This window comes from Papaver somniferum, chromosome 6, assembly GCF_003573695.1.
Source record: "Papaver somniferum cultivar HN1 chromosome 6, ASM357369v1, whole genome shotgun sequence".
Lineage (NCBI taxonomy): Eukaryota > Viridiplantae > Streptophyta > Magnoliopsida > Ranunculales > Papaveraceae > Papaver > Papaver somniferum.
Genome location: NC_039363.1, coordinates 103002114 through 103074202, shown reverse-complemented (window position 1 = coordinate 103074202; position 72089 = coordinate 103002114). Strand labels below are relative to the sequence as shown.

The window sequence follows — 72089 nt, the reverse complement described above, 5'->3', positions numbered from 1 at the left end:
GATACACTAATTTCCCGTAATAATAATCACTGAACCAACTTGAATCTGACTTACGATTCACATCAAGTCTTACTGCAATAGGATTCCCTTTACGCCCCATATGTGCTTAGACTGTCATACAAACATATCATGAACACTTAGTACGCAAAGTGCTAAGATAGAGATGCAATTTTAAGCATAAATCTCACTAACTTGATAATGAAGTAGCAGTACGCCCTACCAATTAAACAAAGACGTTCTCCCAAAGGGATGAGTCGTCAGTAGTTGTTACGGAGGAAGGCGTCCACTGAAAGAACAAAAGTAGATTGGAGGAGAGGTGTTCTACAGTGTCTTCTCCACGCCTGTTCTACATACAACATCAGAATTTCTTTATGCACAAACTCGAAAAAATTGGATTTGCTGGATGGAAAACTACTACGTCAATAATGAAGAACTGACCTAGGTGAGTGCCTTAAGCAATCAACTTAATGGTATAAAGGACTGATACACCACAAACACACTGAAATCAAAGAACAGATCATCACTATGACACCAATTATAAATATCAAAGACAAAACAAACAAAACTCCATCCCAGCACAATTTTAACTCTCTTCAATAAACACCTCTGTAAACAACTAATCTACGGGCAAGAAGAACTGACCTAGACAAGCTCATAGACGGCAAATCTACCAGTTGCGAGTACAAGAATTAAAAAAGATCCAAGTTAAAACCTCCCAACCAGTCGAGCGAAACGCCTTAGCTATGGTGTATGGTTAGGGCGTGAAGGAGAATGAAGATTAGTGTTAAGGTGTCTCAATTGAGGGAAGACGGAGGCTACAGACGATGGAATAGGCCAGGAGACAGATAATTTGTTTCCAGGGTCAGATAACATATGGAAAGGTTAATGAAATAGGAGACACTGGGAGAGCATAAGATAGCAGACCCAATTTCAAAACGTTAATTATTCAATAAAAGCATCTAGAAAAATAGAATTAGGTCACATTCCATAGCTATTTTTCGACATTTGTACCTCTAAACGAACAGCTCAAATTTGTTCAACAAAAGCATCTAATATCATTCTCAAAATAACTCAACCAATCAAGTAGTACATAGCTAGCTCATTTGCAGATATTCTTTCAGCTACATTCTTGATTCTGTTAACTATCCATATTCTCCATGACAAGACTAACAGTCTAGCTACAAGTCTTTGCTAAGTACTCAATATAAGAAGAGAATTACTGGAGAAAATGTAGAAGATATCCTGATCGAGAGTCAGTAAACACCCCATGTTGTGGCTAAGTTATATGCTGTTAGTGAAGTTAGAAAAAAATAATCAAGCGTGCAATTCAATGATCACCTCGAATTTGTAATCAACAAAAAGCCAGAGAAGGAACATACAGTTTGGATTAGGTTTCTAATATTTTATTGAGGTAAATCAATTCTATCAATAAGAAATACGACGGACACCTAAATATTGAAAGATGATCTTTTTTTATAGACAAACACAAAAGATTTTACTTCTAGAATTGGGAGTTAAAACTGTCAGTGAAGCTAGAAGAAATGCTTATGGTGTGGTTGTATCTTCCCTATCAAAGATCAACAGAAGTAACGATTCTTGTGCACCTATGGAATTAACTACGACATGAGTCCCACTGCGACGAGTCCCTAAAACATATATATATCGAGATAAACCTCTCCCTCCTTATCCACTTGTAAAAGTCACACCCACTTTAAGTAAATGCAAACAGATTGAGATGGAGAAGCTAATACATGTGCAATACAAGCACAGAACGTAAAAACTCTTATGACTAACGACATGAATAAAAACTATATCGGTAAGTTGATACAAAATTTGGTTGGAAAAAAACCAAGGGATCTGCACGTCATGAACAAAAAGACTTAATCCTAATTAGGATATCAAGGATTAATATACATGCAGGAGATAAATTATGCATAAGAATAACAGATATAGTCAAGTATGATACTTTCAACAGCAAAAAGAAAACGACATCCTTGTAATATCTCCACAAGCACAATAATTAAGATGGGTAATCTGTTGTTTGAACTAGCCTATTCCAACATGGAGAAGGGTTTTATCAAGAAGAAAAGTGGGTCTAAACATTTTAAGACCAACAGCAGTAATACCATAGAACATACTCACATGAGCATCCATGGCAACAGATACAATCTTATCATTCATATCAACAAACTAAGGACAAACGCTAAGTATATAAGGCTCTCTACATGACAATGAGATCACCTTGACATGATAATTTCTCTATCATATTTGCATATGTATCCCTGTCTCTTGTCAATCTCACAGTCTCGACTGGTGCTGAAACTTCAGATACTCTACTTAAGCTGTATGTAACAGCAAGTTACGAATGTAGATAATGCGGCTGATGTGTAAAGTGGGTCTAAAAATGTTCTATGAAATCTGTATAAGGATAGAACAGCAGTCCAATATCAATGGAAAATCAACAATTGTGTACAAACACTACAGTACACCATGACAACTAATATGTTAATAGTTCAGGTTCCAGCTGAATCATCACAGTATAATCTCAAACTTGTACATGCTTAAATTACACAAAAAAAAAAAAATCACAGCCTGAAATTGTTCTACATCTGAATCGAAAACTAATCAAACAGACCTAAATGAAGCTAACCACAGAAAAATTAAAACCCTAATCAAAGAATATAACCTGATTTTTGAATTTCTTGACGACTTAGAATATAGAGAGATGAACTCGTTACTCGGACAAATCTAGGGGTTTGGAGATTTCACGGGCGGAAATGATCGATTCAAGCCATTTTTCTCTCTCTCAAGCGACCAGAAGAACAACCCGATATAAAACACCGGTTTTGTAAAGGCCGCCCCCCAAACTCCCCAACCCATAAGCCCTAATGCCCTAATGCATACTGAATTTATTTATTTTTGAGGCATACTAAATAATGTCAAAATAGGATCACTAAATAAAAAACAACATCACCCCTTATCCATCCTTTTTGATAATAGCATAACTACCCTTACATAATTAGTATTAATGATTATGATTAGATTTGATTAGTTAAGAATTTTAAGGATTGATTAAAAATTAAATAATTAATGGTGAATTAGTAGAAAATCAAATTTATGTAGAGAGTTGGGGGTTTTGAGAGGAAGAAGACGAAGAAGTGAAGAAAAAAACTTGGATTTTGAATTTTGCGATTTTAGTGATTAGAAGTGACCAAAATGTGTGATTCAAATCAGAGGTAGACTTCTATACGAGGTTTAATTTCTTTTTATAAGTTGAATCTATCAAAAAATTGAATTTTTAAAACCCAGATCTACTGACCAGAAGAACAGTTCGGCTGACAACTTTTTAGCCGAACCTCAGTTTTTTGAAAATATACGTAGGTTCGGCTGACAAGTTATCAGTCGAACCTAGGTATATTTTCAAAAAACTGAGGTTCGGCTGAAAAGTTATCAGCCGAACGTCACTCTGTAACTGACGAATTTAGGTTCGGCTAATTCGAACAAAATCTAGCAAAGTCGCATTAGCCGAACATAGTGTTTCTCTAAATCATACACTAGGTTCGGCTCAAAATTGATACTCCAAAATCAGCCGAACTGATCTTCTGAAAACCCTAATTTCATCTTTGAAATCATACTCTATCGATCAAACAAAATAAAATCAATCAAAAACAAGATGGGTTTGTTACACGTACATTCTAAAATACATCTAAGAGCAATTAAGATTTGGATTTCGCACTCCAACATCGCTCACTTCGATTCGTGTTTGCTTTGCTTGATCAATTTCTTGATTGAATTGGAGTCCAAGATGTTTAAGTTTAAAATTTATTTTGATTTTTGATTTTAGGTTTTTAAGGATAAGGGCACTCTAGTAATTTAAATTATTTAAGGATATATAGGTAATTGCACTACCTTTAGATACCCCTTATAAACCCACCCTAGATGGTATAATGAATGAGTATGCCTCAAAAAAATTGAGTATGCCTCAAAACAGGTTTCCCATTTTTTTGGGGACCATGGTTTTATTTTGGGTAAAGACATTAGAAGTAAATCTAGGTCACCCCTTATCTAGATATTTATATTAATACCTAAATTACCCTCCTGATTAATTTTGGGTAATAATTAGTTAGTGTTAATAATAGTTAGTGTAATGATTAGTGAGATGATTAAGTTAAAGATAATTAGTGAGATTAAAAAATCAGATGGATTTTTTTTAAAAAGAAGTAGAATTATTGAGAGAGTAAAGTTAGAGAAGATGAAGAAGGAAAACATGAAAAACGATGGATTTTACCAACCACAACCGGAGGAAGGGTATTTGGGTACCCAGGTATGCTTCAAACTTAGATAATGTTGGTTGAATTGCTCCAAATTTTCAAAAAACTGTAACTTTTTAGAGTAGATTTGGGCTTGTTCGGTTACCTTATGTGAAGAACAGGTTACCGAACTCATTTGAAAGTGTAGTTTGGTTACTTCTTCCAAACACGCAGGTTACCGAACTCGCTCTTTAATGGAGGTTTTAGTCGTTTGGTAAACAGACATATTACCGAACTTTGTTTATAGGATTTACAGAGTAATGTTCGGTTGGTTCGCAAACATTAACCCAACAGCATATCTAACCGAACTCCACATGTATGCAATTAGTGAAGAGTTCGGTTTGTCAAGATTTTTTGCGAACAAACCGAATAGAGTAGGCAAAGTTCGGTTAAATCATAACTCAACATAGTGGGAAAAATAACACGGTTCGGTTACTTCTTTTTTTGTGTGTATTATGGGTAGAGTTCGGTTACTAACTAGTTTTAGAATTTTTTGCGAACCAACCGAACACAATATATTGGTTTTAAATGAGGAGTTCGGTTAAAACTATTTTTTGCGAACCAACCGAACACAATATATTGGTTTTCAATGAGGAGTTCGGTTAAAACTATTTTTTGCGAACCAACCGAACTCGGAGTTCAGTTACGAAAAAATCAATTCGTGATAACCGAAGTGTTCTTCGTGTTCTTGGTTTCAGAATGTTCGGTTACAAAACTAGCTTTTTTTTAAACTATTCCTAACCGAACATGCCACTTTAACTTCCATTTAAACCATATTTTGATGATTTCTACTCAATTTACCCAATCATTTGATGATTTCTACTCAATTTACCCTATCAAAAAACGAATTAAAAACGATTGATGGGTTTTTCAATCGAACGAAGAACGTCAAGGAAAGAGAGAAGAAGAAGAGAATATTATTTTTTTTCAAAACTAAAAGTTTTCGATTCCCCTCTAATTTTGTTTTTGATTTTGATTTTGGTTAATAGATTCATTTATATTAGATGTATATGATTAGATTTATATAGTTATTAGGTTAGTTCTAATTTAAATTAAAGTAAAGGGTAAATGTGTATTTACCTAATTTTAGGACACCCCTTATAAGTATAGGTAGGTTGGCCTAATAAGACCATGGTCCCCCCAAAAAAACCATGGTCCCTAAAAAATCGTTCTAATGCAAGTCCAAATGAATGCTTAAGGCAAAGCCAGTGGGCATTGGAAAATGAAGAAATTTGGCAGGCCAGGTGGATAGGCAACCCAGTTTTTGGCAGTGGGGAAAGGGTCTAATATAGGAAATATAACCGATTCTTGCTAACTAAGACGTTCGTCTCCTGTGGAGGCGTGAGTTTCAAGTTTCGGAAATTCAACAGTTAGCATACTGGCGAACCCAAACTTAGTCTGGCCACTTTGGTATGCGTATCCGTTTGCATATTTGAGTAGGTTATGTTCTAAAATCGATTTGTTCATGAACTAATACATTTATATAATAAGTAATGCAATCTTTTGCAAACTGTGGCTATAATGTTCATGAATTGATTCGAGTGAATCAAAATCGATTTTGCTTCAATTGTGTCTTGTATACTTCTATGAGAATATAAAAAATTGAACAACTCTAGAACTAGTTTCATTTGAGTCATTTGAACTAGTTATGGTTAAGATGAATATGGTTGATATGAAAGTGTTCATATGACTAACTTCAGTTAACTATTGTTGAGCCAACAAAGGTGTACGCGTTTAGGTATGGTTACTCATATCTAAATGAAGTCACTTTACATTTGTGTGTATCAAGCTAAGTTCGATCTAACGGTTGAAAGATATTAGCTTGAGTATAATTAGGTTTTCATCTAACGACTAATATTGAATATTTTGTTATCAAGGTAGCATTGATTGCAAACCCTGATTTGAAGACTATATAAGGGAGAACTCTAGCAACTGGGAAATCTAATCCCCACACCTCCTGTGTGATACTATTTGCGACTAGAGTCGATTCTCTTTTAATCTTAGGTTTTTCAAAAACCCTGTAGGTTAACGACTTGAAGACTTCATTGGGGTTATGAAGCCAGACCCAATTATTTTATTTGTAGTTGCATGTTCTGATCTTACTGTTTTCTATCTTGATTGAGTACTATCTTCCCTAAGATTTGCTCGAGATTTATTCTCCGATAGGCAAGATAAAAATTAGTCACAAACATCTTCGTCTCATTGTTTGTGATTCCACAATATCTTGTTTCGCTACCATACGATTAAGATTATTGTGAGGTGATTCATATTACTAGGTTGTTTTTCGGGAATATAAGTCTGGTGTATCAATTAGTTCATGTTCACCTTGATTTATCAAAAGACGGAACAAAACTCATAGGTATATCTGTGGGAGACAAATTTATCTATTCAATAGACTTTTCTGTGTGAGACAGATTGGTTTATCAAGTCTTCGACTTTGGGTTGTAGCAACTCTTAGTTGTGGGTGAGATCAGCTAAGGGAATCAAGTGCGCAGAATCCTGCGTGGTTCTAGAGGCCTAAGAAACGCGTCTATACCTTGATCAGTGTGAGATTGGTTAGAGCTCAACTACATTCCAGTCCGAAGTTAACTTGGAGTGGGCTAGTGGTGTTCAAATCTGGACTAGGTGCCGGGGTTTTTCTGATTTGATGTTTCCTCGTTAACAAAATTTCTGGTGTCTGTGTTATTTCTTTTCCGCATTATATTTATTTATATAATTGAAATATCACAGGTTGTGCGCAAGTTTCAATCAAATATGAATACAACCTTTGGTTGTTTATTATATTGATTGACACTTGGATATTGGTTTTTGATACCGTCCAAGTTATTTCTTATATTCAATAGGACTCGCCAATTCCTATTTGTTCGATTGCAGATTGAATTGAGAAATAGACGTATAACTCTTGAATATACTTTTCATAAGGTTGAGTCTGACTGTCTAGTTGATTCTCTTGAAAATATATTGGAGTTAGTCCATACAGATTGCTAAGCGAAATATTGGGTGTGGTTGTTAGACCCCCGCTTTTTCAATTGGTATCAGAGCAGGCAAACACGTTTAAGATCTCATAAGTCTGTCTTTGTAGCGATCTGACTCTATGGACATAAGTGATATCTCTATAAACGTACTACCAATCTTCGATGGCTCGAATTACTTATGGTGGAAAATTGATATGCGTGCCTTTCTTCAACCGCGTGAATTTCAATCATGGGTTTATGTTGTTAATGGCTATAATCCTCCGGTTGTTACAGAAAGAGATGTAACTATTCCAAAGGATATCGGTGATTATGATGCTGTCGAGATTCTTACCGCAAAGCAAAATTATGACGGATTGAATGCAATCACCCATGACATTACCCCGGATCTTCAGCACCATGTGACTACGTGCACTCGGCCTAAAGATACGTTGGATATCTTAGAAACCGTATTTTAAGGGAATACCTGTGAAAAAGAAGCTAGCTAGGCTTCAAAACCTAAATTTTGATTGGGAAAACCTTCATATGGAAGATGAAGATTCATTTGTTGAGTTTAATCACAAAGTGTCTGAAATTGTTAATGCATCGTTTGTGTTGGGTAAGACTATTCCTAAAAAGGACATTGTGATGAAAATTCGCAGATCATTGCCATCTAAATACGATTCTAAGAAACATACCATCGTTGTAGGAAATAACCTTGAAACTCTTTACATAAATACTCTTGTTGGGAAGTTAAAGATCTTTGATCATGAGCATGTATCCAAATCTGGAAAGGATATTGCTTTCAAAGAAAAAAAGAACACTAAATTACTTGATAAAAGTAAAAGTGTTGGCATCTCTAAAGACGATCCTTCTGAGACTGATTCATCAGATGAAGATCTTGACAAGTCAGTCTCTTTCATCACAAGACAGTTTAGAGATCTTCTTTGAAGAGAAGTAAACGGTTCACTAGAGATAAACCTAAGTCATCAGTTAAATCTCATGATCGTGTTCCTCCTAAAAACAAGGATACCGACGATATTGATGACGAGGATATGCCACAGTTCTTCAAGTGTAAAGGTTTTGGTCATTTGCAAATGAGTGTTTGAATCATAGAAAATACACTGGAAACAAAGGTCTTGCTGCAACTCTTGATGAAATGTCTGATCACTATAATTCTAATGAAGACGAAAAATCAAGTATTGCACTCCTCTGTGAAAATATTGAGTTTAATAATTGTAGCAATACGTACATCAACCTCGATATTCTTCTGGGAGAAACTTCAACCACTTTGTAGGATAAAATGGATTTATCTTTGTCTACTGGAAAATCTATTTCTAATTTTTCAGGTTCTACAGTTTGTCTAGCAGCTTGCACAGCCATGGCGTCTGAACCATCCTCTATATTGACATGTTCTTGTTGTACTATTAAGGGTCATGAACTCTTCAATTGTTTCAAGTACAAACATAAGATAAGATATGTCAATAAACTTCAACGAAGAGCAAATCGATTAGCAAACAATCTCAAACTTGTTCAGAAGTCGTCTGAGGTATGTAAACTTATCTCTTCTCCAAAGAATTTAATTACCAAAGATAAGAGTAGATCTCTAGAGAAAAGAATACGGTCTAAACAGTCTGTCAAACATGGTTTTAAGAATTCCGTTCAAGAAGATTATGGTGGACAGATCATTGTTCACCCTAGCACAACTTAATTGTGCCGATGGTGTATCTTGTCTCATGTGTCTGGTTCAAAAGAGACAAGAGTTTGCACACTTCATGATTTAGAGAGAATTTTTTTTTTCTCCTTTCATTTTTGTTCTTTTTCCTGTTGGAATACATTTTCATATCTAATTGATATTGAAAAAGGTTTCCCTGATTGATTATTAAAAAGAGAGTTAAAATTGACAATTCTGCCTTCTTCAGGGTTGTGAGTTGAGCGTTTGTGAATCCTTTTAGCTTTATAAAGGTTCGGTCTAAACCCTACGTTCATTTTTTTCTTCTCTATTTTTTTTTTATCACAAGGGTGCTTGTTGAGCTTGATTTGTGATATTCTCTCACAATCTCATACTTGTATGGAGAATCCGGACATCATGACTTCTGATGGAAAAGAGGTTAATATAATTGTTAAGCCATCAATCATGAAGGAAAAATATATATCTCCGGTACCCTCTTCCTTGAAAAGAAAAAAGACGAATGTGAGGAAACCAAGGGTTGTCCCTTCAAATCTTAAGAAGTTTTTTGGTGTTCTTGAAGAGATGAAGGAAACAAGAAAGGAGATACTGCAAATAAAGGCTATTGTTTTTAGAACTCTTGAAATTCAGAAGGCCCTGGTTCGGCATCAGTCAAGAAGGTTTGTTGGAAAAGACTCCTATCTTCATGAACCTTATGCTCCAATGGTTGTTGACGACAAGGAGTTCGGGGACGAAAAAGTTCAAAGGTCTTAATGTCTAGGATACTTCTGAGAATTTATTCATGTATTTTAAGAATGATAACTAGGGTTTGGAATAACAATTATTGTGATTACACATAGCTATTGCCAACGTTTTTCATCTTGCAATGTTTTTAGATTTATTTATTTAAATTCTAAAGTTTATTTGGAAGATGATTTTGCAGTATTAATCTTTATTGGTTTCATATATTGCAAAAATTGTTATGGGATATATGGGTTTACGTCCGTGAACTGTGATTGTCTCATATATGTCAAAAGTTAATCCTATTATGTCATTATCAAAATATTGATGGAAGATAGGATGAACTTTTTATTACAAAGACTAATTCTATTATATGTCTTTACGCAAATATTGATGAAAAATATAATGAATCTTTGTATATTCCGCAGCATTGATCTTTCCCTGATCCACTTCTACGTGAAAGTACTGTGTGGCTCCGTAAGTTCACTTATGTTGAGCATTTCCAATTAAATTAATCATGGGTTCTCTTGTGGTTAATTTAGTTGAGATTTCTGGATACAAATTCATGTTTCATGTAATTTGTTAATGTCCAGAGAAATCCTTTTTTTTCTTGCAAAAGTAAAGTCGCTCTTGTTGTTCTTCCGGGAATGACATTTGTTGGGTGAGAGTTCTTAATTTAACTTGTGCTTAACTGCCAAATCTTTGTGGGAGTGCGGTTGTGGAATATTGTAGGAGTTTTCTTGTATCTATATTAACTCCTTGATGAATGCATTTAGTTTGGACTATATGATTGCATTTAAACAAATTTGACACGTTCTCTTTTAGTCATGAAGTATCTCTATGAGAATTTCATTATGATCCCACTAGTTTTCGTACCTTTGCCAATTTATATTAACAAAAAGGGGGAGACTTAATGTGCAGTTCACACTACAAATACATATGGTTTACGGATCATTATGTAAGGGGGAGTGGTTTTCATGTGAGATGAAGTATTGACTAAGGGGGAGTGATACATATCACCATAGTATTGTTGTCAAAGTTGTGATATAATTGAACTTTGATGATGTGTAATGATACTATGACAGTGTATAACAATGATTGAGAGTTACTGTTTTCTCATTGTTATAGTTACGGATCTTCAACAACTATGATGCTGAGTTGAACACGTTCAGAATCACTGAAGTACTTGGAAGTGACAAAGATTTCGAGTAATGTTGAAGAACCAAGGAAATTAAGCATTTGAATGAGAAGCTACAAAGTTTATTTATTTTGTCATCGATATGTATTGATAGTTTTGTTACTAAAATTGACAAAGGGGGAGATTGTTAGAGCACTTTCGGTCGAACTCGCAAGCGTTGCTATCTCAACCTTGTTTGTCAAGTTTAGTTGCCAAAACTATAAGTCTTGATTTCTAGTCTACTTATAGCTAAGTCTCGGATTAGGATAAAAAGTGTAGTTGAGCTTTAGACTTCACGACATTCATCGATTGAAGACGAAGAACTACTAAGGGGAGCTTGTGGAACTTCATCAACAAAAGGTATGTGGAGACTTGAACTCATCTATCACTTAAAAGTCTATCTAATCTATCTCCTATTTAAGACAAAAGTCATATAACTATATAGACTTCGATTATACACATTTGATATTTCGAACTGAGTTTAACTCGCTTACATATTTCTCGAAATATGTGTTAGTAAGCATTCGCTTTAACCAAGTTCATCTTTTATTCTTGACCAAAGTCAAAAGATGATCATGTGAAAATCGCCTTGTAATATCTTACATGATTTGTGTGAAACAGTCATTTGATGTAGACTCGAAATGTTTCGTATTGATCATTCGATCACTTGAAAATTGCTTTGAAGCTAATAGTTTATGTGAGACAACTATTGTCATCTTCTAAGAATGTTTCAATGATTGAATATAACACAGCATGCGTACTTGTATGCTAATTGTTGCAAGTTATTCCAAGTATGGGAACCATAGTATGCATACCCGTACGCGTATTGGTTGGTTAATGAAAGTCTGGGAACTTACTATGCATACCGGTATGCGTACTGGCGTGACTTTCAAGTTCCGGAAATTCAACTGAGTTTGGAAGGTATGCGTACCCATTCGCATACTGGCGAATTCAAACTTAGTCCAGCCACTTAGGTATGCGTACCCATTTGCATACTTGAGTAGGTTATGTTTTAAAATCGGTTTGTTCATGAATTAATACATTTATATAATAAGAAATGCAATCTTTTGCAAACCGTGGCTATAGTGTTCATGAATTGATTCGAGTGAATCAAAATTGATTTTTCTTCAATTGTGTCTTGTATACTTCTATGAGAATATAAACAATTTAAAAACTCTAGAACTAGTTTCATTTGAGTCATTTGGACTAGTTATGGTAAAGATATGGTTGATATGAAAGTGTTCATTTGGATAACTTCGGTTAACCGTTGTTGAGGCAACAAAGGTGTACACGTTTAGGTGCGATTACTCATATCTAAATGAAGTCACTTTACATTTGTGTGTATCAAGCTAAGTTCGATCTAACGGTTGAAAGATATTAGCTTGAGTATAATTAGGTTTTCATCTAACGACTAATATTGAATATTTTGTTATCAAGGTAGCATTGATTGCAAACCCTGATTTGAAGACTATATAAGGGAGAACTCTAGCAACTGGGAAATCTAATCCCCACACCTCCTGTGTGATACTATTTGCGACTAGAGTCGATTCTCTTTTAATCTTAGGTTTTTCCAAAACCCTGTAGGTTAACGACTTGAAGACTTCATTGGGATTGTGAAGCCAGACCCAATTATTTTATTTGTAGTTGCATGTTCTGATCTTGGTGTTTTCTATCTTGATTGAGTACTATCTTCCCTAAGATTTGCTCGAGATTTATTCTCCGATATGCAAGATAAAAATTAGTCACAAACATCTTCGTCTCATCGTTTGTGATTCCACAATATCTTGTTTCGCTACCATACGATTAAGATTATTGTGAGGTGATTGATATTACTAGTCTGTTCTTCGGGAATATAAGTCCGGTGTATCAATTGGTTCATGTTCACCTTGATTTATCAAAAAACGTAATAAAACTCATAGGCATATTTGTGGGAGACAGATTTATCTATTCAATAGACTTTTCTGTGTGAGACAGATTGGTTTATCAAGTCTTCGACTTTGGGTCGTAGCAACTCTTAGTTGTGGGTGAGATCAGCTAAGGGAATCAAGTGCGCAGAATCTGGCGTGGTTCTAGAGGCGTAAGGAACACAATTATACCTTGATCAGTGTGAGATTGGTTAGGGCTCAACTACATTCCAGACCTAAGTTAACTTAGAGTAGGCTAGTGTCTATAGCGGTTTAATACAGTATGGTGTTCAAATCTGGACTAGGTTCCGGGATTTTTCTGCATTTACGATTTCCTTGTTAACAAAAATTCTGGAGTCTGAAAAGACGAGGGTACCCAAATATACCTTAATCTAAAACTTTTCCTACCTATAAGTCCTTTCTCCGAAAGTGATTTTCTATAGACTGAGTCGAGACAATACAACTAATCGGTTCACACTTCGTGTGATCGTCTATGGATACGAGATTGAGACAATACAACAATGAAGTATGTTTACTTGATAAAAAGGTTCGGACTTAACCAAACACAATATGATTACTTATCAAGTAAATAGGAATTAAAGTTTGTGTATTTTACTTCTAATTATAATAAAAACAATTATAATTGTGGAAATAGAAAAGTAAAAGACACAGCAAGATTTTGTTAACGAGGAAACCGCAAATGCAGAAAAACCCCGGGACCTTGTCCAGAATTGAATACTCTCAGGATTAAGCCGCTATATAAAACCAAACCAACTTCGTATAGTTGAGACCAAGCAACTAAACCTATAGTTCACCTATTTCCGTCGGTATTCCCATGCCTCCGACTTATGAATAAGTCATGTACTTGGAACATCCTTTGGTTTGTATTCTAAAAAGTAAAGGAACAACAAATCTGTTTGGTAGCAACTCTTTTTAACCAAGTGATGTGAGTTCGACAAAGGCTCTTCTTTTATCTCAATAAACTCCTTTGTCAGGTTCTTAGATCTATCTTATTATCAACTACCGAAGTAATTGTTAAGATTTTGCAATCAATACTTTTAATCACAAAGAATTGTATTGATACCGATATACACAACTAATTAATCTAATCTACCACAAGGATAAACCGATTTTAGTTGGATCCTCTATACGGAAACAAGTATTATGTACACCAAAGATTATGAACCCCAAATCAGAAATCTTCAATATCTTCTTTGTCTTCAAATCTTCTTAGATCTTCAATAAAAACTTGCACACAACAACTTGAATCTATTGTGATCAATCATGCACGTAATGGAGTCTGTTAAGAATGGATTATCACAAGACGTCTTTAGATCTACAAACACTCTAAAGATCCATGTCGAAACTTCAATCTAGTTTGAGTGAATCTTATATCAGAAGAAAAGATTCTCAAGCATAAATAAACTAGGTGAAATCAAAGTTCAACCACCGTTAGTCAATCAAATCAATCGAAAACAAATGATAAACCGCAATTATCTAGTTTCCCACCAACGATACTAATAAAGCTTCTCAATCAAAGAAGACTTTAAACTGAACGGTCATAAGAGATTTCGCCTAATTAGGTTACTCTCCTCTCTGAATAGGCGGCTTCACCAGTAACAACACAACCGAGGAAGTTTGGTGTCATGAAGGATTAGTTTGCTAGAAATACAAACTTTCATATTTATAGACAAGGAAGTTTGGACATCAAGGAATTTCCAAAACCGAAAATATTCTCAAGATATGCAATATATTTCAAATTCGGTTTCCATAATTCCTGGAGATGCTCTATCCAAAATATAGACCGAAAATCTCTTTGGAAAATCTCCAACTAGTAAATGCACATTACTAATTATAATTTTCCTAAAATAAAATTAAAAACCTTAAATAAAAGATTCTTAACTTATTTATGTTTCGATCTTGGGATTTTCTTCCTTTAGCTATTAAGGAATAACTTTGAACAATTAAAGATTAGCGTTACTGCACATGTTCAAAGTATGTCGACATCCTTACTTCGTAAGTCCTCTTTCATACATACAACCTTGAAACCCACTTTCCACACTTCCAAACAAGTTTAGAATTGGTTCATCTGACTTTCAAGAACTATGTGATTGATCAAAAACACTCAATCACAAATCATGGGTTTCACGTCTCTACCAAAACAAGTTTCGGTTCTACCTCCATGTGATTACTGTGCATAGTCACACTAGCTTTCCAAAAATTTGGTTGACTAGGTACTAGGATCGGTTCCCCACATATATATGGTATCTAACTTGTACTTGCTGCACATGTCCATAGGATCGGTTCCCCTTTGCTTAAAAAGGTGTTGCACATGTCCATAGGATCGGTTCACCTTTCTGTTAAAAACTTGTTGCACCTCATACAAGGATCGATTCCCCTTTGTGATGTGTTGCACCTCTTACTAGGATCGGTTCCCCTTTACCTAGAGTCGGTCATACACAAAATCACAAACTCGATCATACCATCTCAGGTGATTACTTAAGATCGGTTTCACTAATAAAAGTCATACCAATACAAAAGTCAGGCTTTTGTGAATAGTTTTACCAAGAACATAAACAAGTCATGAACGGTTATTCTAATCACACATATTGGTTGTTCACAAGATATGCAATGAATAACAATACCAATAATGTCTGACGATTTCCTTTTCGATTCACAAAACAAGTTCATGAATTTACTTCCTTAAAACACATGTAAAACATTGTTTCCTAGGATGAAATCCTCACCTCATACCCATACATAATCACAATAGCATTTAAAAGATTATGTCGATGTCTTATCTACAAAGTTTAATGGTTAAGAAATAAACCTCGTATTGTATTCCTTAATACTATGTCTAACTAGAGTGTTCATGCTTCGCAGTTTTGTTTTCAATATGCACGACTTAAAAGATACGTTAGGGAATGAAACAGTTCAAGTCAAATATCACTAACCTCAAGTGGAAGGATGATGTTGTCGTTATAGCTTCTTACTTATTCACTTCTTCAAGTCTTCTCAATACTTGTAATGTCTCATATCCTAATACTTTCAAGATAACCTATACGAAGTTGACTCAGTACATAATCAAGCGACTCTTTAAGTGAGTTTTGATTCACTAAAATATGACAACCAAACTTGACATACCAACGCTTGGTGGGTTCAACCGAGCTATGCTCTAACAATCTCCCCCTTTGTCAATTTTAGTGACAAAACTCTTACATCATATGGATAAACAAATTACAAGAATTCATTACACATACGATTGATTTCCGAATTCAACATCACAATAACCTGTATACATTCAATCCTTAAATTCCGTTGTTGACATTATAATAACAAAGAATATTACTCCCCCTAAAGGTAAGATAGGTAGATTTTATCAATCTGCACGTCTTTGTTATTCCCTTTGTAATGATATGTTAATCCCTCTTAGTCTATGCTTTCACTCTTTCGTTAAATAAACGTTTAAGCACAATTATCCTTACCCTTAGTGATACCAATCAATATAAATCAATACCAGTATCACTTGTTTACTCCATATATTTATCCCCCTTTTTGTCAGAAAATGACAAAGAAACGAAAAAAATAAAGGAAAAACCCAAATGGATCTTACAAATATCAAAATAGACTTGCAACCTATAGAGTTAAGCACGAAGGTTCCACACACCATTTTTGATAACCAATATCAAAACCGAAACTACAAAGTAATTATGTTTTGATATGTTATCAAGGAAACAATTGCCCGAAGCAATTTTCCCTAATAGTTTAGCAAACCAAAAATCAACTAAGAACCTTAGTTCCTTTGCTAAACCGATTGTAAAAATACAATCGCTTGTTCGATAAGACCAAAGCAAAGATAACTCTATTTTTCTCATCAGGTTCTAATTATCCATATAACTTAGACCTTTAACTTTTAAACAAGAGAAGTACTAGGTTAGTTAACTAGCATTTCTTGTTAAGGCATTCAATTAGATTTGAATAACTGAAACCTTCACTTTGATAAGTCTAACTAAGATTAAAATTAACTTAGTTTCTCTTATCCGGAATCGAATTGGACTAAACAATTCATCCCGTAAACCTTTTCTTTCTTTAATCCATAAAAAATTCATACAAACAAAATAAATCAACTTGCATAATTATTCACCTCAACCGGAAGCAATTGAAACAACATAAACTTTAAAGCACCGCGATTGCACCGAAAATTTTGTAAGCCTAAACAATTGATACCACACAATAAAGCAAGATAACAATAGTTTTTCTTAACCGGAAATAATTGAATCACACACACATTCATACACAACCAATGGAATAAAATATCAATTATACAGAAATTTTGTTAAGAAAAATCAATAAATATATGAAATAAAGTCAGGGTTTTCTTAAACAGGAAAACAATTAACTAACAAGATTGTTACCTCAAATTTCGCATCCTCTTCTCCAATATGTTTGTATCTTCTTCCAGGGAGAATTGATATCGAAATATCATTATGTTATCATCCTTATGCAAAACAAAAGAATAACAATAACCAACCTTTACCAGAGAAAGGTTGAAAACCGGTTTTTAACTATTGCAAGCAAAAGTTGAAAACCCTCGAAACACATATGCTTTTATGAAAAATCGGGGGTACAACAACCACACCTAGTATTTCGCTTAGCAATCTGTATGGACAAACTCTAATATACTTTTAATAGAATCAATAAGACTCAGTCTTTTAAAACGTATATCAAAGAGTTAATATTTCAATCTCTCGATTTGATCTATACTCAAGCAAATAGAAATCTGCGAGTCTTTATCAAATACTAGAGTGATAACTTGAACGGTACCAAAGACCAATTTTCAAGTATCAATCAATTTAAATCAACAACCAAAGGTCGTATTTCCAATTGATTGATTCTAACGCACAACCTGTGATATTTCAATTATAAAGATAAACAATATAATGCGCAAAATAGAAATAACACAGACACCATAATTTTGTTAACGAGGAAAACGCAAATGCAGAAAAACCCCGGGACCTAGTCCAGATTGAACACACACTGTATGAAGCCGCTAAAGACACTAGCCTACTACAAACTAACTTCGGTCTGGACTGAAGAACCCAATCAATCTCACACTGATCCAAGGTAAAGTTGCGCTCCTTACGTCTATGATCCTAGCAGGATATTACACACTTGATTCCCTTAGTTGATCTCACCCACAACTAAGAGTTGTTACGACCCAAAGTCGAAGACTTTAATAAACAAATATGTATCACACAGAAAAGTTTACGGTAATAGATAAATCTGTCTCTTACAGAAATACCTACGAGTTTTGTTCCGTCTTTTGATAAATCAAGGTGAACAAGAACCAATTGATAACCCGAACTTATATTCCCGAAGAACAGCCTAGTATTATCAATCACCTCACAATAATCTTAATCGACGCGACAAAAGAAGATATTGTGGAATCACAAACGATGAAACGAATATGTTTGTGACTACTTTTATATCTTGCCTATCGTAGATATCAATCTCAAGCCAATCTTTGCGATTGTACTCGTACGATAGAAATAGAAAAATCAGATCACACAACTACGAGAAAGTAGTATCGATCTGGCTTCACAATCCCAATGAAGTCTTTAAGTCGTTAACCTGGTTTTAGAGAAGAAATCAAAGGTTAAAGGAGAATCGACTCTAGATTACACAACTAGTATCACACGTAAGGTGTGGGGATTAGGGTTCCATTTGTTGGAGTTCTCCCTTATATAGTCTTTCAAATCGGGGTTTGCAATCAATGTTAGCTTGGTAACAAAGCATTCAATATTCACTGTTAGATGAAAACCTGATTAGATTCAAGATAATATGTTTCAACTGTTAGATCGAAAACCTAGCTTGTTACACACAAATGAGATGCACGTTTCTAGGTTTGTGTAACCGTATCCAAACATGTACATTTGTTGGTTCAACAATAGCTAACCAAATGGTTAGCCATATGAGCACTTTCATATCAACCATATTCTTCTTCACCATAACTAGTTCAAATGACTCAAATGAATTAGTTAGAGAGTTGTTCAATTGCAAGGAAATCTTATGTAACTAACAATGTAGTTAATATCGGATATCGGTTCATCTCGGCCGGGACCGATACACTGGTACGATTTTATATCGGGGATATTATCGTTGAAATATCGGTATAATATCGGTTCTAGATTTAGAGACTATAATTTTATATTAAACATTTTCTCCACACATTTTCGGATAAGATATAATAGATAACATCAATTTTATCAAAAAAACAAAAGAGTAACTTTAGTAACTTGCTTCGAAAGCTACATGCACCTCTACTACCACCTTGAAGACTTTCTTCGCCAAAATTAACCTTAAACTTTATAGAAAACGACCAATACCGTCTCATATCGGGAAATGTAGGAAAATTTCGTATCGACCGATACGTCGGATATTTGACCGAAACGGCCGATATTCGACCGATACGGCCGATATTATCGGGCGAATATCGTATCCCCGATATCCTTCTTATCGTATCGTTCTGGACCGATATCCGAAATATCCCCGATATATCGGCCGATATTGACTACATTGGTAACTACACAAGACACAATCGAAGCAAAAATGATTTGATTCACTCGAATCAGTTTATGAACTTTATAGCCACGGTTTGTAATTACCATTCTTTAGTTTATATAAACATGACTTCACAAACAATCGTCTTTAGATATAACCTAACTCAAGTTCGCGGACTTAAGTTCCTGGAAAGAGTTCCCAAACTCCAGCAGATTTTCTTGGGTCGAGAACTTCCGCCGGTTCGCGGACTTAGTTCACGGCTCTTGTTCCGGTTCTCTTTATCAACAAAGTTCGCAAACTTCGGTTCAAGGAATAAGGACTTATACATATATGTGTTTCCACAACAATGATTATATCCATCATTGGTTATATAATCTAAACTCTCATTTCAATCATTGAAACATTCTTAGAGGACGTTATATAGTTGTTATTCACAAACCATTTTTTTTCAAAGTGATTGAAACATAACATGACTTTCGTCACTAGGTAAGATGAACTTGGCCAAAGTGAAAGCTTACCAACACATATTTCGATAAATAGATAGGCGAGTTAAACTCGTCTCGAAATAGGAAATGTGTATAATCAAAGTCTATATAGTAAAATGACTTTTGTCTCGAGATAGGAGATAGAGTAGATAGACTTTTGAGTGATAGATAAGTTCAAGTCTCCACATACCTTTTTTTCGATGAAGTTCCACCAGTTCCTTAAGTAGTTCTTCGTCTTGTATGATGATCCTCCATGGAGTTATTGAGCTCAACTACACTTTCTATCCTAGTCCGAGACTTAGTTATAGTATACTAGAAATCAAAACTTATAGTTTTGATCACTAACATTGACAAACATGCTTGAGATAGCAACGCATGCGAGTTCGACCGAGCAATGCTCTAACATTTTATGCTAAACCAAAACCGATTCAACATATTATGACTTTTTCACATATTGTTTCTATCATAACCCCTCATGATCCTTTGATAAAGCCTACCAACATGGGCTAGAACTTAATCCTGCTAAATCAAAAAGTCACCCAAACCATAAGGGTTCACAACATTATGAGATCGAATATCAAGGTAATAAAATCGAAATCAAACATCCTATAAACATATATAGCAATAATAAAGCATTCAAGCACAATCTATGTAAATAAAAAACTATTATAAGAAAAATTATAAATTAAATAATTTTATTCATAATAAAAAGATAGTTTTATTCATAATAGACCTAATACAATCATTGAAAGAAATAAAATATTGATGTATATTTTCCTAGATTAAGTATTACAGCATATAACTTAATCTCTATTGGTGCTCTTGTTGTTCACTGAGGTTTCTTCGGTGTTCAAACTTTTAAAGCATGTCTCAAGGGACTTGTCTGCAACCACTTCTTGTTTCTCAAGCTTTTAAACTTGAACCTTCATGTCAGCAATATCAACTTTTGTTTCCTCAGTTTTTTCCTTTAGCCAGTCCTGATTTCGAACCGTTATTATGAGATTGGTTTTTAGTTCTTCAAAACCTTGGATATAGTTAATCATACTATCAGAACGAATCCACTTGGTTTTGGTTGGATCTTGTAGGTTGTAAGCCAACATACATGACTCATCTTGTGATCCAACTGAACTATCAGAATCATAATCATACATGGTATTTGATATGTTTTTCTTCTTCCTTTCTGTATTGATTCCTTAACAATCACTAACATTTTGAGCTTCCTCCTTATTAGCCTTTGTGATATTGCGAGTTACTGGAGGCATGCTCTGTTTTATAAATAAGGATTGACCAGGGTTTCAATAATACAGGCAAGAGATAGTTTCCCTTTAAGAAGAGACAACTTTCAGACCAAAAATATTAGAAAATTCGAAAATATTACAGGAATATATTTCGTTTCCTTTGTCCGAACTTCTCATGCTGGACAGTTTTTTAAAATTCGAAAATTCTAAATAAAACCTATTTTTGGAAGATCATGATAGACATGAATATTTTTAGACAACCATGGATTCGCAGCTATCCATAATGTGTCCCAACTTTTCTGATAAACAACTATACAAACAAATGTGCTCCAGTTTTATTGTGCCTTTCCCATCCACGAATAAGAGCACGAAAAAGGATGATAGTGCACAATTTTGATACAACTAAGTTGCATCGGAGTAAGCTTTTTCTAGCTTACAGTGAATATCAGAAACATAGTTCATGTTTCTCTTCGGGAATTTCTGCCCAAAATATTTTCTCCCAAGACGATGATCTTTTCTAACTCTAGAGATATGATCATGTGGAGAAACTGTACTGACGTGAGAATTTTCAGAGATAGATAAATCTCTCTTAATTCTTTCAATGATATTTTCATAAGATTTCCTCATTCTAAGGACTTCTTTATGATCCACATCAGTGTGATTATCTGAAACAATTATCGGAAATTCCTGATTGTTTCTTTTGGCAGAGATTCTTTCTTTCCCTTTCTTCTGGAATCGTTGTTCATCATAACAAGAATTGTTTCGATATGGGTGAGGAGGAACCTTTTTCCAGAAGCGATTATCAACTCTTTCCTCTGATTCTTTTGAGTTGATATTATCGGGTAGTTCTGTCGTTCTACTGAGGAATGGTCTTTCAGTTTTTTAAGACAAAAAACTTCCTTCAATATTTTTACCACCGTATGTTGAAGAAGTATAAGTTTCTTGTCAAGTGACTGAAAATTGTATTCCTTAAGATCACTTTCACATAATCGGTTCAAAGTTTCCTTCGGACAAGATTTCGTTTGATCATCAGTAGATATAGAAGATGGTTTCTTATCCTCTTCTGACTTGATGTAATTAGGAAAACTACCATCATCTTGATCTGTTTCAGATGTGACTAAACCGGTTTTATCACAATATGTAAAAGTCAAGCAAGGACTTTTAGTTTCCTAAACATCAGAAGAAATCACAACAACATTATTAGTCAGAGTCATAGGACGTGTCTCCTTTTCTTGAGAAAGAGATTTACCAAGAGCTTCTAATTTGACATTGAGATTCATATTCTTTATGGCTAGAATATTCAGTTAAATGTCTTTATCTCTGATCTCCTGTTTAAAAAGATTTGTCTATGTCTTTAATATCAACACTTTAAAAGACAGAGATTTTATAGGCTTTATGAGTTTTACCAACTCTTTATCAGCATCTTCCTTTCCATCAGAGATGGACATAAATGTTTTCGCAACTCCTGGATCATGAGTCAACGAAGTAGTAACATCTTCAACTTTTGAATATTCATATTCTTGCATAACGTTAACTGAATCGACCATTAGATTCAATTCTTATAGGTTGGATCACACCAAACACAGATTGTTAGATATTTTCGTGTTTTCCTGCTCTGGTACCAATTGAAAAGACGAGGGTACCCAAATATACCTTAATCTAAAAAATTTCCTACCTATAAGTCCTTTATCCGAAAGTGATTGTCTATAGAATGAGTCGAGACAATACAACTAATCGGTTCACACTTCGTGTGATCGTTTATGGATACGAGATTGAGACAATACAACAATGAAGTATGTTTACTTGATAAAAGGGTTCGAACTTAACCAAACACAATAGGATTACTTATCAAGTAAATAGGAATTAAAGTTTGTGTATTTTACTTCTAATTATAATAAAAACAATTATAATTGTGGAAATAGAAAAGTAAAAGACACAACAAGATTTTGTTAACGAGGAAACCGCAAATGCAGAAAAACCCCGGGACCTTGTCCTGAATTGAATACTCTCAGGATTAAGCCGCTATACAAAAACAAACCAACTTCGTATAGTTAAGACCAAGCAACTAAACCTATAGTTCACCTAGTTCTGTCGGTATTCCCACGCATCCAACTTATGAATAAGTCATGTACTTGGAACAATTCCTTTGGTTCGTATTCTAAACAGTAAAGGAACAACAAATCTGTTTGGTAGCAACTCTTTTTAACCAAGTGATGTGAGTTCGACAAAAGCTCTTCTTTTATCTCAATAAACTCCTTCGTCAGGTTCTTAGATCTATCTTATTATCAACTACCGAAGAAATTGTTAAGATTTTGCAATCAATACTTTTAATCACAAAGAATTGTATTGATACGGATCTACACAACTAATTAATCTAATCTACCACAAGGATAAACTGATTATAGTTAGATCATCCAGTTTGAGTGAATCTTATATCAGAAGATAAGATTCTCAAGCATAAACAAACTAGGTGCAATCAAAGTTCAACCACCATTATTCAATCAAATCAATCGAAAACAAAAGATAAACCGCAATTATCTAGTTTCCCGACAACGATACTAATAGAGCTTCTCAATCCCAGAGAAGACTTTAAACTGAGCGGCCGTAAGAGATTTCTCCTAATTAGGTTACTCTCCTCTCCGAATAGGCGGCTTCACCAGTAACAACATAACCGAGAAAGTTTGGTGTCACGAAGGATTAATTTGCTAGAAATGCAAACTTTCATATTTATAGACAAGGAAATTTGGACACCAAGGAATTTCCAAAACCGAAAATATTCTCAAGATATGCAATATATTCCAAATTCGGTTTTCATAATTCCTGGAAATGCTCTGTCCAAAAATATTGACCGAAAATCTCTTTGGAAAATATCCAACTAGTAAATGCACATTACTAATTTTAATTTTCCTATAATATAATTAAAAACCTTAAATAAAAGATTCTTAACTTATTTATGTTTCGATTTTGGGATTTTCTTCCTTTAGCTATTAAGGAATAACTTTGAACAATTAAAGATTAGCGTTACTGCACATGTTCAAAGTATGTCGACATCCTTAATTTGTAAGTCCTCTTTCATACTTACAACCTTGAAACCGATTTGCCACACTTCCAAAAAAGTTTAGAATTGGTTCATATGACTTTCAAGAACTATGTGATTGATCAAGAACACTCAATCACAAATCATGGGTTTCACGGTTCTACCAAAATAAGTTTCGGTTCTACCTCCATGTGAGTACTGTGCATAGTCACACTAGCTTTCCAAAAATTGGGTTGACTAGGTACTAGGATAGGTTCCCCACATATATATGGTGTCTAACTTGTACTTGCTGCACATGTCCATATGATCAGTTCCCTTTTGCCTAAAAACGTGTTGCACATGTCCATATGATCGGTTCCCCTTTCTGATAAAAACTTGATGCACCTCATACAAGGATCGATTCCCCTTTGTGATGTGTTTACTAGAATCGGTTCTCCTTTACCCAGAGTCGGTCATACACAAAATCACAAACTCGATCATACCATCTCAGGTGATTACTTAAGATCGGTTTCACTAATAAAAGTCGTACAAATATAAAAGCCAGGCCTTTATGAATAGTTTTACCAAGAACATAAACAAGTCATGAGTGGTTATACTAATCACACATATTGGTTGTTCACAAGATATGCAATGAATAACAATACCAATAATGCATGGCGATTTCCTTTTCGATTCACAAAACAAGTTCATGAATGTACTTCCTTAAAACACATGTAAAATATTGTTTCCTAGGATGGAATCCTCACCTCATACCCATACATAATCACAATAGCATTTAAACGATTACGTCGATGTCTTATCTACAAAGTTTAATGGTTAAGCAATAAACCTCGTATTGTATTCCTTAATACTATGTCTAACTAGAGTGTTCATGCTTCACAGTTTTGTTTTCAATATGCACGACTTAAAAGATACGTTAGGGAATGAAACAGTTCAAGTCAAATATCACTAACCTCAAGTGGAAGGATGATGTTGTCGTTGTTGCTTCTTACTTCTTCACTTCTTCAAGTCTTCGCAATACTTGTAATGTCTCATATCCTAATACTTTCAAGCTAACCTATACGAAGATTGAGTGCAGATTGAATTAAGAAATAGAGATGTAACTCTTGAATATACTTTTCATAAGATTGAGTCTGTATGTCTAGTTGATTCTCTTAAAAGTATATTGGAGTTAGTCCATATAGATTGCTAAGAGAAATATTTGGTGTGGTTGTTAGACCTCCGCCTTTTCAATTTCCAATGCGGAAGATAAAAGGACTATAAACTATTTCTCATTGACGTCGGTGTGTTGCTATCTAAACATACTATCGAGATTCATTTAAGACAAAATTAAACACACTATTTCACTACTATTACAACTACATCAATATGAATTCCTACATAATTAGTATTCAGTTACTTTAGAGTCAATGGAAAATACGGTCTATGCAAATTAAATTTTGTATGATTATAAATACACGGCATATATATGTGATTACCAGGAAGAAATGAAACAATAAATTTACCTTGAGAGATACTTGCTTCCAAAATTCATCTTCCACCAACCACCTCTCAATTTGTTCTAGTGTTTGAAATTCCACAATCAATACAAGTAGGCCTGCAAATTCAGTATGACAGAGAAACAATTCAATAATCAACCTACATATTGCAAATGGAAGACAGCTCAACAAACAAATTACCACCGCCTGAACTAAAATTTAACATAATAAATTAACCAAAAGCGAGTTCAGAAAACAAAATTAGACAGGGATATTCTCTTAGGTATTCACACAAACAGGTTATGTTGAAAATGCGGGGGTCTAACAACCACACCCAATCTTTCGCTTAGCAATCTGTATGGACAAACTCCAATATACTTTTAAGAGAATCGACTATACAGTCAGACTCAATCCTAATGAAAGTATATCAAAGAGTTATATCTCACTTTCTCGATCCAATACTTACTCAAGCAAATAGAAATCTGCGAGTCTAATTGAATACAAGAGAAATCACTTGAACGGTACCAAAGATCAATGGTCAAGGATCAATCAATTTCAATCAAAAACCAAAGGTTGGATTCCCCAATTGATCGATTCAACGCACAACCTGTGATATTTCAATTATATAACCAAATATAATACGGAAAAGAAATAACACAGACACCAGAAGTTTTGTTAACGAGGAAACCGCAAATGCAGAAAAACCCCAGGACCTAGTCCAGATTGAACACACACTGTATTAAGCCGCTACAGACACTAGCCTACTACAAACTAACTTCGGTCTGGACTGTAGTTGAACCCCAGTCAGTCTCACACTGATCCAACGTATAGTTGCGCTCCTTATGTCTCTGATCCCAGTAGGATACTATGCACTTGATTCCCTTAGCTGATCTCACCCACAACCAAGAGTTGCTACAACCCAAAGTCGAAGACTTTAATAAACAAATCTGTATCACACAGAAAAGTTTACGGTAATAGAGAAATCTGTCTCCCACGGAAATACCTTCAAGTTTTTGTTCCGTCTTTTGATAAATCAAGGTGAACATGAACCAATTGATAACCCGGACTTATATTCCCGAAGAACAGCCTAGAATTATCAATCACCTCACAATAATCGCGAAAGAAGATATTGCGGAATCACAAATGATGAGACGAAGATGTTTGTGCCTTCTTTTATATCTTGCCTATCGGAGAAATCAATCTCAAGACAATCTTACGATTGTACTTAATACGATAGAAACAACAAGATCAAATCACACAACTACAGAGAAAATAGTTGGTTTTGGCTTCACAATCCCAATGAAGTCTTAAAGTCGTTAACCTACAGGGTCTCGATAAAAACCTAAGGTCAAAGGAATTGACTCTAGCAAATACAACTAGTATCACACAGAAGGTGTGGGGATTAGGTTTCCCAGTTGCTAGAGTTCTCTTTTATATAGTCTTTCAAATCAGGATTTTCAATCTAAGTTACCTTGGTAACAAAGCATTCAATATTCATCGTTAGATGAAAACCTGATTAGATTCAAGCTAATATCTTTCAACTGTTAGATCGAACTTAGCTTTGTTACACACAAATTAAATGCACGTTTATTTAGGTTTGTGTAGTCGTACCTAAACATGTACACTTAGTTGGTTTAACAGTAGTTAACCAAATGGTTAGCCATATGGGGAAGCAAGAAAGTGGTGGAAAAATGCATCAGCGGGATTAGATTTGGATACTTTGACGTACTGTGAATTTTGTGAACGTTTTGATGTGAGGTGCTTCCCAGGGACTGTTAGAAATAAGAAGATTAAAGAGTTTGTTGAAGTAGCGCAACTTAGGGGCAAGTTGGTGGATGATTACCTTGATAAGTACATTAGCTTATCCCGTTTTGCGTTATTCATGATACCGGATGAAGAAAAATCAGCTAGGAAGTTTGAGCAGGGTCTTGGAGATCATATTCGTAACAAGGTGATTAGTCATTGTTTTCTCACTTTCCAGCAAGTTGTTGAGAGTGCTAGAGCCACATAATCCGATTGGTTGATGCATAAGAAAACCAAAGAGGAGAGGCACAAGGCAACAAATAATGGTAATCAAGGAAGTCACTACCAGCACCATGGAGATAAAAATAACTCAAGCACTTGGAAGAAACAAAGGACTGACAACTACCGGGATCAGGACAAGAAAATAGGGGATGTAAAACCGTTTCCTTTTCACTGCTATAATTGTAAGGAAACTGGACACAAAAGGGCTGATTGTCCTAAACCTGTTCAACCATAATTTAAGATGCAAGGTGACCACCAGGGAAAAGTTCGGGATACCCGTTATCAGCATCAGATATATCAAAACCAAGATAATGGGTAGAACAAGAACAATACTACCCAATGAAGATTCCACGCATTAGTGCCTCGTCAGGAGCAAGTAGCCGATGGAGTTGCGGAAGGTATGTTTCTTATCCAAGGAAAGAATGGAAAAGTTTTATTTGATTCGGGTGCAACTCATTCTTTCGTTGCTGCTACGTTTGTGTTTGACTTATTTGTTGAACCTGTGCTTTGCGAAACTTCCTTATCTGTAATGTCACCTTTAGGGAAAATAACTTTGATAGATCGAGTAGTTAAGGGATGCATTTTCCAGTTAGGAGGTCTTGATTTTCCTATTGATCTTTTTATACTTGATATGGTTGGTTATGATGTCATTCTGGAGATAGATTGATTATCGACGTATTATGCATTTTTGGATTGCCAAAATAAATCTGTAGTGTTTTCGATACCTGGTGAACAAAGGTTCTTTGTACTCACGACTACAAAAGAGGCCCCTCCTAAAGCCTATTTTTGTGGTTTACGGGAACAAAATCATATCGATGAGCATGACAGCCTCGAATCGATACCAGTAGTGGCAGAATATGGGGATGTTTTTGTAGAAGTTCTGGGGTTACCCCCATACAGAGAAATTGAGTTCTGTATTGAATCACTGCCGGGTACCACACTGACTGCTAGAGCACCGTATCGTATGGCTCTTGTGGAAATGCGATAACTTAAGGAGCAAATTCAGCAACTAATGGACCAAGGTTTTATTCGTCGAAGTACATCTCCATGGGGAGCACCAGTATTGTTTGTTAAGAAGAAGGATGGGTCGCTTCGGTTATGCATAGATTACCGAGAGTTGAATAAAGCGACCATTAGAAATAAGTACCCTTCACCAAGAATCAATGATTTATTCGATCAGTGACATGGAGCGCGACGGTTTAGCAAGATCGATTTGAGGTCAGGTTACTACCAATTGAGGGTTAGGGGGAACGATATTTCCAAGACTGCCTTTCTCTCCAGATATGGGTCGTATGAGTTTCTGGTAATGCCCTTTGGTCTCACTAATGCACCTGCAGTATCTATGCATCTGATGAATCGGGTTTTTAAAGAATTTTTAGATAAGTTTGTTATCGTATTTATTGATGACATACTTATATAATCTCAGACACAAGAAGACCATGCTAGACATTTGATGTTGGTATTACAGACTCTCCGTGATCATCAGTTGTATGCTAAGTTTAAGAAGTGTGAATTCTGGAAGCAAGAGGTTCAATTTCATGGGCATGTTGTATCAGGAGAAGGTGTAGCAGTGGACCCCCATAAGGTTACTGCATTACTAGATTGGAAGCAACCGACCTCGGTCACGGAAGTGCGTGGTTTTTTTGGTTTGGCGGGTTATTATCATCATTTCATTAAAGGGTTTTCAAGCCTTGCAGGACCACTGACTCGTCTGACCATGAAAGGCATATATTTTTATTGGAACGAAGAATGTGAACAAGCTTTCCATACTCTAAAGGTGAAATTAACTTCAGCACCGGTTTTGACACTTCCCCAAGCTGACGGTGGGGGTTTAACTGTTTATACAGATGCCTCACATCGCAGTTTAGGGGCTTTCCTTATGCAAAATGGGAAGGTTGTGGCTTATGCATCCCGACAGTTGCGGAGGCATGAGAAAAAATATCCAACTCATGATTTGGAGCTAGCAGCAATCGTTTTCGCATTAAAGATTTGGAGGCACTATCTTTTGGGAGAAAAGTTTGAAATATTTTCTAATCATAAGAGTCTTAAATACTTGTTTACCCAAAAAGAATTGAATATGAGACAACGGGGGTGGATGAAGTTGATGAAGGACTACCAATTTGCATTACAGTATCACCCAGGCAAGGAAAATGTGGTGGCTAACGCATTGAGTAGGAAAGCACGTGGAGTAGTGGCTCTCTTGATGACCCACGAATAGAAGTTACTACAAGATGTTGCACATACTGACTTTGTTTTGTGTTCAGAGAGTAGCAAATCATCGTTTGTAGGACGTATGTTAGTTCAACCAAATTTGATTGAAAGAATCATTGTTGCTCAATCGAAAGATGCATGGTGCCAAGAAAAACTCAAAGAGATTAACTCAGATGTAACTACCAATGTGGCAGTTGGTTCTGACGGTGGTTTACATTTCATGGGGAGGTTATGTGTACCCGAGGATAAAGAGTTACAGCGTATCATCTTGGATGAAGCTTACCGCAGTAGATATACCGTGCACCCGGGCAGCTCCAAAATGTATCGTGACTTGAAACGTCATTTTTGGTGGTCAGGAATGAAGCTCGCCACCGCTTCTTATGTCTCGAAGTGTTGAACTTGTCAACAAGTGAAGATCGAAAACCAAAGACCAGGTGGGATGCTGCAAATTTGGAAATGGGATGAAATATCTATGTATTTCATAGTTGTATTACCAATATCAAAGGCAGGTCATGATTCAATATGGGTGGTGGTCGATCGCTTGACAAAGTCTGCTCATTTCATTCCTGTGAAGACTACGTATACTACAGACAAGTTAGCACACTTGTACATTGAAAACATTGTCGCACTGCATGGGGTACCGTCGTCCATTGTGTCGGATAGATATTCACACTTCACTTCGAAGTTCTGGAATAGTTTTCAAAAGGCTTTGGGTTCTGAATTAAAACTAAGTACTGATTTTCACCCGCAAACAGATGGTCAGACCGAGAGAGTTAATCAAGTCCTAGAGGATATGTTGAGGGCATGTGTGCTGGATTTCAAAGGCAGCTGAGAGGATAATATTAAACTCATCGAGTTTTCCTATAACAACAGTTACCACTCTAGGATAGGCATGGCACCTTTTGAAGCGTTATATGGTAGACCTTGTCGTTCACCAATATGTTGGGCAGAAGTTGGAGATAGTAGTTTGTATGGACCTGAGATTGTTCAAGAAACCACAGAGAAGGTTACCTTGATTCGTGAACGACTCCAGACTACCCAAAGTCGACAAAAGAGTTATGCATACCAAAAGAGAAGGCATGTGGAGTTCAATATTGGGGATCATGTCTTGCTGAAAGTCCCACCTATGAAGGGAGTAATGCGTTTCGATAAAAAGGGGAAGTTGGATCCAAGGTATGTTGGACCATTTCCAGTTATTGAACGTATTGGCGAAGTGGCATATCGTTTATCACTTCCAGAGCATTTGTCATCGGTTCATAATGTCTTCCATATATCGATGTTGAGAGATGAAGAGCGCACTCATGTAATAGATTTCAAGGACCTTGAAGTTCAACAAGATGGTACTCTTACTGAAAAGCCTTATCGAATCATTGATAGAAAGGTATAACAATTACGAACTAAGGATATACCCCTGGTGAAAGTGCAGTGGAATCACCACAATGAGAATGAAGCCACTTGGGAGCGTGAAGATGATGTGCGAGCTAAATACCCGTTCTTGTTTGACTCGGAGGTACGTTAGATTTCGAGGACGAAATCATTTTATTTACTGGGGGAGAATGTAATACCCCCTTACTGAATATTTAGGAAGTACTAGTTAAATCCTTTATGTCATGTAGGAGCGTATTAGGGGTGTAAGTTGGCTCTAGGCTAGAATTGTCTAGAAGGGTTTTTCCCCTTATCATTTCAGTAGGGTCTGATTAGTAACTGCCACCTAGAGAGTTAAGAGATAAAATGAAATAAAAATGTATAAACCTAGTTTCAAGCTAAAACCTTTAGGGAGAAGAAATTTGAGAAGAGGAACAGACGTGCAAATTCGAGCAAGGAGCCAGGATTAACTTGGTTTTGATTTTATTTCTCGTTCGTTCAATTGATCTCCTCTCTGTTGAAAAAGGCAAGTTTATTATTTCTTTATCAGGTTAATTGTATTTAGCTAAGCCTTTTGATTATCATGGTGTTTTCATATTTTTTCTTAAAGTAATCAACGAAACGTCACATATTAGAAATGGTAAACTGTTGTGGTTGGTGATTACTGATCTGCCTGTGTATGATTTTACAACCGTTGGCTTCCTATGAATTTTTGCTGTGTTGAAGTTGAGTATGTCACGTACCTTTGGTTAAATTTTTAGGTCCATCGGACTCTGGTAAGACCTGTAGCAATCAATGGAATTGGATGTTTTTTATAGAACCCTAATTCTGAAATGGATAGCTGTAGCTTCTGGTATGATGAATGTAACCATTAGAATTTGCTAAATTTTTGGTATGAAGATATTTATAACCTTATTAATATCCTGTAGAAATTTCATAAGGATCGTAGTTGGGTAGGTACCCCATTTCACCTCGAAACATTGACTGCCTCTACATATTTTTGCCTTAGGACAGAATCAAAGAATGCCTGGTATCTCAGCATTCCACCGTTAGAATGCCTAGAAATTTTTATATGTTTTACTATAGGTAATTTTTAGTTCCCTGTAAAATTTATAGGACGATCAGGTAAGTGGAACATCAGTTCATACTAGGGACAGTTAGGCAGTACAAATTGTTTTGCTTGTGTCAGTTGTTATATTCGTTTTTGTTATGTGGTGTGTGCTTATTTGATTCCACTATGTATTGGTTGCCGAGATCAGGGCCATGTTCATAATGTAATTAAATGTGAGTCGCGGTGGGCAGGGTGTTGATTTTCTTTTTCGCCGAGATCAGGGCCACATCTATATCACAGTTAGAATGTGAGTCGCGGTGGGCGATGGTGGTGTGTATGTCTTGAATTTTATTTGCCGAGATCAGGGCGACAACCATTTAACTAAATGGATTGTGTGACATGGTGGGATGTAACGTTTATGTATGTTGTTTCTTTCTTATGACTTAAATTTGAGCTATGTGGTAGGGAAAGGATTACTAGTACTGAAATTCCATAGTAAAGGTTGGAACTACATATTGAAAAGGGTTAAGGGTTACTAAATTGTATTATTGTCTTATTTGACATTGTATCATGTCCAATATAACAAATCGTATGTGATATTCATAATGCTTTCATACTCAGCAGTTAGGCTGATGGAATAAGAGTGAACTTGCTATTTTTTCAAGGCTCTGACCTTGTGTTGATTTTCCACTTTCAGGTGACAGAAATAAGTAATTTAGTCGTGGATTCCTCGAGTTAGGTGTTGCAGATAATTGAGGAAGTAGGACTCTTCCCTTGCATCAGTTTGTTAGTATTTGTTTACCTTATTTATATAATAAGGGGTGCACAGAGAGACACCGGTACTTTGTACCGACTTGAGTTTTATTTTCAGTAGTTTTGAGACCCTACTTTGTTTTCAAACTTTCTTTTGATATTTGATGGGATGTATTAGACTTCAATATACCTATCCCAATAAAAGTAACATTTTTGTTTGTTTTATTTTTTTTTAAAAGGTCTGTACTTGTTGTGGTCGCTGTCTGGATGCATATCCATATGGTGAAACCTTGGATTGGCAATAGTAGGGCGGTCCGGACTATTATTACTAAGTTAGAGAGTTGTTCAATTGCTTAGATCTCATAGAAGTATATAAGACACAATCGAAGCAAAAACGATTTGATTCACTCGAATCAATTCATGAAATTTATAGCCACGGTTTGAAATTATGCATTCCTTAGTTTGTATAAGTTTAGGTCCACGAATAATCATTTTTAGAAAATAACCCACTTAAGTATGCATACTGGTACGCAGACTTAAGTACCCGGAATAAGTCTGTTTTCAATTCACAAACTCCAGCAGAAATTCACGGGATGTGAACTTCCGACAGTATGCGGACTTCAGTTCCGGTTTTCCTGAGCAGAAAAGTACACATACTTTGGTTCAAGGAATAAGGACTTACACACGTATGAGTTATCACACAATGTTTATATCCTTTCAAGGTTATATTCTAAACTCTCATTTCAGTCATTGAAACATTCTTAGAGGACGTTATATAGTTGTTGTTCACAAGATATTTTTCGTCAAAGCGATTTTCCAGTAATTGAAACTAATATGACTTTCGTCACTAGTAAAGATGAACTTGGCCAAAGCGAAAGCTTACCAACACATATTTCGATAGATAGATAGGTGAGATAAACTCGGCTCGAAATTGCAAATGTGTATAATCATAGTCTATATAGCAATACGACTTTTGTCTCAAGATAGGAGATAGAGTAGATAGACTTTTGAGTGATAGATAAGTTCAAGTCTCCACATACCTTTTAGTCGATGAAGTTCCACCAGTTCATTAAGTAGTTCTTCGTATTTGTATGATGATCTCCATGGAGTCTAGAGCTCAACTACACTTGCTATCCTAGTCTGAGATTAAGCTATGAGTAGACTAGAAATCAAGATTTATAGTTTTGGCAACTAAACTTGACAACAAGCTTGAGATAACAACGCTTGCGAGTTCGACCGAGCAGTACTCTAATATATGTTCACAAATTTAATTTCCCAATATTACAACAAAACTACTGAAGGAATTCAGTGCATAACAACTTACACTTTGATATTTCTATAATCCAAACTACATTCATAATTTCAATCCATAGCCATAACCATCACCCTCAATCTTTACTATCATTCAACAAACTCAAAAATTCAATGGAATAATTCTTTTAAATTAACTCAACAAACCAATTACCTCAAAAAAACTTATGCCAAACAATTGAAATCAATCGCTTCTTTATTTTGATTTGAATCAACCATACATCACCATCTCAACTCAAATCCATCAGTTCATCACAGCCAATTCCCAAAAAATCTTCACCATCATCATTACCATGAATAAAACCCTAACTATCAAACTCAGGTTTTTCTTAAACCTCATAATCTAATTCAAATTAAACTTAACTCTGAATCATTCTTCTAGACTTTCAATTTCGTCTTCTACATCATCTCAGAATTTGTTCTTATGAAAACCTAATTCTTTAAATTTTTCAGATTGTTCTTCTTTGAAATCGAACTCTCAAATTGGCATGACCATCTTCTTCTTCATGTTATAATCTTCAAAACCCATCCACTAATTTCTTCTTAATCATCACCAAATCAAAACCCTAATTCCTATTCACAGAAAACCCTAACTTCTCAATCGAATCCATATTCTTCAATCTCCGTATTTTCTCAATTCCTGATTCAACTATTCTTCTCTTAATCGGAGTCTTGAAAACTTCATCACAATATCAACTCTCTTAAAACCCTATCTCTGATTCTCATAGAATCATCTTTCATCTTTCAATCAAAAATCCTAATAAAATCAAATCTATAAACTCATCATCATCAAACTTGATCCATCTATCTCACTGGATTAATTCATAGACATCGTGAAGAAGTTTGAGAGAAAAAGTTTTTCACGCAGATATGGAGAGTAGATGAAACTTCAGAGATGGAGAGGATATGAAAGAGTGTGGAAAAAAATATGAAATGAAGTTCTTCTCGATCGATATGGCATGAGTATAGGTTAACTTGGGATGAAGGGTGGAAAAAAAGAGAGGAAGGCTTGACCGAAGTTTGACTTGGGTGTATTTAGTAGCCCTAGTGTTCCCGACCACACGCGTACTTCGCACGCTTGAACACAACACAGTTACTATTCGCAACCTAGCATTCGTCGTTGCGAAATTAGCAACGGTATTCCGCTGTTGCGAAAAAATTGTAACCGAAATTAGCAACGACGCTAGTGTTGTTGCTAATCTAAGTTTCAAATCCCTTAAAATGGTGTAGTCTAATCTTAACTATGTTGTATATCTATGTTTACCACATACTTGAATTTGATTCTTTTAACAACACCAAATTTTTTTATAATGAAAAAAAAGTTCTTTAAAAAAAATATAATGTTCTTATTTGTACTCATTAGATAGATTATTCAAAGCGCTTTCCAAATATACTAATTTTGCAAAAATCCGGTGTGTATTTTAAAAGATATCAAGTTTTTGATTTTTTTAATCTATATTTAACAGAATAGCATTCCTATGAATATATAAACATTGATTTATTGTACATTTTTACCCTTAATTTATTATACATTTTTACATATATATAGTAGTGATTGATATTTTAGGTAATATTAGTAATATCAGGGTGACACCATGTTATTTTGTCTTTTTGTGACCAACCAAAAAGAAGATTTAACCAAAAAGGGCTCATTTATTTATTATAGTAAAGATATAATGACTTGCGGAATAATCCCATTCTTAATTTTTCCCACCCTTTTGAATTCTGCTTCCTTTTCTTCTTGTGTTCTGAAATTCTGGTTTTGCGTCTTCCTCTTTGTTGAACCTGTAAAATTCCCTTCATTCCCTGCATAATTACTTGGGACTACTTATGGGTACCCAAAGCTAAGCAAGGCGGATGGACTCGATTGAAAATATTCAACGGTGGTGTTAAGGCATCGACAGATAGATGAGAGAACCAAGTTTGTTTGTTTGTTTTTTTTTTTGAGGATTTCAAGTACAAAAGTCCTCGTCGAATTAGTGGAGAAACATGAAGGGGCCAAAAAAGTTATCTCTTTGTTGTATATATATATAAATTTTTTTTATCTTTTTGCATATCTTAATTCGTTTTTTAGTATTTGTGAAACATTGAACCGTTAAGATTGGAAAGTATTACTACTGGTCAATTTTTTTAAAGGTTTTTAGTACTACTACTGTATGTGAATCATTTGTTACGTTTTTATATTTAAAAGATATAATATATGTGTTCATGTGATACTTTTTGCATTTCAAAATGTAAAATATTACATATATCTTGTAATTGTGTTTGAAAAATGCTTTATTTTTCTAGGCTTGTTTTTGTTTATTGAGATTTTTACCTGGAATTATATTTTAGATTTTATTGTCATATATATATATATAGGGAATTTTGAAGATTTTTTTATAAATTGTCTTATTGTCTGATTTATATGCATACAAATTTTTAAAAAAATAGTACAAAAAGAATATGCCCTTATTCTTTTTCTCCCTTATTACGAGCATTACAAGTCCATAAATAGAAATTATTAAAACCAACATCAGGATAATCCTATGATAAGAAATAAAATGATGAATGGATGAACCAAATTTGTCTTCATCGTTATATGACGCATAAAAATGTTTTTATGTAAATGCGTTGAAGAAATAAATTGAGCCACGTGTGTCGTATTGGAGATATGAAACATGATGCATAGGTTGGTGAAAAAGATTTTAATGCAAGGCCAGTCAATTAGTATCACTCAAATATATCCCAAATTAATCCAATTGGAAAAACTAATTATATGAAATAAAAGAACTTATAAAATGAGAGGGTACCAAAAATATCACCAATTTTTTCGTGCGGCAACATGTATGGACAAAACCTAATATAATTGTAAATAGACCAACTTATTCTTCTTTTTTTTTCTAAATAGACCAACTTAATGATCCTTGAGAATATGTATATATAGAGTTTATATCTCTATCTCTTTTCAATCAGAAAATCTAGACTCAAGAGTTTGTGAACCTGATTGTTAAGAAGAATACTTGGACGATCTCAAAAAAATTAATATCCAAGATCAATCTAATCGTATCCAAATAATTAAAACAGAATTATGCCAATATACGAATATGGACTTATCTACTAAAACTTTACAAGAACGAGTCCCGTAATCGATCACAATTAATATGGACATATCTATTAGAATTTATTACATAAAACGATATAATAGAAAAAGGAAAACACACAGGACACCAGAAGTTTTGTTAACGAGGAAACCGCAACTGCAGAAAAACCACGGTTTCTCGTCCAGATTTGAACACCGAACTGTATTAAGACGCTACAAACACTAGCTTACTATCAGATTTCGGACTGTAATGTAGTTGAGACCGAATTCACCCTCTCAAAAGTTTAGCTCCAGTCGTGCTTCTTACGTATCTTGAACCTCACAAGGCTCTACGCAATTAATTCCCTTAGCTCACGTCCTTTACATCCTAAGAGTTGCTTCAGCCTAAGTGAAGAATTTCGATACTAAAGTTCCTCTAACAGATAAGACTATTTGATTTATTTTTAGATAAAATGGATCAAGGCTTGGAAATCTGTTTGCAATAGACAAAGCTATAAAAGCTCACAAATACAAATCACTTAAACTCAGTTAGCTGAGAAGCCTGAATTCTGAACTACCTCTCAAGAAAAATCACGAGCTAATCAATAAAGAATAATTTCCAGATATCTATCTTGAGGAATCACAAAAGTCTGAGATGGAGGGAACTTTGTGATTTCTATCTATTTCGTTCCTGAAAAGATTATTAAAACCTCGATACAGAAAGAACAAGATCAGGATACACGAACTATGAAGGTAAAGATAGACGGACCTGGCCTCACGAATCCCTAAGTGAAGTATTTCAGTTGTAAACCTAATTATGTTTCTAAGAGGAAACCTAGGTCAACACAGGACGACTCTAGCAATCAACTAGGACACACAAGTGTCAGCAATTTAATTTCCTTAGTTGAATGATTCTCTCTATATATAGCTTTTTCAAGACTGAGTTTTGCTTAGAATTCAAGATAAGATAACTTGAGAATCAAGCAAACACTTTCTAACTTTAAATGAAACTTTCAATTAAGCATGTGAAAAACTTGTCTTGAAATCACATAGAAGAATATGTGATTGTGGTAAGAAATCACTAATTTCACAATATATCTGCGCCTTATATTTTTGAAAAATTGTACACGTCGGTGCTTTCTAGCCTAGGAGTGTGTAGTAGGGTAAAAACTGATTCTGCTGAAAATGGTAAATTGGGTGTGCCGCCGAGAAACGAATCTAAAACCTAAACAAATATACTGCACATGAGTACTTTAGATTCGAGAGATCAATCTGTACAATTCTAGTCTAAACCAAGAAATGGTCGTTCCAGTCTTGCTTCGGTCACAAAATGAAGGAGAAGGGTTGATCATAGGGAGGGAAGCAAAGAAGGTGTTGAGATCAGAATGATGAACTATGAAAGTGTGGTTGTTTTATGACTTGTATCGGAGCATAGAACCTGCTTGCATAGTGTAAGCTATATGTTCTTGGTGTTTTCTGAATACTTGTATTAATGAACTCTTGTTGGTTGAAATAGATTGAAAATTTATTTATATAAGTCATAGTCGAACACACACTGATCTCATAGGAAGTAGAAGTAGTTGAGTGATGGAGAAGTGGGGATCGTGTAGAATGGTGAAAACCACGACCCTACTATATATGAGGGAAAGCTGGTTGGTTTACTCCCACTACTTCTCTACTGCCACTAACTGTCCGCCTTTCCTGACACTTTCTCGTAATGGGCGTGTTGCACGCCGCACGCTGTAAACCGCCAGACCAATACCCTGATAAACATCCCCCAGTTTGTGACATGTTTGATGTATCGAGTATTTTATAGAAAATATGTAGCAAGTTACATGAGGAATGGAACAATTCCTACATGATATTTGCTGAGTGGGTCTTGCTTGCAAGACCTAATTATTTCGTCCAATCACGTGCAAGCTAGGCGGCAGGCAGTCATATGTGATAATTCAAGTCGTGAGACTTGCCGCAAAAAATAGCATGTCATGCTTTTAGGTCAAATAATTGAATTATTTGTGAAATCAATATTTATAAAATATTGTTTGTAATCGGTGCTTGTAAAGCATCGCTTTTAAGCAAGCAACTCGAAACTAATCGATGCATATGAAGTGCCGCTGTTAGGAGCGCGACTAACCTACTTTGAGAAGCTGCTAGGAGCTATTTGAGTAGATTGAGGACGAGGCGACTAGTCCTCATAGGAGAGGAATGGCTGGCAGCCATTGTGCAATCTCATTAGTCGGCCTAAACTTAGATCTAAACTGGTTAAATCAGCCATGGCTGAGATGATTTGCGACAGTTTATGTTAATTCGTGAAATTTCGTAATCAGAAAATTCAGGTGTGAGACCTGTACTAAAATTGCTGTAGAATTCTCATACGAACTCGAATTTTGATGATCCGCCCCTTCTTTCTTATCAGAAAAGAATTTCTTATCTTCTTGTGGGAATATTTAGGTTTCGAGCTCGTTTACGGGGTGAAAACATCCCGACAGTAAAAACTCAAGAATAATTCAGGAGGAATTCTATCAGTTTTTCAGTCATAGCCTAGCTCTCCTTTTAAGCTGCTGCTTTAAAGCGATTTGATTGGTTGAAAGGGAAAAAGGTTCGGCAGACAGCAAAATGGGGCATGGCCTGACTGTAGGCTACAACTTTGGAGCAATTTGATTGGCCGATAGGAAAGGGGGCCGTCAGACAACAATATGGGGCATGGCCGGTCGGCGATAGGCGACGCCAGTTAGAGCAAACCAACCGGCCAAGTGTCGTGGCCGCGCCCTTCTTGCCGCTGCCTCTATTTGTCGCAGTTTCCCTTTATTTCTTATTTTTCAACTTTTGGTAGGATGCTGCTCCTACTAGTTCCATGATGGACCAATTTCCTAGTTTGCCTAGGTTTGGTCTCGACCAATAGGGATCGAGATATTGTGCAGCCGTTTAGGGAAAAAACCTAACTTTTGTAAATTGATAAAATTAGGTCAGAAAAATTGAACTTTGTGAGCTGACACAAAAGTAATCAATTTTGGTGAATTTTATACGTTGGTATAAAATCACCAATTTTTATCTTGGAAAGCAGCGCAGCTTACGCGTCTTTGATTGAGTACCTTCATGCACATCTTAATCCCGACACTTCGGGAAATTCATGCTACTCAGCCGAGAGTGAACAATAATTGTCATATCATGTCAATACTAAGAGTTCAGCTGGGAACATAGCATAGTATATATACTCAGCAAGCTCTGCATTAGTGAATAATGCAGATGGGAACTTAAACGAAATTTATTCTAATAAATTTCGTACATGTTGAATTACATAGTTCATATGTAAGCAGGGAGGCATCAACTTCTTGATAGCTCTACTTCTTTGCAGAAAGCAGGCATATAAGTATGGAGTTTTACGATTTTAGCCCAGAACTAAAAATCACCATGAACAAAGTGACCTCCGTTGGTGCATGAAATTGGATCATCTTTGTGTGTTTCATCAGTTTGCATCTGACCCGAGAATCCTTAAGAAAGAAAAGAATAAAGAAAAACCGGCCCCTACTTGTATCAGGTCTATGATAAAACCTTGGCCCAAAGAGTAGCTCCCCTATGGATGGGATATGTACCCTTTAGTTATTGGTCGTAGCTGTATCGGTAGGACATATATATCCCCTCCGAGTAGCAGACAACTAGATGTCTCCAAAACAATGTGATGTTAAGAACAGAGTTGAACTTCAACCACGACATGGGACTTAGTATCCGACCTTTTCTAGACTTAACATGATCCAAGTCTCTTTCAAACTCCTCTTTCTCTTTTTATTTTACTATTTTTACGAAGTCATATCTATCTTTTTAAGATGCCATACCCAATTCCTCCCGCTCCCATCAATAAGTACACCCACAACTTTGAACACACAGTCCCCGAGTAATAATTAATGATATATCTGCAGTCCAGATCGAATATATAGTGATCTTATATTAGTAAAATTTAAAGACCAGAAAACAAACAACAGTATACATGCATGGCCAATAAATAATCCAGAACAGATCATATGGGTTCCAAATCTATACATTATTATACAAATCATAAACAAGAATAATATACAACGAGGCTATTTCTACATATCATACTTCCTTGTTTTTCATTGATTGACGGCCATGTTATCCATTATGATCAGTGAGCTAGGTGACGATATGTGGAGCTATTTTGTTGCCTCGTCCGAATCAGATTTATAATTAACTGTCCGTCTCCATATAAGTTGGGTGGGTGTGTATGATAGAAAAGAAGTGATGGGAAATTAAGTAAGCTATAGCCAGCTATAACTTAATCCGCAAAACATGATGCTGGTATGCGTTTTATCGTGTACTAGAAAACCTCTTGTTGCCAACAAAGAAACTACAAAGGTGCCTAACATTAAGCTTAATAACTTAACACCCTACGAGGAAATATCCATGTCTATATCATAAAATGATCAGAAAATGATCTCCCAAAATTCGCAAAGGCCAAAGGGTAACGTAACCACGCCAAGTGGCATAAACTGTAAGTAGTACATTCCATGATGGGTTTTCTTTGGTCATCCACAAGTGTGATGAGATCTGAGCCGTTTATTTTAAAGAAAGTAAAAGAAAAAGCGGTGATCCTTACATGGTGGGGCCCACATCGAAAATAAACCCGAGAACGGCGCATGCTGTAAACGAGATGATGACGAATAAAAGCATCCGAGGGGTAAATCTCAGAATTCACCACTGCTCTTAAATTACAAACAGTTGTAGGATATCATCATCGTGAAACGTAAAAAGTCTTTTAAAAAAGAAGAAAGAGGAGGGAGGGAATCCCGAGGCCATCCCTCCCGCGCGCCAAAATACCACGCTCATGAAAAGCCGACTGAAACCATTATTTCTGGTCTGCTGGGGTGAAATCAAAAACCAAATTGCTAAATTTAATATATTTAATAAATAACAGTAATTTATTTATTTATTCAAAGAAATAGTGAAATTAGAAATAAAAGGAAATTTAAAATCCACCTTACAAAGTTGGAGGGTGGGAAAGAAGGCAAGGAAATGTCATATTTGAGTGAATGTAGCTGAAATTTGTTGGCGGAGGAAGAGACGGTTGGTGGTGGGTTGTACTCGCCGTCTAACAGCGAAAAAACAAAAACAGAGTTTTAGGGTTGGTGGTGAAGAAGAACGAACATACATTAATTTTTTGTGTTTCAAAGATAAAATCTTTTTGATTTCTCATCAAAAGGTTTGTTTTCGAGGATTATTCATTAGAGAATTTAACAAGGAAGAAGATCAATATTGGTTCTGTAATTTGATATTTTATCAGTAAAAAAGAGGAAATTACTAATATCATCTGAAGAAATTTGAGGATCTCAAGGTTTATTTTTTTTCAATTTTTCTCGAGTAAATCGTAATGGGTTTTTGGAGTTATCGATAAATGGTTTCTTTCTACTGTTTCAAGGTGCCTCCTGTTGAATGAATGAATGAATCCAGAAAACAAAGTTTGAAACATTTTTTTGTCGTTTTATTCAAATTCATTCAATTTTCTCTTCTTCCATCCTTCTCCCACCACCACCAACGTTTTCTCAGGTACAGAGTTTTTAATGCAATTTGTTATCTCGTGAGAAGATTCACAGAGATTTCCTTGATGAGAATCTAACGGCTGAATTTGAACCGTACTCTTTTAGATCTAATTAAAAAGGAAAAAAAAAACCTTATCCAATTTCATTTCCAAAAAAGTTTATCAGAATCAATTCAGCTTCTGTCACATTTTCTGAACCTAAATTTTACAAAAATACATCTGCCCAGCTAACCCCAGATCCATAATTTCTCACTTTCCTCTCTCTTAATTCCTAAAGTTGGGGTTTTTTCTCCTTTTCCCTCTCCAAAAAGCTCTCATTTTTCTGTAACAATCTTCTTAGTTTCAATGTCATTCAAGAGTATTGTGAGAGAGCTGAAGGAAATTAGAGATGGGATAGGTTCTAAAAGAAGTGGGGGAGAAGGGAAAAGAAATGTTCATAAGAATACTAATAAATCTCATGTTCATCATTTAATGGTGGATGGAAATACAGAACAACAACAATCTGGATCATCATCATCATTGTTAAGATCAACTGATGTTATTCAACAGGGTAGATGGGCAAATCTACCACCAGAATTGTTACTTGATGTGATTCAAAGATTAGAAGCAAGTGAAACTTCATGGCCTGCGAGACAACATGTTGTTGCTTGTGGTTCAGTTTGTAGGTCTTGGAGAGATATTACTAAAGAAGTTGTTAAGACACCTGAACAGTCTGGTAGACTCACTTTCCCTATCTCATTAAAACAGGTTTGATTCTTCACTCCTTTCTTTTTTATATACTTCTGTGTTAAATTAAGTTTCTCTGGTTGATTTTGTGAGACTCTAAAGGGTTGAATTTGATTTTCATTTGTGTAGCCGGGTCCTCGAGAATCGCCAATACAATGCTTCATCAAAAGGGAAAGAGCAACATCTACTTATCATCTGTATCTGGGTTTAACCCCTGGTAAGTTGTGTAGTTTCAGAATATTCATACTGTCAAGGAGTCTTAGGACTTGAGATGACTTGTGTTTGGTTGAAATTGATTGCTGAAGTGTAACGTATGAGTAAGAGACTCGGAGTGTAATCTTAATCCTTTGTTAAGTGATAAGGAAAGAGATGTATGATCCTAATTATGTTCCTCGAATTGCAGCATTGTTAGGGGAGAATGGGAAATTGTTGTTTGCTGCTAGAAAAGTTAGAAGAGCAACCAGCACCGATTTTGTGATATCTTTGGTGTCTGATGATTTCTCTCGGGCAAGCAACACGTATATTGGAAAACTGAGGTAAGATATACTCTTTACCTAGGATTCATAGTTTATATGTTTGGTCTGAAGGTTTTCTTATTTCAGATCATGATGTGTAATTAGAGATTTTCTTGATAAACTTTCACCAGGTCCAATTTTCTTGGAACCAAGTTTACGGTTTATGACAGCCAACCTCCATGTGACGCAGCAGTCCAATCGAATTGTCGATCAAATCGAAGAATCCATGCCAAACAAGTATCTCCCAGAGTTCCAGCTGGGAATTACAATGTAGCTACCATCTCTTATGAGCTTAATGTTCTCCGCTCCAGAGGACCCCGTCGTATGCAGTGCACAATGCATTCGATTCCCATCTCTGCAATTCAGGAAGGGGGTACTGCCCCAACACCAACCTCATTCCCTCACTCACTGGAAGATCAATTTTCTGTCCCATCAACTTCAAAACCCAAGGAGCCTCTCATCCCATTCAGCTCCACCAGCCTATCAGAGACCCCAACACTACCAGGCGCAGGAGACCCGCTGGTGTTAAAGAACAAAGCCCCTAGATGGCATGAGCAGCTACAGTGTTGGTGCCTTAACTTTAGAGGACGTGTAACAGTGGCATCAGTTAAGAATTTCCAGCTAGTGGCTGCTGTGGAGGCTTCCCATCAGGTTTCAGCGGCAGAGCAAGAAAAAGTTATACTTCAGTTTGGAAAGATAGGGAAAGATATCTTCACCATGGATTATCGTTATCCACTTTCTGCATTTCAAGCTTTTGCAATCTGCTTGAGCAGTTTCGACACAAAACCTGCCTGCGAATGAGAGTCATAGCTCAGCATACACATTTTCTTCTACAAGATAGTTTATTATAGATATACGTTTCAGCAGAAGCTCTTCCGTGTATGTTATTTATCATCACTAAGTTTCTTAGCTGCGCAGGCGTTTATTTGTTTGAGCAGTCTTACCCACAAAGTGTCCTGTAAGTTACATTTCTCTTTATCAGAAGATGTGGTTACTTTCTCTTATCCGAAATCCTCTCATCTTTATTTACTGTCATGATTTTTTCTTTTTGGTTTACCATAGTTAATATTTAACTGAAATGTTACAAGTTGGGTGGCAAAGTATGCTTCTCTAATCCTTGGCATTTGCCAGACACCAAATATCACATGCTTGAATAGATTTGGTTAGGGATTCATCATGTTTAGATTATTGTAATTTATTAAGAATATTATAGGTACAACTTTATGTTTCTAGTACTCGTGCAGATAGTAGACTGCAAACTTCAGGTGTGGCCTTTTTTTTTTTACCAAATCTCAGAACCTCCATTCTTGTTGTCATTGCACTTCTCGTTCTCTTTGCAGTTGTAGCGACAACCATGACGCCGAGGTTTATCAGTGTTGTCTTGATCAGACTCTGGTTCCAAAAAGAGGCCTCTTAGACATCTTCTTCTTATTGTAGGCTCATATGTGAGCTTCTGAGACTGTGTTACATTAAAATCTGCTTTGTGTGCTTCAACTGACTTCTCTTTACCATTTGTTTTGACGGGATCAATATTACTGCTTTCGGAGACAAACTTAACTCCAGGGTTCCTCTCACTAATTGAACTGTTAAAAATGACTGAATTGTTGATACTCTGAACATTGCTGTTGATATATGCTAAACTCTCGATATTTTCTCTTGAATTACTTGTTTTTCTTCCTCTGGAGCTTCCCTCCCCATCAGTGGTCAAATCGGTGCTGTCATCATGGTTCAGCTTATACCCCCTGTTAATGGGGACAGAGCTTTCTTTTCTTTCCAATTCAGCACCTACATGCATTGAAGCTCCTTTATTTTCACCAGTTAGGGTTATAACACTTACAGGCTCCGTAGGTTGCATTTGATGACCAGAACCAAGCTTGTGGACAAACCTTGAAATGTCGTCCTTGATCTCTTTCTGTAGCGAAGTTTTTTCTCCCTGGGATACTGAAGGACTTGGGTGAGGTTCGTTGATTGTGTTCATGCCCTTTCCAAGGATAACTGAAGACATTTTGCTAGACCGTGTCTCTCCATTTTCATCTCCATGTGCTTGTTTACTTAACTGGTCTGGCTTTGCTTGAGATGCAGCAGCTCTGGGTAAGCCATGATGCTGTTCATCTGTTGCCATGTTGGAAAACACAATACTGCTCTTTACCTTTGGTTCCTCTATGTCTGCAATGATGGTTTTCTTTTCACTTGTGGATGATTCTGTCTTTTGCTTCTCTTCTTCGGTTTCTGTTTCAAATTTTGGTTGCTCTTTAAGGTCAGCTGGAATACGAGAAGACTTTGGTAGTTGTGTGGCAGGTTTCTCTGCAGGTGTGGGTGCAACTACAGCAGGCAGGGTTGAAAATCCTGGAGATTGTGTCTTATTCTGTCCAGAACTTGCTTGTTTATGGGTTTGACTTTGGGGTTGAGAGGCACGAACCGAAGAAACTTCTGCCAGAGGCTGAGATTTCATTGCAAGCGGCACAGAGAGTGCTGGTTCATATTTAGCAGTTTTGCTGGATGATGATTTGGACAGTGATGGGGACTGAGTGGAGGCTTGAGCTTGTGACTGAAGGTTTTTCTGCTTCAGTGGAGATGGTGAGACGTGGGAGGAGGCTTGAAGAGTTGCTCCAGGAGAAGTTGTTGGAGGGAAAGATGTCTTTGCAGGTGGTTGAGAGGCTACCCTTGCAGGAGACTGAGGTTTTGAGGCTACTCGAGTTGAGCGCTGGGCAGGTGTTGGAGATGTTAATGAGGATTGTGTCTTAGTTGTGGTTGTTTGAGAGGGTGGAGGCTGAGAGACCACTTTCGATGTAGAAGACTCTGTCCTAGGTGGGGTTTTGGGTGTTTTAGGAGGGCTGGTAGCTGGAGAGGGTGATGAAGGCTTGGGTTTTGTTTTTGGTGAAGAAGGTTGTTGAGGAGTGGGTGCTGTTGCTTTAGATGGAGATGTTTGTGGTTGAATTGTTGTTCTAGATGTGGTTGCTTGTGGTCGAGGAGAGGTTGTTTGAGATTGTAAATCTGATCGTGACTGGGATAATGATGATGATGCGGTCCGAGGTTGGACGAGTGATTGAGGAGACAATTGTGTTGTTCTAGATGGGGCCGCAGATGATGATGGTTCTGGAGGCTGAGTCTGAGTCCTCATTGGTGAAGCTGCTGGAGGTGTAACTTGGGGTTGAGGTGGAGGTAGTGAAGGCGCGGGAACTGGAGACCTAGATGGGGTTGGTGGCTGAGATGCGGCTGCTTGTGGTCGAGGAGGGGTTGTTTGAGTCTGTAATTCTGATTGTGACTGGGATGATGATGATGAGACGGTCTGAGGTTGGACACCTGATTGAGAAGACATTTGTGTTGCTCTAGATTGGGATGGGAATGGGGTTGCTGATGGTGGTGGAGGCTGGGGCACTCTCCTCATTGGTGATGGTGGTGGAGGCTGGGGCACTCTCCTCATTGGTGATGGTGGTGGAGGCTGAGGCACAGTCCTCATTGGCGAAGCTGCTGGAGGATTAAGTTGGGATCGAGTCGGAGGTAGTGAAGGCGGGGGAGCAGGAGTTCCAGAAGGACGTTGCTGAATGGGGATTGTAGTGGTGTTTGTTCGTGGTAGTGGTTCTGACGGTGCTGTTGTTTGGGGTTCAGAAGGAGCACGGATAGCAGCCTGTGTTGGGTTGTACATCCAAGGAAGTCTGAAGCGGAAAATTTGTCGGCCATATGAATATGATGGTTCTGTCATGACTGGAAAACAAAGATAATTTGAAACAGTTTTGATTGAATTGGCTCTGGTTATGATTTATGCACATTCATATATCAAATAAAAAACAAGTAAAATAATGAGAAGGTAGTATTACCATTAATAGGGTTTTGGTAAAAAAGATACTTTAAAATCTTCAGAGGTCATGGCACAGAGGGGGAATGGAATCTTTTCATTAAACCTTTGGTGTTACACCTAACATTGCTTGCCACCCCCTCTAAACCTTTAACAAGAAAACAGTAAGCTTCTTGCCTTCCTAGTTAGGTTTGTCTAAGCATAATTCCTGTTTACAAAGTTTGGGATCTGCTCTGCTTACTTGTTTTGCACAACTAGGCGAGGTGTGTCCCAAGGAGGGTGGTGGATGCAACACATTGTCCTTGTCAACAGACAGTAATTATCAAACCAAGATGAGCATTCTTTGAACTTAAAAAACACTTTCTTCATGAAATGGACCAAAACATCTTGAAGACAAAAACTTGGGTAGAGCAATTGAGAAAAGAACTAATGATGGTAACTCCAGACAAGGAAATCCAATTTTAGATTCAGGATATAATCAAGGACATAGCATTCTCCAACTGAAGTATTTTGCTTTTTAAATGAAGGATTATGGTTTCCAGCACTTTACGTATAAATCCAGGCAAATCTTTTTATGATCTTTTATGTTCGATTATGAGAAAAGATTTCAAGAAAGAGACCCTGTTTTCTTTTTATCATGTAAGCTTTTGGCCTATTGCAATTTGGACAACTATGAGGGACCAATTCAAGGCTTCTTTTACAAATGACTCTTCTTGTGATGCATGTGTTTCTGGCAACGGCGTGATTCCTTTTCTATCTTCTTCTTCCCTAACACAGAAATGCTAAAAACAAAAAACAGCTACATTTCATGTTTCTTTTCTCCAAGATTTATCTTGACCCTGCCCTTTCATTTCATTTTTCCTACTCAGGGGTGAAACATACTTCAGCTAGTAAATCTACTTAAGCACTTGCAGTTCGTGTATGATGTTTTATATACACATATAGGACCAAAAGAGCAACAAATTTCTTTTGGATCACAAAAGCATCAACTTAGGAGTCAGGACTGAGCTAAAGGTTGCGCAAATTTGGAGTTTGAGCAAATAGCAAGCTTTCTCAAAATATATTTTTCAAATGTTAGTTACAGGACCACATGAATATGGTCTGGAGGAGGAGAGACAAGTGCTCAGCCAAGAAGCTCCATGGTTTATCAAAAACCAACAAAGCAAATAGTTTAGAAAGATTAATATTTTTTTTTATCAACAACAGATACCTTCAAAAAGTTTCATGTTACCCCTATTCTGAACTGAAAAGGCTCTTTTCTGCTCTTAGTCTTGCACCCTGCTAAAAGATAATTTACGAAGTTCCTTATCTGATAGAAGAGTAAGTGATAAACTCCCTTGAAGTGAACTGAAAGGGTTGGTGGGGAATAGGATTCCTGCAAAATTAAAAAATGACAAAAGAGAACATGAAAATCTATGCTCAGCTAAGACGTCTTTCCTTGACAACAACTGAAAAATCTAAAGAATATAAAAAATGAGAAGGCACGAAAATATTAGGAGGGTCCTGGTAACGTACGGTCGAGGTCCATAAACCTTTATCTGGCGTACATGGGTATCCCTTCCATTAAGGTGATTGGAGATGATCGCAATTTGTAACATGAAAGTGTTGGGAAAGGCATCCCTGTATTATAAACAATGTTGGTTAACAATAATTCAGGGGAAACACTAAGTTTTGATATTTTTGTAACTTGAAATTGCTCATCAGCGGCAATCATTTACTGGTACCTAACACAGAACAAGGATACTCGAATACGCAGTTAACTCACCCATACTATACATTTCATGGAAGAAAATATAAATTGACACCACAAAGAGTGCACAAGTAGCTTATGTCCCACAAACTGCAAATCCGTTTTGGACTATGCATCCTTAGGAGTTTTAATTAAACGTCAACTGAATTCTCCACCCAAATTCATACCAAAGAGATAAAAGCCAGAATAAGTATCTTACAGGAATAACTACCATTTACTTACCAGAAAGCCTAGGGAGCTTATTCTAAGAAATTGCCAACGGTAAAAAAACACAGCCATTCCCCTAGGAAAATAGGGTCGTGATAGGCGTAACGAGCCAGCAATAGACCAGAAGAGAGCGAGAGCAGTACCAAGATGGGTGACCCTATGGGCGATGGGAAGTCCTCGTGTACCTTTGTTTGGTTGAAAACCAGCCATTTACTTAGGAAAGGACGAGAGCAGTACCAAGATGGGTAACCGCTAGGGAAGTCCTCGTGCTTCCTTTCTAGCCTACCCCAACTTGTTTTGGACTAAAGACTTGGAAGAAGAAGAAGAACGCCTACGGGAGCTTATTCTAAGAAATTGCATGCCTAAAGTATTTATGGGTATACTAATTCATCCCTTCTTATAAAGTAACAAATAAATACGCATTAAGTTTATGACTTAACACATTTCTGTCTTACGCGCATACCACTTTAATGTAGTTCTAACATTCTGAAATGAAACAAACAAGGGTCTATTGTAGCATTTCTGTCTTGCGTGCATACTAGTCTAATATAGTTCTCACATTCTGACATCATATATGAAATCAACAAGGGTCTAGTGTAACATTTCCAATTGAGCTTTTTATATAGTTTTCAATACAAACAAGACAACTGTACAGCCGGAATATAACTATGTTTGCAATATAATATATTGGTAATCTGCAATACAAGTAAACAAAATGGGAACTTACCGAGGCTCAGTACCAGATAAGGGTATATACATCCAACCAACCGGCTTCACGAGTTCCACGGTTTTTATCTCCTGAACCAATCAATCAAAACATACATACATTGTAAGGAAACCAACTAGAATCATGGTGTTCTAAAATCTAAATGAAAAATCAACTCCATTTACTAAAGCGCTAACCTTCAAATTATGAAAACCATCCCCAGCCCGAATAGATACCTTGCTAGGTGTATAACTTTCATCAAGCTTGAAATCAACATACATGACAACTAACTAATACGCACACATAAAAAAATATTCACTTTCCATTAGTTCTTTGTATTCTACTAACAACTGAAATCAGTAAAAGAGAAGTAAGCTTAAATGCTCCAATTTCTTACTTGTAATTTGACTTTTTTCTGGAATTGGATGTTAACTAAGTGAGGTTGAGCACCGTCTGATCTGAATCATAACAGTAACAACAACAAAATGAAATCAAGGGTGGATAATAATTACAAAAAAATCAATAAAGAAATTGGAAACTTTGAAGAAACCCTAACTCGAAATAAGACAGAGAGATAGAGGGAGCGAGGGAGAGAGAGATTACTGCCAGTAGGTATCGAGATTGTCGTCGCGAATGGATGGAACACCATTACCAGACTTGCAAGAACTGACACTCCAAGCAGCTTTTTTAGCCATCTCACGAAGGTCATCATCTACAACTAGATGTTGATTTCCACCGATAAGCTTTCCTTCTTCTTCTCCGTCTGATTCAGTCGCCATCTCTCATAGCCTCAGTCAGTCACAATATTCTACCAGGAGTATACAACAAAAAAAAATGCGGAGAGAATGAATTTATATCATTAATCGCAGAAAGAGGAAGGGGGTTTTACAGGGAAAAATTTTGAACTTGATAAAAGGGTTGTAAGAACGCTAGAAGGAGGGGTCGAACCTCCGACCTTGTGGTTAACAGCCACACGCTCTAACCAACTGAGCTATTCCAGCTTACTTGCCAACTTTTATTAAGAGGTGTTTTTAACTTCATAAAAAGGGCATACCAGAAATACCATTTCATACAAGAGAAATAAATATTAACATATCTTGACCGCCGGATCGCTCAATTGGTTCAACCCCGCTCATATTGGTATCCTTTTATAAATCATGTTTTTTAACATTCAATGGATGGTCGATCAAGATAATATCAAATTCGTTTTATGCACGATTTATAAAGAGGATACCCATCCATAAATCCAACGGTCAAGATTGTTTTGTTTTATATGGAATAGTATCCATCTTTATAAATCATGGGGTTGAATTACCAAAACTCATGAAAAAATTATAAGAAATTATAATAGAAGGCGATGCTTCTAGTTTGACAAAAGCAATAATAGGTGATAGCAGAGACATTCCATGGAGTATAGCATTGGTTGTCAAAATAAAATAAATTTTCATTTACTTTGAAGAAGTTAAGTTTGTTTATGTTTCGAAAATTGAAAGTGCTTTAGCGTATTCCCTTTGTCAGTTTGTCGCAAAATGATTGATAGAAACTGGTGGTGACTGCGAAGATGGTGTTGTTGATGGGATATGCATGTGACAGTGATTATGCAGATGTATGAAGATGCAAAGGTGGTGAACTGGATGCCGGTGGAATAGTGGTATGCTATGCAGGTGCAGATGGTATATGTAAGTGAATGGATGATAGCAGGATGGATGGCGACGTATGCAGATGGCTCCTCTCTGTTGGAGGTGGAAGCAGTCGTGAAGGAGGGTATGGAGATGTCTTTTGGAAGTGTTGTAGGTTCTTTATATAGTTTCATTCTCCAGTCAAAAGTTTCATTCTCCTGTCAAATCCTGCAAACTCGAAATCAATAACAACCCATGTTTCCTAACTTGTATCAAACTCTTAATCACCGCCTAATCTCCCTCATTGATCTAAAACTATTAATCACCGCCTAATCTCACTCATTGATATCTAATAGTGAAAAAAAAGGGTTTTTGGGCTTTTAAGGCTGGCTTAAGCCAGCCCTAGTCCGGGCATAGTTCCGCCCCTGCTGATGGTGAGAGTGGACACATTTGGCTTGTTTCTCGGTAAAGAAATATTGCCCAAACTAAGACAAATTGATACTCGTTCAGCCGTGCTCTTCTGGACTTCTACGAGGTTTTCCTATATCCCATCCCCTTTACAGTTACTGAAATCAACTTATTTTTTATTTTGATTATGCCTATTACCACATTTATTTATCTTCTTATTCACTAAACAAAACCAAAAATTATCGAGTTAGAAATCCTAGGTTAGACTCCGGTTAATTATTATGATACACCTATTTCAACCCTAGTTCACAAAATTGAAAATCCATTTTGTGACCAAGGTTTAATTTAGAGATTAATATTCAAGTTAATTAATTATTTAGTCATTAATTTAATTTAAAGATTATTTTTCTAAAGAACCGGTCATCTGTAATGAGTCTGATAATAAATTACTGTCACATGCCCATTTAATCGCCTAAACTTTTTATGGGACATGACCGGTAATACTCTGTGTTTCAGTGAATCAACTTCACCCACAAGTACTCAGCTTGCATACTTGCATCAAAGTATGCATCTGCCTTCACTCTTAAGGAAATACGAAACAGAAGTCTTTTCTTCTTTCTCTCTAACTCTTCATGCCCCCATAAGCATAAGAGTTTGCCATGCACCAATTACTATTGACAATCTCACACAAACAAGCAACACAAGAACACAAAGATATACTGCAACAAATTCATTTTACTGTCACTAAAGGAAGATTACAAAACTTGGCCATCACATGGACCAAGACAGGCCATTCATCCTCTTGGTGAATGCCTGACACTCTCTACGAATCAGTGGTTCTTCTCTCAATTGAACAACACCAAACTAATTAATCTATAGGCTATTTATAATGCTAAAGATTAGGCCAAAACTTCTGTGCAACCGCTTGCACAAGCCTTGGACAACCAAGTTTCCAAGTAGTTTCCATAACCGCCAACTTTAAGTGTAACATGAGTATAACTTGATATATGTCTTTGCTTTATCTGTCTAAATAGGATCTCTATGTTATATAAAAAGAGTATCCATGCGTCGAGTCTTGTAACCTTTCACACACTAATAATACAAAATGTATAAATATTTCATGGTATCAGCGGGGGAAGAAACCTTTTTGCTATAACGAGTTGTTTCTTCCTTCGATCTTTGGCCTTACTCTCACAATCACCACCACCACCGTTACCAATACCTAATCTTTTGTTCCTTAATTCCCTAACAAATCTCATTATCCTTTATTCTCCAACTTCGGAAATTTTTAATTCACGTATCCAAGCCACTTAGAATTTCTTCAAATTTGTATCTCAATAGAGACCTCTTCTACGACTCTAATCAAATTTGTTCTACCTTTTTGAGCTCCTTCCAAATTTCAACTCCAATCAACAACAATCCTTGTTTCAATTGTTTTTACTTTTGTCAATTCTGGAAAACCATATCTAGTACTTACATATTATTTTTCCCCGCATAAATTCACAATTAAATCCTTCAAATCACTTCTGTTTGCATTGGTGATACGATTTCATGAATTTACAGCGGAGATATGGTTGGTCTTGGAGATGTCATTTAATCCAATTTCTCCAGTAAAGTACTATTATATTCGACATCGACTCTTCTCGATCCACAGGGGTTGCAGTTCTGATTCGTTTTCTTTCGGTGATTTCAAAAGTATTACTGAATTTTTGGGTGTAATTATTGAACGAGTTGTTGAATCGGTTATGGTGAGGTACACATTGCTTGATTTCTGTTATTCATTTGTGATTTCTGCTCAGCCTAGAAAACTTGAATTTTTAATGCCAATTGTTAAATCAAGATTTCTTTACTGGTTCAAGACTGGAGACATTGAATCTTGTTTCATTCTTGATTCACAAACTTCTGTTTTCTATTCTTCACATTAACCTCATGCTAGATGTAGTGGTTCCAAGAATAAATGTGGTTATAATTTTGGTAGCAGTAAGATTACTATTACAATTTGAAGTCAGATTTGTTGTTGAAGTTGTAAGATGATGGGTATTACAACTAACCGCTATCTATTTCGATTTGTTCCTTAAGTGACTGCTTGTTCATATGTTGCTGGTCTCTATTGAAAAATATCTTTGCTAGTATACACATCCCAATTGCAGATTCTCAGATTTTGGCTTCAGTGTTTGGTTTCTTCACATGCCATCAGGATGAAGTTTACCAATTATCATTTACTTTTCCTATTATTTCTTCTCAACCACAACTGTTGTAATCATTGTTAGAGCATTGCTCGATCGAACTCGCATACGTTCCTATCTAAAGCATGTTTATCAATGTTAGTGATCAAAACTATAGGTATTGATTTCCAGTCTACTATAGCTAAGGTCTCGGACTAGGATAGAAAGTGTAGTTGAGCTCAAGAACTCCATGACAATCATCATACAAGACGAAGGACTACTCAAGGAACCGGTGAAACTTCATCGACTAAAAGGTATGTGGATACTTTAACTTATCTATCACTCAAAAGTCTATTTCTCTCCTATATTGAGGCAAAAGTCGTTTTGCTATATAGATTTTGATTATACACATTTGGTATTTCGAGCCGAGTTTATCTCGCCTATATATTTCTCGAAATATGTGTTGGTAAGATTTCGCTTTAGCCAAATTCATCTTTACATAGTGACGAAAGTCATGTCATGTTTCAATCACTTTTAATATTTCTTTGACGAAAAATGGTTTGTGAATATCAACTATATAACGTCCTCCAAGAATGTTTCAATGATTGAAATGAAAATTTAGATTATATACCATTGGTGGATATAAGCATTGTTATGGAAACACATATATGTATAAGTCATATTCCTTGAACCGAAGTTTGCGAACTTTGTTGATCAAGAGAACCGAAACAAGAGCCGTGAACTCAGTCCGCGAACTGGCGGAAGTTCTCGACCCAAGGAAATCTGCTGGAGTTTGTGAACTCCTTCCTGGAACTTAAGTCCGCGAACCCAGTCCGCGAAATTGAGTTGGTTATATCTAAAAACGATTTTTTTTTTTAACTCAAGTTTATATAAACTAAGGAATGATTTTGCAAACCGTGGCTATAAAGTTCATGAACCGATTCGAGTGAATCAAATCGTTTTTGCTTCGATTGTGTCTTGTGTAGTTACATAAAGATCTAAGTAATTGAACAACTCTCTAACTAGTTCATTTGAGTCATTTGAACTAGTTATGGTGAAGAAGAATATGGTTGATATGAAATTTCTCATATGGCTAACCATTTGGTTGACTATTGTTGAACCAACAAATGTAGATATTTGGGTACGGTTACACAAGCCTAGAAACGTGTATTTCATTTGTGTGTAACAAGCTAAGTTTTCGATCTAATGGTTGAGAAATATTAGCTTGAATCTAATCAGGTTTTCATCTAACGTTGAATATTGAATGCTTTGTTACCAAGGTAACTTAGATTGCAAACCCTGATTTGAAAGACTATATAAGGGAGAACTCTAGCAACTGGAAAACGTAATCCTCACACCTTCCGTGTGATACTAGTTGTGTAAGCTAGAGTCCATTCTCCTTTAACCTTTGATTTTATTCTCTAAACCAGGTTAACGACTTAAAGACTTCATTGGGATTGTGAAGCCAGACCGATACTACTTTCTTGTAGTTGTGTTATCTGATCTTGCTTTTTCTATCGTACGAGTACAATTGTAATAATTTGCTTGAGATTTATATCTCCGATATGTAAGATAAAAAGTAATCACAAACATCTCCACCTCATCGGTTGTGATTCCGCAATATCTTTTTTCGCTGCGTCGATTAAGATTATTGTGAGGTGATTGATAATACTAGGTTATTATTCGGGAATATAAGTCCGGGTTATCAATTGGTTCCTGTTCACCTTGATTTATCAAAAGATAGAACAAAAATCTTAGGTATATTCGTGGGAGACGGATTTATCTATTACCGTAGACTTTATAGTGTGATACAGATTTGTTTATTAAAGTCTTCGACTTTGGGTCGTAGAAACTCTTAGTTGTGGGTGAGATCAGCTAAGGGAATCAAGTACGTAGCATCCTGTTGGGATCAGAGACGTAGGAGCATAACTGTACCTTGGATCAGTGTGAGATTGATTGGGTTTCAACTACAGTCTAGACCGAAGTTAATTTGGAGTAGGCTAGTGTCTGTAGCGGCTTAATACAGTGTATGTTCAATCTGGACTAGGTCCCGGGGGTTTTCTGCATTTACGGTTTCCTCGTTAACAAAATTCTTGTGTCTGTGTTATTTCTATTTCCGCATTATATTGTTTATCTTTATAATTGAAATATCACAGGTTGTGCGTTGTTTAATCAATTAGAATATCCGACCTTTTGGTTGTTGATTTAAATTTATTGACACTTGGATATTGTTCTTTTGTACCATCCAAGTTATCTCTCTAGTATTTGATAAAGACTCGCAGATTTCTATTTGCTTGAGTATATATCAAATCGAGAGATTGAGATATAAACTCTTTGATATACTTTTTATCTAGATTGAGTCTGACTGTCTAGTTGATTCTCTAGAAAGTATATTGGAGTTTGTCCATACAGATTGCTAAGCGAAAGATTGGGTGTGGTTGTTGTACCCCCGCTTTTTCAATTGGTATCAGAGCAGGCAAACACGTTAAAGACCTTACAAGTCTGTGTTTGTAGCGATCTGACTCTATGGACAAGAGTATTATCTCTGATAAACGCGTTGCCAGAAATAAAGGCTATGTCTCGTCTACTTCCATCAAAGAGAAAGATTCTTCAATCTCAAATATAGATGAACCTTGCGTTCAAACTAGACAGACATGCTCCGACATGTGTTATCTCGATTACCCTTCAAAAGAGTTTATCTCTCTAAATGAACGGGAAACAGCTGAAGAGAGTGATTTGATTCTAAATCTTGCTAGAATCCAAGCTGCTAGATTTAATCGGTTAAAACATCATGTCGATGTTCTTCTTGAGGCAAGAGTCAAAAAGGATGCTTTGGAAATATAACTTCGCTTGAGTAATCTCTCTATTCAAGGATGCTCTAAGCAGTCTAATATTCCAAGTACTTCTGCTACAACTGAAAATGTTCCATCCCCAGAAGAAGAATCGGAATCCCTTCCATTCAGAAAGAATGTGTCTGAAATCCACAATAATCAAGGATGTTCCATATCACATGGAAGGAAGAAATCTCCTAACGATGCTGTTAAGACTACACTATCTAATCACTCTTGTGATCAGAAAGTATGCCTCTTTTGCGATGCAAAAGGTTCTGCTAAACAAAAAGGAAACTTTAAGTTGAATAAAAATTCCCTTGTTCAACTTCAACGCACCTTGGACTTAATTTTCAAAGGTGTATCTAACATTCGTATGTCTAAACCAATTGGTTTTCGTACTTATCCTATATATGCTACCAGGAAAGTCAGTTCGATGAGTTCCTCAAATGCTCAGAAGCAGAACAAAAGTCTCAACAAGATTCGTCTAAGAAAGGATCAAGTCGATTTCTGTAGAAACAACGTCACCCTTGATGTGAACGAAATCCGAGGAGAAAGGAGAAAAATTGATGATATGAGAAATGACCTGATGGAGATAGTTAAATGGTATAAAGAAATTGTCGACAGATTGTCATCCTCGTCATGTAAAAATTCTTCTAGTGAGAACTCAAACTATGTCTCGTATTTTGATGACAGTAAGTTTTATGATAATTTCTCAAATCAAAAGGGATCCCTCTCTAGATTCAGAAGGAAAAAAAGACTCGATCGAAAACACAAATCTTTTAATGAGCTTAAAGCTCACACTTGTGCTAATTAATTACAAGGATTAAAGAACTTGCTCGTAAAAAATCCTGTTGAGCAAGATGTGTCAATAATCAGGTATACTGTGGTCAGTCTGTGTCTGCATAATTGAGCTATCTTTTTATCGTCTACAGTTTAGCTATTGTCTGCAGAAAACGGTGCCTAAACAATATTGTGTGTATCTTATATCGATTATTTGTATTAATGCATTTTTATTTTCATTTTATTCTTGTGCTCTAAATTACTTCTCTGAAGTTGGTGAGCCAGTTATGAATTATTTCATGTAGCAAGAGTATTTGTGTTTTTTTTTGTCGTTATGGGTCAAGTTGTATTCGCACGGATACCCATGTTCCAGTACGAGTAAACTGTTTGAAAACCCTACCTTCTTCCCTAAGAAACCATATAAATACCAAATCCTTACTCTTTTTGGTTTGTCAAGAATGTCGTCCTCTTCACGAGCCAGTGGCTTTTCTAAAGGATTTCTTGATAAAGGTATTGGTTTTGAGTCCAAAGGGAGGAAGAAAAGAACTCTTATTGAAGATGATCATCCCAATGCCTCATGTTACTTTGCCTACATGCATGATGATGTTGAGAAAAAGGAGATGATCTCTGCTGAAGTGGTTCATGATTTTCTTAAATACTATAAGGAAGAAAAACTAAAGCTTGTTGAAACCTTGAAGTATCTTACTGTGTTAAGAACTGAGTTGTAAAAGGTTACTGCTGACTTTGGTCTCATAAAAACACTAGTTAAAGACCTTCTCAATGAAGAAATTTCTTCTAAAGATGCTGTCGTTCACAAGCTCGAAGACCTCAAGACTCATGGGGATCCTGAACCATCTATTTGACTTCAGTTCATGTCCGGCTTTGGCATAGGAGTTTGGTTTTCTTTTAGCTTGTTTAGATATTTCCTAGTAAATCTTCTGTTTTTCTTATTTTGTTTATAAGAATAACTAGAGTTTGGAGTAGCCATTATTGTGATTACACATAGCTATGTCCAATGTTTTTATCTTCATGCTTTTAGATATATTTGTTTAAATTCTGAATTGTTTGGAAGATGAATTTTGTAGTATAATCTTTATGGTTTTATATATTGCAATTGTTTATGGGATATGTGTGTTTGCGTCCGTGAACTGTGATTGTCCCATACCTTGTCAAAAGTAAAGTCTTCGTAAGTCGATATGCATGTATTGATAAAAGAATGAATGGACTTTTGACAACTACAAAAGTCAAGCCTATTATGTCAATTACTGATGGAAGATAGGTTAAAATCTTTTGTTTCCAAGGATTATGTCTATTCTATGTCGTTATGCGAATAGTGATGGAAAATAAAATGAATCCTTGTGTATTCCGCAGTATTGATCTTCCCTGATCCATATTTTTATGTATTACTGTGAGGCTCCATAAGTTTTCTTATGTTTTAAGCACTATTGACTGGGTTGATTATTTTCTTATGATTAACTTAGTTATTGCTCCATAGATTTTCTTATGTCGAGCATGACCAATTAAATTGATTACTTTTTGTGATTAGTTTGGTTGTGTATTCCGATTAGATTAATTATGGGTTCTCTTGTGATTAATCTAATTGAGTATTTTTGAGTCTCCATAAGTTCACTCATGTTGAGCATTTCCGATTAAATTAATCATGGGTTCTTTTGTGGTTAATTTAATTGAGTATTTCAGATTCAAATTCATACTTGTATGTGATTTGTTATGTCCAAAGAAATCCTTCTTTTCTCTAGAAATTAAGGTCGCTCTTGTTGGTCTTTCGGGAATGACATATTATGGGGGAGAGTTCTTAATTGAACTTGTGCTTAATTGCCAAATCTTTGTGGGGAGTGCGGCTGTGGAATATTATAGGGGTTATCTTGTATCTTTAAACTCCTTGATGAATGCATTTAGCTTCGGCTTTATGATTGCATCTAAATAAGATGATATGTGCTTTCTTTTGGTCATGAAATGTCTCTTTCGGAAATTTCATTAGGATCCCGTTCTTGTACCTTTGCCAATTTTATTGACAAAAAGGGGGAGAATTAATATGTAGTTCACACTACAAATACATATGGTTTTCGGATCATTATGTAAGGGGGGAGTAGTTTCCATGTGAAATGGAGTATTGACTAAGGGGGAGTGAAATATCACCATAGTATTGTTGCTGAAGTTGTGATACAATTGAACTTTGACGCTGTGTAATGATACTATGACACTATATAACAATGATTGAGAACTCTTGTTTTTAATTAATTTATTTTTTGTATTCCATATGTATTGATAGTTTTGTCACTAAAATTGACAAAGGAGGAGATTGTTAGAGCATTTCTCGGTCGAACTCGCATGTGTTGCTATCTCAAGCATGTTTGTCAATTTTAGTGATCAAAACTATAAGTCTTGATTTCTAGTCTATTATAGCTAAGGTCTCGGACTAGGATAGAAAGTGTAGTTGAGCTCAAGAACTCATGGAAATCATCATACAAGACGAAGGACTACTCAAGGAACCAGTGGAACTTTATCGACTAAAAGGTATGTGGATACTTGAACTTATCTATCATTCAAAAGTCTATTTATTTCCTATCTTGAGACAAAAGTCGTTTTGCTATATATACTTTGATTATACACTTTTGGTATTTCGAGCCGAGTTTATCTCGCCTATCTATTTCTCGAAATATGTGTTGGTAAGCTTTCGCTTTAGCCAAATTCATCTTTACCTAGTGACGAAAGTCATGTCATGTTTCAATCACTTTGAAATTGCTTTGACGAAAAATGGTTTGTGAATAACAACTATATAACGTCCTTTAAGAATGTTTCAATGATTGAAATGAGAGTTTAGATTATATAACCATTGGTGGATATAATCATTGTTGTGGAAACACATATATGTATAATTCATATTCCTTGAACCGAAGTTTGCGAACTTTGTTGATCAAGAGAACCGAAACAAGAGCCGTGAACTCAGTCCGCGAACTGGCGGAAGTTCTCGACCCGAGGAAATCTGATGGAGTTTGTGAACTCCTTCCTGGAACTTATGTCTGCGAACCCAGTCCGCGAACTTGAGTTGGTTATATCTAAAAACGATTTTTCTTGAACTCAAGTTTATATAAACTAAGGAATGCTTTTGCAAACCGTGGCTATAAAGTTCATGAACCGATTCGAGTGAATCAAATCGTTTTTGCTTTGATTGTGTCTTATGTAGTTACATAAATATCTAAGTAATTGAACAACTCTTTAACTAGTTCATTTGAGTCATTTGAACTAGTTATGGTGAAGAAGAATATGGTTGATATGAAATTTCTCATATGGATAACCATTTGGTTGACCATTGTTGAACCTAAAAATGTACATGTTTGGGTACGGTTACACAAGCCTAGAAACGTGTATTTCATTTATGTGTAACAAGCTAAGTTTTCGATCTAACGGTTGAGAAATGTTAGCTTGAATCTAATTAGGTTTTAATCTGACGGTGAATATTGAATGCTTTGTTACCAAGGTAACTTAGATTCCAAACCCTGATTTGAAAGACTATATAAGGGAGAACTCTAGCAACTATGAAACATAATCCCCACACCTTTCGTGTGATACTAGTTGTGTAAGCTAGAGTCGATTCTTCTTTAACCTTTGGTTTTCTTCTCTAAACCAGGACTTAAAGACTTCATTGGGATTGTGAAGCCAGGCCGATACTACTTTTTTGTTGGTTTGTGATCTGATCTTACTGTTTCTATCGTACGAGTAAAATTGTAATAATTGGATTGAGATTTATATCTCCGATAGGAAAGATAAAAAGTAATCACAAACATCTTCGTCTCATTGTTTGTGATTCCGCAATATTTTTTTCACTGCGTTGATTAAGATTATTGTGAGGTGATTGATAATACTAGGTTGTTCTTTGGGAATATAAGTCCGGGTTATCAATTGGTTCATGTTCATCTTGATTTATCAAAAGACGGAACAAAACTCGTAGGTATATTCGTGGGAGACGGATTTATCTATTACCGTAGACTTTTCTGTGTGATACAGATTTATTTATTAAAGTCTTCGACTTTGGGTCGTAGCAACTCTTAGTTGTGGGTGAGATCAGCTAAGGGAATAAAGTACGTAGCATCCTGCTGGGATCAGAGACGTACGAGCATAATTGTACCTTGGATCAGTGTCAGATTGATTGGGGTTCAACTACAGTCCAAGCCGAAGTTAATTTGGAGTAGGCTAGTATCTGTAGCGGCTTAATACAGTGTGTGTTCAATCTGGACCAGGTCCCGGGTTTTTTTTTGCATTTGCGGTTTCCTGGTTAACAAAATTCTTGTGTCTGTGTTATTTCTATTTCCGCATTATATTGTTTATCTTTATAATTGAAATATCACAGGTTGTGCGTTGTTCAATCAATTAGAATATTCGACCTTTTGGTTGTTGATTTAAATTGATTGACACTTGGATATTGGTGTTTTGTACCATCCAAGTTATCTCTCTAGTATTTGATAAAGACTCGCAAATTTCTATTTGCTTGAGTATATATCAAATCGAGAGATTGAGATATAAACTCTTTGATATACTTTTTATCTAGATTGAGTCTGACTATCTAGTTGATTCTCTATAAAGTATATTGGAGTTTGTTCATACAGATTGCTAAGCGAAAGACTGGGTGTGGTTGTTGTACCCCCTCTTTTTCAATCACCACTCCAAACAATTCAATTATGCTACCAAAACACCTCACACCACTTCACACTTTTACTATACATCAAAACTCTTGTGTCTGTTAACTAATACAAAACATCAAAATCCTTGTATCTGTTAACCAACACAAAACATTAAAAATCTTTTTTTTTCTGTTAACCAATACAGAACATCAAAATCCTTGTGTCTGTTGACCAACACAGAACATTGAAACTCTTGTGTCTGTTAACCGACACAGAACATCAAAATCCTTGTGTCTGTTGACCAACACAGAACATTGAAACTCTTGTGTCTGTTAACCGATACAGAACATCAAAATTCTTGTGTCTATTAACTAACACATTACATTAAACCCTTATGTCTGTTAACCAATACAGAACATCAAAATCCTTGTGTCTGTTAACCAACACAGAACAACTTCAACCTTAATTTGAAAATAATTTCAAAATTTTCATACCTATTTACCACTAAATATTTTCCACATCACATCCAATACAACACTTTAACATATTTCCCATTGTTTTCTACAACTTCAACTACTTCATTAGAACCCTCTGATCTCTGCTCATCTTACTCAAGTAGCCTTATTTCACAAACAAATCTTGTTTTTCAGAAGGTGTTTAAAGTTGTAAGCTGGGTAATACACTCTTTGGTGTTATTGATCCACCATCTAATGCAGTTATGTCAATATAATGTACGGTATGGAGTCCTTCGCTTGAGGGGGGGAGTGTTTGTTGCTATTTGTTTGTAATACAGATTTATACCTTTCGTGTAATTTCTCCAAGCACCTCCACCAGGGATAACATAATCTGACTATACTGCTACATAGCTTGTGAGGGAGTACGTAAGAGGTTGCATAAAGTTTTTGTTGTTGTTTGGACGTGAATGCTCAGACTGGACTCCTAATTTGAAGATTCATGATAATGAGATTGGTCACTAGAGTAACTTTTACTGTTACCAAATTTCAAGCAACAACATTTCTATATATTTTAGTACTTTTATTATCATGCAGTTGGTCATGCTACTGCATATACTGCATTTCCTTTTACTTGTTAGCTTTATTTTCAAGTGTTAGCTTGAGGAGGAGTGTTGAATATATCAAGTGTAACATGAGTGTAACTTAATATATGTCTTTGCTTTATATGTCTAAATATGATCTCTATGTTCAATAAATAGAGTATACATGCGTTGAGTCTTGTAACCTTTCACACACTAATAATACACAATGTAGAAATCTTTCAGTGATGTTGTGGTTGATTGAACTCCGCAAATAGACAAATACACAACAATATGATACGCATAACTATCTGGCTAAAGATAACCAATAATATGTTGTTACAGTCGCCCAAATACAGACGACTACAACTCTATGTAGTCGGTCATGTATGAACCACCACATATCTTACTAATTGACTAGACCTGGACGACGAAGTTAAAACATAGTTGTTCATAAATGAATAACTAGTTCTTCGAACCGTATTACCAAAAATTAGTCTTGTCTATGAACGACAAGTTCATCTTCTAATACAATATAAAAATCCAATGTCAACTAACTAGTTTTTAAAAACAAAATCAGTCAACTTAATGTGAAAGACTTGTTCTTCATCACAATAAAATAGATCGAATAGAATTTAAGCATCAATTTTGTTATATACACGTATCAGGTTTGGATTTTAACTCTTTTTTGGATCTTTTTTTTTCTTGAAAAGTTAGTTATTCTTTTTGGAGGCTGATGGTATTTTTAATTGTTGTTGTAGTAATATAAGATTCGAACTCTAAGACTTGTGAAGATTAATTTTAAAGATTTAATAAATATAAACAAAAAGGAGAGTTACTGGGACTAGGATTCCACCAAATATTCAAATTCATGCGATGCACCTATTTATTCTAAACCATTATAGCTCATTCAATAATAATTTTGACTCTATTTCTTTGCCTAAGGTAGATTCTTAAAATATTAATTGTAAATCTTAAGCATGGCATATCAAAAGAATTAATCCTTAGCATAAACCATCAAATGAAATGACAATTAATTAAGAAAAATCTTTTTCTAATTTTAATTTAATGCAAATAGTCATATAAATAATTAAATGAATTTACCACATGACGAATTTTGGTTTCCTCCGTCGTCCCAGAGAAAGGTTTAGCTCCGCATGGTGAAAACACTCTCAAAATAATATTTCATTGCTCAAATGGTGTTTACAAAGAAGAGAAAAAAAGAAAATCAATTAAAACAGGGAATCACAACGTTTATCAGCGTTTCAAACCCACTGACACAAAGAATAATGGTAAACTGTCGTACTGGACATTCTTATATCTTAAGCATAGACGACAGAGATTAACGACTGTCTTTGTCTGTCTATTCTTCGTATTCTTCACTATTTTTTTGTTGCTGCTGCAGAGAAATCTGCAGCAGTTTTCTCCACTCTATAGCCTCCCACAAACACTCGATGCCCCACTCTGAGTCCCAAGCAACTTATTTATACCCACAAGACCAACAATATCTCCGTGTTAATGCAAATATTCCTCCATTAATCAATATTATCCTTAGCTGCCAGTTAAGGAAATATTTCCTTATTTTCTTCCTTTTCACGCGTCAACTACAGCTTGCGCACTCCAAATTCATGGATTTCAAGTTCCGGAAGAAGTCAGGCTCCCTCTTTCCTCAAGCAAACCTCCAGTTATGCATACAGAATCCCGGTAATATCTCTTGAATTTGTTTTCTTTAAACTTGGTGATACTTTCCCTTTCTTACGTTTCTGAAGTGATTACCTCCCCTGTTTTATTCAAACAGGATATCTACGATTAAAATCCTCGAGAAAATCTCACGGAATCAGCCACAAATCCTCCACAGAAAATCATGGAAATTCAAACCATTATATCTCGTATTCCTCTGTTTGTATTTATCCGACCATACAACCAATTTTAGCAGTTTCTATCACCCTTACCGACCTTGTTTGTCTAAATATAATGAGCACAAAGAATTCCAGTGATTAAGTCTTAGTGAAAGTCTCCCAAATTCTTCCAAGAAAAGTACGCAGTTCACTCGAACATTTCCCGCCAAAAAAATCAATTCAAAAGAGGAAGAAGAAGGTGCCCTTTAACCAGCTGCTTGGGGTGCGAATATCATGTGGGTGCCCCCTATCAGTTGAGGTTCTCCTTAGTAATTGGGTGCCCCTTATCCAAAACCGAGAGTCCGAATAACATGTGTCCTCCGGGGTACAAAAACCACTTTTCAAGCAACTTTCTCCATAAGAGCGTATTTCATAAAAACACCTACAAACAAGTTTATTAGTGATAAAATGAGTCCCAACTAATGTATTTATGGGTGAAAATGCTTCGCACTTTCGTGCTCATCAGAGGAATTCTTAGATACTAGATCAATAACCACATTGCATAAATCAAGAAAAGGATTTAAGGTGGTAGTCATTGGGGAAGAAAAGGGTGGATTGAGGACGAAGATTGTGGATATGGTGGCGGTGGAAAGAAAAAAGAGTAGGATTTTATGCTTGGCATTTTTAGGGGCGACCCCGAAAGAATTAGGGGCGATTTTTTTATTCCCAACCCATAGACAAGGTTATGGGATGTCCAAATGGTTCATAGAATACCTAAATGCCCTTTTATAATCGGTAGTTAGTATAGTGGTACTAACAACCGGTTATTAGTTTGTTTAAGAATGGGTTATATAAGTAATCGGTAGATAAATAACATAACATAACTACCGATTGTTAAAGTAGAAAACTCGAATTTTATTTTGTATCTAACATTTTAAATTTTGGGCTACTCTAAAAATCTGTAGAAAATGGAATTCATTATACTGCCGATTAGAGAATTAAATCGGTAGATAATCATATGGTCATAAACAACCGATTATGGAATTACTTATACACCCATTTGACAAATAAAACCACACAAAACCTAAATTTATTCTCATTTATTTTATTTTCAACTCTTCTTCTCCTTTTCTTCTTCACTCCCGACTATAGAGAGGAAAAATAAAATTCCTTAATTCTTCAACTTCAATTCATCGTCGTCGTTCATCGCCGAATCAAAAAAATCGTCGATTGTTCTATAAAACGATGAAGAGAACTGATGAACCCAAAAAAGCTCGAGTAAAAAACGTTTTCCGTGGTGACAATCCGAAAATTGGAGAATTATCAAAGAACATAGTGATTGTAACAGAAAATGACCAAGAAGACAAAGAACACGAAGAACATGAAGTCGTTGATGTAGGTGGAGATGGTGAATTTGATACTTGTACTTTCAATCAACTTCAAATGGCCCCAATTAGGTAAGATTCTAACATTATTTGAGTTTATGTTGCTTTAATTTGACGAATCAATGAAAAATATTTGTAGGTGAAAAAGAGGGGGTCTAAAAACCACACCTAATATTTCGTTTAGCAATCTATATGGAAAAACTCCAATATAATTCCAAGAGAATCAACTAGACGGTCAGACTCAGTCAATGGAAATATATATTTAAGTGTTGTATCTTTGTTTCTCAATGTAATCAGCAAATCAAATAGATAGAATCTACGAGCCTGATTATTATGAGAAACAACTTGAACGGTACCAAATACCAATGTTCAAGTGTCAATCAACTTATATAAACAACCAAAGGTTGGATTATCTAATTGATTGAACTACGCACAACCTGTGATATTTCAATTATATAAACAATTATAATGCGGAAAAGAAATAACACAGACACCAGCAATTTTGTTGACGAGGAAACTGCAAATGCAGAAAAACCCAGGGACCTAGTCCAGATTTGAACACCACACTGTATTAAGCCGCTGCAGACACTAGCCTACTCCAAGTTAACTTCGGACTGGAATATAGTTGAGCCCTAACCAATCTTACATTGATCAAGGTACAGTCGCGTTCCTTACGTCTCTGAATCCCAGCAGGACTCTACGCACTTGAGTTCCTTAGCTGATCTCGCTCACAACTAAGAGTTTCTACGACCCAAAGTCGAAGACTTGATAAACCTATCTGTCTCACACAGAAAATCTATTGAATAGATAAATATGTCTCCCACAAGTATACCTATGAGTTTTGTTCCGTCTTTTGATAAATCAAGATGAACATGAATCAATTGATATACCAAATGTATATTCCCGCAGAACAGCCTAGAAATATCAATCACCTTAAAATAATCTTAATCGTATGGTAGCGAAACAAGATATTGAGGAATCACAAACGATGAGACGAAGATGTTTGTGACTATTTTTATATTGCCTATCGGAGATTAAATCTCGATCCAATCTTAGAGAAGATAGTACTCAATCACGATAGAAAACAACAAGATCAGAACATGCAACTACAGAGAAAATAGTTGGGTCTGGCTTCACAATCCCAATGAAGTCTTCAAGTCGTTAACCTACAAGGTTTGGAAAAACCTAAGGTTAAAAGAGAATCGACTCTAGTCGCAACTAGTATCACACAGGAGGTGTGGGGATTAGGTTTCCCAGTTGCTAGAGTTCTCCCTTATATAGCCTTCAAATCAGGGTTTGCAATCAATGTTACCTTGGTAACAAAGCATTCAATATTCACCGTTAGATGAAAACCTGATTAGACTCAAGCTAATATCTTTCAACAGTTAGATCGAACTTAGCTTGTTATACAAAAATGAAAAGTGACTTCATTTAGATATGAGTAAGTACGATCAACAACTCTTGAATGGTTTTATATCAGAAGAGAAAACCTTAGAATAGACAAGAGGTGAAAAACCTAGATTATAAGTTGTATAATCAATCACGAAGATTAAAACCAACTTGGCTTTGTGATCCCCAAAACAAAGACTTTTATCTCACTGTTGTTCACGAAGAACAGAAGATATGGAAAACAACCTTATGAGCTTACACCAAATTTCCAAAAGGGATGAAAAACGTGTAGCACTCACGAACCTTTTATTTATAGTGAAAGATAGCTTGAAAGCTAAGCAAAGCTGTTTTCCTTTTTCAAGACTCTCCTAATTTTGGGAGTCTTTCCTAAGTTACAACTCATGCCAAAACAATTAAATAAATAATTAATTAGCAAATATTGTATTTATGTGAATAAATCACATTTTAACTTAGGCAGGAATTAAAAGTTATCACAAACACTTTAATATAGTAATCAAATATGTTTGGATTTATAGCCATCTTGCCTAGATAAGGAAACATCAATAATTTGACTAAAAAAGACTTCTAGTCACGTAATTGGGCCCAAGTCCGTGAACTGTTACAAGCAGTCCATGGATTGTTTCCTACTAACGAATTGTAACAGTTACAACAACACTTATAACTGTTACTTTAATAAATCACTCATAACTTCATTGTTATAACTCGGAATTGAGTGATTCTTGGCTCGTTGAATTCGTAAGATGATTCACTATAACATGAGAACCTTTCCAGTGATAAAGGTTATTGTCACAAAAGTTGTGGCTCAAATAACCTTAAGTATATATACATAAGTGTACATTTACCGTCATAGGAATTGTTCCATAGAGTGAGCATTTGTTTCGATAGATTAGAAAGGTAGAATTGAACAAGAATCCAAATGAAATAAATTACCACATACCTTTGTTGATGAAGTCCTTGTTGATGTCTTCTTGTAGTCTTCAAACTTCATCCGTCAAGGATAGCTTCGATTCTACCTCTTAGACTTAATCTTGTCCGAAACTATCTATAGTGTACTAAATCAAGAATGCATTTTGCAACTAAAATTGACAACTAACTTGACATACAAACGCTAGTGGGTTCAACCGAGAAATGATCTAACATATGTCATAAATTAATCCTTGTAATTAAATTATTTAAGTTTTAATTTATAACATGAACTTTACGGGCTAACTGATGGTTTTTCAAAAGTGGTTGTAATAGTGGTAAAAAGGGGTCTTTTCAGACTTGTGAAGAAAACAATTTTTCTAGATTTAAATTAAACAGGCAAATAAATAAAATAGTTCAAACCTTTAGAGAAAATACCAAGACTAGGATTTCACCATTGACCAATTAAATAGTAAACTCTAAATAATATTCATGCAATTCTATCTTTAAAAATAATTCTAATATTTTCCCCAAATATATTTTTGAAGTAATAATTGTAATCACAAAGTATAAAACATCAAAAGTTTTTAAAAACCAGCATGCTTCATCAAAATAATTCACAACTATTCAATAAAAACTAATATTTCAAATTCAATTCCATGCAAATAATCAAATAATAATATTGCAAATAAATAATAAAATTAGAATTATACCAATCAATATGGACCAATGGCTTCCTCCGTCGTCTCGGCTAATGGGTTTAGCTCCTCATCCCAAAAACATACTCACAAGATGTGTTCATGGCTAAATAGGTGTTTTTATTGATGAACATAATTTAGAATTGAAGTTTGTAACGCTGTAAAAGTGTTACAGTGTCACTGTTACAAAATGGTAAGGGCTGAAAATAAACGATATAAGGAAACTGATGTATAAGAACGATACTTGTTTCCGCTTTTAAGACTGTCGAAGAACGACGGACTCTGCGAGTCTGTTCTTCGTCGTCTTCTTCCTCCTCGAGCAGCAGCAACAATACCTCCTGTAACTTCTTCTTCTCGTCTCTCGTGAACTCCCAACTCTCTCCTAAGGGTTTCTAAAACTTTCTAATGACTCGACCCCACCTTTTTATAACTCAACAAGGTCATCAAATCCCGATGAAATCTCCTATTTCTCTTCTCTGCCCGTTACGGGTTTCTATCTTCTTCTCTCTTCTGTACGCCTCTGTTAGCTATCCCATTGCCACAAAACTCTCTCCTGACTTGAACAAAACTAGATACATGTATATCCAGCGTGAAAGTCTCCCAAAAATTTCTCACAAAATATTTGAACGTGAACATCAACATACTGTCCTGTTTGGACTTCAATTGATTCTTCCGGTCATTCCATCCCAACTGGTTGGGTTAAAATCGATTGTACCAGGCCTGCTCAGTCAGTTAGAGTCCATACGTACCAAATACATCCATTGAATCTCCTAAAATCTCGTCAGAATTCGATCTCCAAAACTATTCTTCGCTGCATGCATTTTCCCGCCAAAACTTGTAGTTGAATTATGAAGATGACCTCCCCCTATCCAGTTCCGGTGTCCCTTTAGTACATGCCCTGAAATGGGGTGCCCCTTATCCAAATTAGGGGTGCCTTTAGCAATTCTTATGGGATGTTTTCTGCACTTTTTCAGGGTTCCTCCGGGGTATTTCTTGGGTGCTTCTGGTAGTTATCAACGGAGGTCCAAATGCCGCATTTTTAGCCAATTTCGCCACAAAGCCTTATTCTTCCAAAAACACCTACAAATAAATAAAATAACCAAATAAGTACGATATCGAGCACTAACAATATATACAAATGAGCTATAATAGACACATAAATGCGTCTATCAAATACCCCCAAACTTATTATTTGCTAGTCCCGAGCAAATCAAAACTACAAAATAAAATCTTAACTCACTTTCGCAGGCATCGTCGATTGCATTTAGCGTATGCAATAAGCCTTTAAACCCCTAGGTGGCCCTAGTGGAAGAGTTATAGTCTCGAGAGGGCTTACAAGAGATATACCCACAAAACCTTAATACTCCAGATCCTAGCTATCTACAACGAACCTTGGAAGGCACTAAAGAATCTCCTTGGTTGGCATACTTATTGACTACAAGAAGAAGTACCCTGATGCGAAATTCCAATTGATGTACACGAGTTTGCACTCAAGCATACTAAAATTCATATAAAGTGACAGAGCTCTATTCAGATAGTCGCACTATGGACATCAATATTCTGAGTCAAAACTAATCACATGGATAGATTAAGAGATGGATATAGAAAAACGTAGATGGTTTTGATGTTTACTAAGTGAACGGCGTTTCCCATATCTGTCTGAAGGCCTCCGCCAAAATGAACCTATCCTAATGGATTGAGATATTAGTCTGATTAATATCAACATACTGGCATATACAAGGGAACCAGTGGTCGATAACCTAACTCTAAGTCAACACAACTGGCATATACAAGGGTACC

General features: G+C 35.9%; 4 protein-coding genes and 1 non-coding gene across 12 annotated transcripts in view; 1 reads left to right on the top strand and 4 right to left on the bottom strand.

Annotated features, from left to right (window-relative positions):
* The window catches only part of LOC113288661 (ribosomal protein S3, mitochondrial-like), a 5060-nt gene extending 2185 nt beyond the window's left edge, over positions 1-2875 (bottom strand). Inside the window, exons 1-5 of one of the 8 annotated variants that reach the window (XM_026537771.1) lie at positions 2687-2875; positions 2242-2418; positions 439-499; positions 221-346; positions 1-111 (exon numbers count right to left, since the gene is read on the bottom strand). The exon at positions 1-111 is cut by the window's left edge and continues 1462 nt beyond it. In XM_026537771.1, coding sequence (XP_026393556.1) covers positions 1-100 — 100 coding nt within the window. In that variant the 5' untranslated portion in view covers positions 101-111; positions 221-346; positions 439-499; positions 2242-2418; positions 2687-2875. The remainder of the gene's footprint in view (positions 112-220; positions 347-438; positions 500-2241; positions 2419-2686) is intronic. The other 7 variants (XM_026537773.1, XM_026537774.1, XM_026537775.1 and 4 more) reach the window with 7 other exon arrangements.
* Positions 2876-42323: 39448 nt separating this feature from the next.
* On the top strand, positions 42324-45149 carry LOC113288660 (tubby-like F-box protein 5). The gene is made up of 4 exons (XM_026537766.1): positions 42324-43626; positions 43735-43822; positions 44009-44141; positions 44252-45149. Exons 1-4 carry the CDS (start codon positions 43225-43227, stop codon positions 44919-44921), a joined length of 1293 nt encoding a protein of 430 aa, XP_026393551.1. The 5' UTR covers positions 42324-43224; the 3' UTR covers positions 44922-45149.
* Positions 45150-45362: 213 nt separating this feature from the next.
* Positions 45363-47823, bottom strand: LOC113291220 (flocculation protein FLO11-like). The gene has a single exon (XM_026540779.1). The coding sequence runs from the start codon at positions 47821-47823 to the stop codon at positions 45403-45405; it is 2421 nt and encodes an 806-aa protein (XP_026396564.1). The 3' UTR covers positions 45363-45402.
* Positions 47824-48920: 1097 nt separating this feature from the next.
* Positions 48921-51484, bottom strand: LOC113285985 (anaphase-promoting complex subunit 10-like). Its single transcript, XM_026534717.1, has 6 exons — positions 51183-51484; positions 50977-51037; positions 50777-50869; positions 50601-50671; positions 49432-49536; positions 48921-49291 (listed from the first exon to the last, which is right to left on the bottom strand). The coding sequence occupies exons 1-6, from the start codon at positions 51356-51358 to the stop codon at positions 49222-49224; spliced, it is 576 nt and encodes a 191-aa protein (XP_026390502.1). The 5' UTR covers positions 51359-51484; the 3' UTR covers positions 48921-49221.
* A 22-nt stretch (positions 51485-51506) lies between these two features.
* On the bottom strand, positions 51507-51580 carry TRNAN-GUU. The gene has a single exon. It is a non-coding gene; the product is annotated as a tRNA-Asn (tRNA).
* Positions 51581-72089: the final 20509 nt, after the last annotated feature.

What these genes read in the sequence shown, in the direction of transcription:
- LOC113288660 (XM_026537766.1), top strand. Translation starts at nt 43,225, where the DNA reads ATGTCATTCAAGAGTATTGTGAGAGAGCTGAAGGAAATTAGAGATGGG. An exon ending in GTATCTGGGTTTAACCCCTG is followed by an intron (nt 43,823 to 44,008) that starts GTAAGTTGTGTA and finishes CTCGAATTGCAG; the next exon opens with CATTGTTAGGGGAGAATGGG. An exon ending in ACGTATATTGGAAAACTGAG is followed by an intron (nt 44,142 to 44,251) that starts GTAAGATATACT and finishes AACTTTCACCAG; the next exon opens with GTCCAATTTTCTTGGAACCA.
- LOC113291220 (XM_026540779.1), bottom strand. Translation starts at nt 47,823, where the DNA reads ATGACAGAACCATCATATTCATATGGCCGACAAATTTTCCGCTTCAGA.
- LOC113285985 (XM_026534717.1), bottom strand. Translation starts at nt 51,358, where the DNA reads ATGGCGACTGAATCAGACGGAGAAGAAGAAGGAAAGCTTATCGGTGGA. An exon ending in AGAAAAAAGTCAAATTACAA is followed by an intron (nt 50,870 to 50,976) that starts GTAAGAAATTGG and finishes TGTGCGTATTAG; the next exon opens with TTAGTTGTCATGTATGTTGA. An exon ending in TTATCTGGTACTGAGCCTCG is followed by an intron (nt 49,537 to 50,600) that starts GTAAGTTCCCAT and finishes TTTATAATACAG; the next exon opens with GGATGCCTTTCCCAACACTT.